Below are 72,089 nucleotides of genomic sequence, written 5' to 3'. Positions count from 1 at the left end.
TGGACAATGGTTGCTCTTCCCGGCTGCTGCCCCCTGCCTTGGGCGTGGGTTTGCTCCCCCGGCTGCCGCCCCTGGCCTCGGGCATGCGGTGGCTCCTCCCGGCCACCAACCCTGGCCTTGTATGTGGGGTGGCTCCTCCAGACTGTCGCCCCTGACCTCGGATGCAGGGTGGCTCATCTCAGCCATTCCTGCGCCATCGCAACCTGGCACTCTCGGCTGCTGCCCCTGACCTTGGACGTGGGGTAGCTCCTCTCACTGCGCTTAGTGTGCCAGCCATCACAGCCGCTTGTGCTCAGTGTTACCACCGTTTATTCTTTTGGCTCGCTTCACCTTACATAAGTAGAGTAGTCTCATACCCTCCTAGAGCAGACAAGTCAAAATTTTACTGATTAAGTATAGGGTGGATAAGATGCCTTTCTTCTATTAATTAGAAATGTGCCTTTCTTCTATAAATTAGAAAAGATGTGATTGTGGAAGAAACAGTGGGAAAGGCAAAACTGAGTTGTCAACTGCAGTAGCTCTGTTGTAAGGAGGCAAAAGCTTGCAATTTGAGGATCTAACAGTTAATTCCCTTAAAATGCCCCATGTCCACACAATCTTGCATAGCCTTCTTAGAACCCTAGGATAGACAGAGCAAGTTTGATGAATACCAGCCAATTCTAGTCCAACAGAGAGGAAATCACGGTACTCTAAGGTAGGAAGACCAGATATTATACACATTTTACAATGAAAAAACCAAATTTTAGAAAAATTAAATGATTTTTCCAGACTCATTATGGAATTGGCATACAAAAAAAATAAGATTAATGTATGTTAATATGTGTGTGAGAGAGAGGGACAGAGAGACAGAGAGAGACAGGCAAAGGCAGAAACTGAGGGAAATAGATACATACAAATTTTGGTTCTTGAGCTCATAATTTCAGATCCTTTCTTTAAGTAACATGACTTTCACAACTGATCATGCATGGCTAAACATTAAAAAAAAAATCAGGAACCATAAAGTAAGTAATTTTATGATAAGATGCTAAAACTCTATTGTCATAATACAAGCCAAACTTCCTTCCCATATCTAGCTTGATAAGATTAGGACACTGAAAAAAGGTGGTATTTTAAAAACTTCTCTTGAATTATTTGTATTTTTATTAGTATGGATTATGGATAAGCATCTAGAGAACTTGTCTCCATTTTCTCCCTGCCTTATTGAGAAAACACGTGCTTACAGACCAAGCTTTAGGCAATGACTTACTGCCATGATATAAAGCATTTGTAATTGTTTCCTTGAGAGTTTCAAGACCCTAGCTCCCAAGGTCATTTATTTTCTGCCCTTTGCCATCTGACCATTTATCTAGTGCATTGGGATTGTCACTTAAAAGAACTGACCTTGCATTTTGATGATGTGACTGAATATGGGAAAAAATGAAGTAATTTTTTAAAGGATTAGTAAATCACAGTAGGAATATAAAAAATAGTAGTAAGTGTTGCTAAAGAAACAATTGTTTACTTACCAGAAGTTTCTATAAGTTGTGCTTTAGATAAACTGACAAGGCTTGACAGATGCAAAACTGCTGGAAACTTTTATTACTATGTAAAGATGAATCATTTTTCTTTTTGTTCCAGGAAAATACTCTCCCCACAGAGGAAAAAAAAATGAGCTCATTTCAACCTAAAAATAAATCAATGGTCCAAAAAAAAAATTAGATGGAGAAGAAGTAAGAAAAATTCAATGGGCCATATTTCATATAGGAAAATGATACCACTGATACATTGTCAATAAGGCATTGTCTTTGAACTTCTTCTATGGGAAATAAGGTTTTCACTAAATTACCCACAGTTACTCATTTGGTTTCTGTTTTTGAATAAAGACACTTGATCTGGCAACAATGTTTTCTCTATCAAACTATTTCATTTAGCTTCACTGACTCTATGCTCTAATCCATTGATTTTCCAAGATTTATTAAATGCCCCACCTTCTCCATGTTACCTTTCATGTATAGAAAACCCACTAAAATCTCACAGTTATATTGTTATTTCTTATGACTCTTACAATATACTGCTTGCTGTTAATCATCTTCTGTTAAGCTCTCTTAAAAATATGTGGAAAAGATCTCAATTAATTGAATATTCCATGAATGCTCAGAGGCGCCAAAGGGACTCAAGATAAACAGAGCCCAAATACTTGAAGGAAAGCAGCATGCTTTGTTTCTAGCTGGTTGTCCCAAACCATGGAAGAATCTCTTAGCAAGTCAATTTGCCGTGAAAGCAGGTGTGAACTGGGAAAGCTTTGTTCCCCTCCCTCCTCCTTAGGAGTGGTGGTGTGGAACCAAGTAGGCTGAATGATTATGTTACCCTGAGACCCACTGTGAGTCCCTTGGCCTAATTACTCAAAGTAACTATTCATATACAAGTTACTCAAAGCGGATGGAGTCAGACACTTTGTTGCTACATTGTCTTCAAGGAAGTGAGAAACTTTGCAAGAAAAACCTTCCTTATAGAAAAGTATGTTCCTATCCGGCTCCTTTTCTTCTTCATCTCTTGTATCATCATGAAATCAGAGCATATTACCTACAGATGTTCCAAAAAGATATTCCATCTTTTCCTGTAGCCTACTTTACTTCATCTCAAAGCATTCATCAAAACCTAAAATACATCTCTGCTTTACTCTTCTGTTGACTAGGATCCTTAAGAGTAGGGACTAGGATTGCTTTATTTTCAGTTTATGTACCCATTTCTAATTTCACAGCTGATGTATCACATGATCACAATGAAAATATGATGAATAAATGACTGAATGTATAACAGAATCATCACCAGATATGTTAGAGTCTCTGTGTCTTAATGAAGGCTCTAAAACTTATGATGAACCTATATTTTCATAGGATACCCTGAAATCCTTTAGGATTTTTATATAATTGCTAATATTCTTATTCCTTATGATATAGGGTAGTGTGTATCACAATGACTTGATAAGATATCCATTATATGTGCATCTACTTCAAACCCAGATCTGGGATTTATATTCCCAGGAAAAATATTTAATATTGCATGCTTTGAGAAAGCATTCAAAGAGATTTTAATAAACACTACTAGATGGACAACACCACAAGGTAGTTATGAACTGCTGTATATTTTATTTGCCATATCAAATTATATCTATGTTACTAAACATAGTCCATTTCATTAACCTTTTAAAGAAGCAAAACTTTTATTTTATTTTTTTGAATATAATTGACTTATAAAATTATATTAGGTCCACATGTACAACAAAGTAATTCAATATTTTATTAATATATGTTATAAAATTATCACCATGATATTTACTTACTATCACACCATATACAATTATAATGATATTATTAACTGTATTCAATATTGGTGAACATTGCATTCTTATGAATTATTTACTTCATGACTGGAAACTTGCACATCTTAATCTCACCTATTTCACTAATCATGCCCTCCCCCTTCCCTCTGGCAACCACCAGTTTGTTCGTTGTACCTATGAGTCTGTTTCTGCTTTATGTTTCTTCATTTCTTTTGTTATTTACATTCTACATGTAAGTGAAATAATACTGTGTTTGTTTTTCTCTGACTCAATTATTTTGCTTAGTATAATACCCTCTACGTCCATCCATATTGTCCAAATGGTGAGATTTTATCCTTTTATGGCTGAGTAATATTCCATTACATGGAATATGTTATTTCTGGTTTTGATTAATGCTTTGAGATGAAGTTAATAGGCTACAAGAAAAATGATTAAATAAGCATATCTGTAGGTGGTGTGCCGATTTCATGATACAAGAGATGAAGATAAAGATGATATAAGGGATAAAGGATGAAAGTGGATTTCATGATACAAGATTCCAGATGCCAAAATATTTCTCCAAAAGGATAGGAGGTATAAAAACTTAAAACAAAACAAAACAAAACAAAACTGAACTTCTCAGAGAAATTTTAAAATATACATAACAAAATAAAAATTTCATAAATTATATCTGACCCAGAGGGATGGTATGGGGAGGGAGGTGGGAGGGGGTTTCAGGATTGGGAACACGTGTACACCCATGGCAGATTCATGTTGATATAAGGCAAAACCAATACAATATTGCAAAGTAAAAAATAATAATAATAAATAATAAAATAAAGAAGAAAGTAAAATAAAATAAAATGGCAATAAATAAATATTGCAAAAATTAAATAGGCAAGTAAAATATATACATTGTTTTCAACAAAGGCAGACTTTCATAATGTATTGAGGCCATAAAGGAAATTTCAAGAAATGCCAAGTACTTGATATCATCATGCTTTTTCAGTATAATAGAATAGAATATGAAAACTTTTTTTCAGTAATTCTGCAGAGTTTAAAGGGTCTCAGTCACCCGACCAGGGATTGAACTCAGGCCACATCAGTGAAAGCCAGGAATCCTAACTACTAGAATGCCAGGAAACTCCCAGAATAAGAAAAATTTTAAACTATATGAATTTATTAGGTTATGCTGGGTCTTAGTTGAGACAAGTGAGATCTTCACTCTTCATTGCAGCATGTGGGATCTTCTTTTAGCTGAGCATGCAAATTCTTAGTTGTGGCATGTGGGATTTAGTTCCTCAAGCAGGGATGAGATGCAGTCCCCCTGCACTGGGAGCATGGAGTCTTAACTATTAGACCCCAGGGAAATCCCCAGAATAAGATTTTTTTTTTAAGAAATCAAATATTTGAGAACAAAAATTAAAACGTGAAAATAGTGAAAACTCAATATAATCTTATATCCAGGAGAAAATGGGGACTAATACTGCCCTAATAATGTGAAGTTTGGTTTGGCAGTGAGTTCTTTTTCATCACAATCAACATTTTCTCCATGCTTGTTGATAATGTTGTCTTGGTACAGCTAGGGTGAGCTTGTAAAACCACTCATGTTCAATGACCTGTGTGATCTGGTGAGGTTGGCAGAACAAGGACCATTGGCAGAAAAAAAAAAAAAGAAAAGTGAAAATAACATTAATAGTATTTTGCCTACTGTAGAAATCTTAAAAACCAAAAGAAAAAATGAAATAAATAGTAAAACATTTGTTTACAAACAAATTCCAAATAGTGTAAAGCTCCCATCAAGAGATTATATTTGCTATTACAATTGTGATTTGGGAAAGTTTTCATGGAAATGCCCCCAAAATTGCTGTTATATAAAGATGTTGCATTTCTCTCAAGAAGAAAACAACTTACATCTTTAATTGTTCAAATGAAGGCTTTTTATTTCATTGAGTTTTTCAGATATCACATTATATAATATTAAATATTTTCCATCAACTACTAACTCCATATATTATTTTATGATGTAACTGGGCCTTCCCAGGTAGGCTTAGTAGTTTAAAAAAAAAAAAAAAAAGAATCTGTAGGAGACATGAGAAGTGGGTTCAATGCATTAAATGTTCCTTCAAAATATTATTCAAAAGTGTTCTAGGCAGATATTTTCTTGTTTTTATTTTTAATGGTAAAGATTAATGTTTCTTCATTAAATATAATAGTTTGGGCATATGTTATATTATTCTTGGGTTTTTTATTGGAATTATATAGAATTTTATCAAATGTTTTTTGGAAAATCTTGAAAGAATATGTTTTTATTTCCCCTCAGGAATACTAAAATGATAAAATATATTAATAGAGTTCTCCTTTGCTAATTGGGATTAAAGTCTCCCTGGTCATGGCATATTATCTACAGTGATTAATTTATTTGACAATATTTTGTTTAGTATCCTTGCCTGTATCCTGCAGCCTTTTTAAATTTCTGTGTTATCAGAACTTGCTCTTACTTCGTCTTCTTCATTTACTATCTAAATGTTGCTTTAAAAGGGAATATTTCCTACTTCTTCTAAACTCTGTAAAAGTTTGAATCACATGAAAATTAAACATTACTTTTAAGCATCTTTAATTCAAAGTATAGACTTGTGAAATAATCTGGATCCTCCATATCTATGGGGATCATACCTTGACTACTTCCCATCCATGTTCTGCATGGTTATCTAACTCTTAAGATATTATACTTCTTTTTGAACTTTATACAGCCTGAGTTACAATGAATCTTAAGACACATCATTATTTTATGTATCTTCTAAAAAAATACCCCTAATAAATATACTATGTAACGTATCTATTTTTAAAATTGACTTGAATTATATTGCCCATTTAATGGAAAAGATTTTTAATACTTATTTAGCTGTAGAGATTTATCGTTTATTTTTCTGAATATGCAAATTATAACCCCCTCCACTCCATAATGCTAAATTATTACATATGCAGTTCTCTTGAGAGAGAACTTTCTAATATATATTACTTTGGGTCAGTTATTTAACTTCCTTATGTGTCATGGTTTACAGGTACATTTGATAATGATAATTCTTAAGAGATTAAATAAAATAATGTATGAGAAGTATTCATAAGAATTGCTCAACAAGTGATCCCATTGTTATTCTTCTTCCTTAATGAATGAGGTAAGCATTCATCTCTGTTTTCTAGCTCTGATATCGTAGTTTTATTTCTTTAAAAATATATATATATTTTTTTTAATATTTGGATGGGTGTCCAAGAGAAGTTAAAACATATAGTCATTTAGAAAGAGAAACTTTGACTACACATTCTGAACACATAACTCTAAGTTTATTAATTAGTGTTTTAGTCATGCCCCTTCTTTTCTTACCAAGCTGTATCTAAGATGCTGAAATCAGGTTCCACATAATCTTTAAGTGTTACTCTTCACTGTTCTTGGCATGTGCAGACATGCTTCAGTCGTATCTGACTCTTTGCAACTATATGGACTGTAGCCCACCAGGCTCCTCAGTCCATGGAATTCTCCAGGCAAGAATATTGGGTGGATTGCCATGCCCTCCTCCAGGGGATCTTCTGGACCCAGGGATCAAACCCACTTCTCTTTACATCTTCTGAATTGGCACGTGTGGTCTTTGCCACTATCGCCACCTGGCATAGAGCTAGGGACATAGCAGGTATTCAGCGAATGTGTGTTTAGTTAAAACCACAACCAAAGCCATTGAACCATAGTAATTTTCCTCTAAGCATTCATACTTGGGTTCAGTCTCAAGCTAGATGAATAGAACAGTAGAATCACTACCTTCCCAGGCCTGTTTCTGAAAAGCATGTGAAACATTTCAGGGTTTCAACTCTGTTCCCTATAGACCAACCCTACAGATCACAAAACACATTTCACTTGCCCTTCCAGTTGTCAGCCTATGCAGAGGATCAATGAATGAAATAGGCCCCAAAGGCAAAACCATTCTCATTTTCAGTGGCACCTACGGCCAAGGTTGAAGCAGATTAACAGAGGTGATACAGGGCTAGTGCAATTGTCCTCTAGAGAAAAAGAAATTCATTTCCAAGACTTGTCAGTCATACTCATGAAAGCCATATCTGCTCTTTTTTAAAAGAGAAAATCAACCTATAGAATTTTCTGATATTTGGTTTCAGAATTACCAGCTTTCTATGAGTTTTAAGGTATGTACTCCAACCCAATAATGTAAAAATAGCCATAGGATAAGGCTTCATTGTGAGTATAACATTTTATCTTTACATTACCTTATACTTAGAGAAAATTTTCAAGAATAATACAGGGAACTTTATGACAATCTTTCTTCAAAATGACCCCTTTTCCTTTTGGTTCATTGGTTTTATCATTCTCTGTCTGCATATGTGTCTTTGTGAGTGTGTGTGTGCATGTATGCAACATATTTTTTTTCAAAATAATTTGAGAGTAAAACTGATATCATGATCTTTATAAATAAATATTTTAATTTACTTTTCAATGAAGTATAATGACTTACAATGTTATATTAGTTTCAGGTGTACAGTATAGTGATTTGGTATTTTTATACACTATGAAACGATCACCATGATAAGTCTAGTTACCATCAGTAACCATGCAAAGTTATTACAACATTATTGACTGTATTATATCTTCACGTTTATTTTAAAACTAGATTTTCTAAGTTGTTTAGAAAAGGGTATTCTCTTACATTACCAATGTAAAATTACCAAAATCAGAAAATTTAACATTAATCACAAAATTATCATCTAACCCATAGTTAATGCTTAATATTTTTAAAATTTTCTCAGTGATGTTCTCTGTAGCTATTCCTTGATACAGGAAGACCTGTAAGATTTATTTGTGAAATCTTCCTTGTTTTCTTTAATCTCATCATTTCTTTATCTTAAACTTGACTATTAAGAGTCAATTATTTTATAAAATATCCCACAATAACTGTGCATTATTGTACTTTATGAATATATATTTTCTATGCATTTTTGGCAATTATCAGAGAAATGAAGCTGTTTTCTTCTCCACAAATTGTAACAGGAAGCACATCATGTTAGTGATGTCCTTTGATTATTCTCTTAAAATGGAGTCCATCTGGTTTCTTCACAGTAAAGTTATGATTTTTCTGAACTGTCATAAGTAATTTGTATGATGCTTTGAGATTACTTAAATATCTTTGTATAATCTTTATTAATTTTAGCAATCATTTTGAAGATTATCTAACTTTATCATTCCTTCTGTATTTATTAGCTGGTAAAAGACTCTGATGCTGGGAGGGATTGGGGGCAGGAGGAGAAGGGAACGACAGAGGATGAGATGGCTGGATGGCATCAGTGACTCGATGGACGTGAGTCTGAGTGAACTCCAGGAGTTGGTGATGGACAGGGAGGCCTGGCGTGCTGCAACTCATGGGGTCGCAAAGAGTCAGATACGACTGAGCGACTGAACTGAACTGAACTGATTCTACTAAATAAGCTTTCCCTTCTCCCATATTAATTAACTAATTATTTTACTTGCATCAATATGAGCTCATGAATTTCTATTTTTAGTCAATGGATTAGACTGCATTTTCATTACTATTTCTTTAAATAATTAAACATCCCTAGATTTGGTCAATACAAACCCCTTCAATCTGGCTTAAGTTTTCTTCTGTCTTAAGATTTTCCTTAACACAAGGCTCATTATCAAGTTCCCACTTTTTATTATTTGTCAATCGCTTCTCCAACACTGACAAATATGGTTCCCTTTAGCCTTAATATTTGTATTTATTTTCCTAAGGAAATTAGACAGCAGTTAGTTAACAGTTAGTTACTAACTAATACTATTAATCCACTGGAAAAAAGCAAATCCACAAACTAGAGTTCAGTAATGAAGATATTAACATTAAGAAATGTTATCATTCTTTGTAAAATTTATATACAGTAGATGCATAATTCTTGAGTGGACAGTTCAGTGAATTTTGACAAATTCATAAGCTATGTAAAGTACAGCCCTATCTAGATAAAGGATATTCCCATTACCTCAGTAAATTCCTTTATATTGTTTCCCACTCAATCACAAGCCACCCAAAATTGGGGAATAATATTTTTATAATAAAATTACTATAAAAATACCTGCTGGCATTATTAATCAAATTATATTATGTCTCTAGGCCAATCTGAGAGATTTGACACTTCAACAACAGTAAGTCTGATAATCATGTATCCTTCCATGAATATAGGTCTGTTTTTATTTTTCAGTGACGCTTTATAAAGTTATATGTACAAACTTTGTCTGAGTTGTTAGATTTATCCCTAAGTATTTTATATGTTGTTTGATATTATAGTGCATGATATTGATTTTTATTTTATTTTCAATGTGTCTTTCCCTAGTACATTTAAAAAAAAAGAAAAAAATTGATTTTGTAATGCATTGGCCACAATGTTCCTTTGGGTTTAAATTAAAAACAAACAAACAAAAAACCACATTTCTTTGATTTCACCAAGAGCTTTATTGAATAATATATTCACTGGTTTGTTCCACTACCTTCTGCCATTTTTAAGGCAACTTCATAATTACATCTTCCCAAAACTTTTTATCTTTTTGAGCAAAGAGCTATTCCAGATGCATTTTACAGTTTTCCAGGGAATGGAAATGTTTTCCAATAAGAAAATTTTGTAAAGACTTAATTAAATTCAAGTCCAAAGATGCAATGTCTGGTGAATACAGCAGATGAATCAGAACTTCCCAGCCAAGATGTAGCAGCTTTTTCCTGATCATCAAATAAACATATGCTCTTATGTTATCCTGATGGAAGATTATATATTTTCTATTGACTAATTCTGGATGCTTTTTGTCAAGTGCTGCTTTCAGTTGGTCTAATTCAGAGTGGTACATTTTGGAATTAATAATTTACTTTTCCAAAACGAGCTCATAATAGAAGAGTCCCTTCCAATCCCACCATATATAAACCACCACTTTCTTTAAATGAAGACCAGCATTTGGTGTGGTTGGTAGTGGTTCATTTCACTTGCTCCATGACCTTCCATTTCACATTATCATACAGTATTCGCTATTCATTGCTCATCACAATTTGTTTTAAAAATCAGAAGTTTTTCTAACATTTAAATACAGAATCACATACAGAAATATGATCAAGAAGTGTTTTTCATTTATGTGTAACACAAATGTTAAAGCAATTAACATAACCAAGCTGGTGCAAATGATTTTCAAAGCTTGATTTGGATATTTTGAGTATATTAGCTATCTCCTGCATTGGTATAACACTGAATATTCTCAATTAATATACTGATTTGATCACTATCAACTTCAACTGGTCTACCCAACCATGAAGCATTGTCCAGTGAGAAATCTCCAGCATGAAACTTTACAAACCACTTTTACACTCTTGATCAGTCACAGCAGTTTCTCCATATGCTTTACAAATCTTTTATTTTCATTTAAATTTCATTTTTACCTTTTTTGAAATAATAAAGCTTAATAGGTTGAAATTTGTACTCTTTTTCTTCCATCTTCAATGTTAAAAATGGCTACACAAAAATTCACCAATTTTGATAATTGTTTTTAAACACATGATGATATGACAGCTGTTTTAACAGAGGGATGGTACAGGGAGGGAGGAGGGAGGGGGGATCGGGATGGGGAACACGTGTACACCTGTGGCGGATTCATGTTGATGTACGGCAAAACCAATACACTATTCTAAAGTAATTAACCTACAATTAAAATAAGTAAATTTTAAAAAATACAGTCTAAGAAAATTATTTCAGTAAAGTTAAAGGCAACTAAGCACTACTAGAGCCATCATACAGGAAGAAAACAGCAAACATTTTGGTCAACCCAATATATTGGCCAACTGTCCTGTGACCTTGCAAAATTCACATGAGTGTTCTAAATTAATTGTTTTGTAGACTTCTTGGGATTATTTTATGTAGACAATAACTTAATCTGATTTTTTTTTCTTTTTCCAAACTTTATGCCTGTTGTTTTTCTGTTTTCTTATTGAATTTTTAAAAGCTTTCCAGATAATAGTAAATACAAGATGTGAGATTAGATAACTATGTCTTTTATTATTATTATTATTTAATTGGGGTATAGTTGCCTTACAAAGTTGTATTTGTTTCTTCAATACAGTGAAACAAGTCAGCCATGTGTATCTATATATACCCTCTCTTGTGGCCCTCCCTCCCTTCTCCATTCCACTCATCTAGGTCAACACAGAGTACTGAACTCAGCTCCCTGAGTTCAGGGAGGTCCCTGAACAGCAGTTCCCCACTAGCTATCTATTACTATTTTACACATGGTAGTGTATATTTACTACCCAATTGGATAATCCCAATTTCCCAATTCATCCCACCTCTTCCCCTCGCTGTGTCCATACATTCATTGTGTACATCTGCATTTCTACCCCTGCCCTGAAAATAGGTTCAAATCCAGAGGTAAACTCACACATTTACAGTCACCTGCTGCTGCTACGTCGCTTCAATCGTGTCCGAGTGCGACCTCATAGACCACAGCGCACCAGGCTCCCCCATCCCTGGGATTCTCCAGGCAAGAACACTGGAGTGGGTTACCACTTCCTTCTCCAATGCATGAAAGTGAAAAGTGAAAGTCAAGTCGTTCAGTCGTGTCTGACTCTTAGCGACCACATGGACTGCACCCTACCAGGTTCCTCCATCCGTGGGACTCTCCAGGCAAGAGTTTTGGAGTGGGAGTGCCATTGCCTTCTCCACAGTCACCTAATCTATGACAAAAACAAGACATACAATGGAGAAAAGATAGCCTCTTCAATAAGTGGTGCTACGAAAACTGCACAGCTAAATGTAAAAGAATAAAACTAAAGCAGTCCCTAATACCATACAGGAAAATAAACTAAAAATTGATCAAAGACCTAAATATAAGACTAGACACTATAAAAACCCTTAGAGGAAAACATAGGAAGGACACACTTTGACATAAATCACAGATAGAACTCTTTTGACTCATCTCCTAGTATAATGAAAACAAATAAACAGAAAACAAATTGGATATAATTAAACTTAAAAGCTTTTGCACAGCAAAGAAAATCATAAACAAGACAAAAAGACAGCCCTCAGAATGGGGAGGAACACTCACAAAGTAACTGAAGAAGATATGAATTTCCAAAATATACAAACAGCTTATGCAGCTCAACAAAAGCAAACACCCAATCCAAAAAATGGACTGAAGACCTAAATAGACATTTCTCCAAAATAAATAATTATATTTTGTTTCTAATCTTACATGGTGGTGTTGCAGTTACTATTGCTGCTTCATAATCTATGTCAAAATGTAGTAAAATAAAACCAATATTTTATTATTATCACCAATTTTCTTACAATATTAAACAAGAAAAATGATTTGTCTCTGTTCTTCAATCTCAGCGGCTTTTGTGAGGAAGACTTAAAACTTTTGCAAGGCTGAGAAATACTCAAACAGTGGAGGCTAAAATTATGTTTATGTGCTTTCACTCATATGTCTGGGGGTTAATTCTGGTTGTCAGTTGAGACCTCTGCTGGAACTGTTTACTGGAGGACCTACATATGGTTTCTCTGGGTTTTCCAAACTAACATTTTAATAGCGACCATGTAGTCAGAGTCTGTGCCCTCATACATATGAAAACTAGGCCAAAAAACCTTTATGACGTTGCCTTGGAAGTCAAATGCATAATTCCTACTTTGCTGCATTGGTCAATGTAGTTATATACCTGAACAGACTGAAGTGGACCAAATATATACTAGGACTCTTGATGAGCCAGAAGAGAAGGTCACAGCGCAAGAAATACGTGGGATGGGAAATTTTGCCACAGAAAGTATAATTAGCCGTCAATGTTTTACATCCACTTTTTACCAGATTGAGATAGTTTTGTTCTATTCCTGATTTGTTGGGATATTTTATCATAAAAAACATGTGACATAATCATGGAATTATTCTTTTGTTTTTACTAATGAGGTACATTATGTTGACTTCTCAGTTATTAGCTATCCTTGAATTGCTTGGATGAATTCTACTTGTTCATATTGCTCTATCCTTTTCATATACTGATATATTGCAAATTGCTAACATATTTTAAAGAAAATTTGTATCTATGTTTATAAGATATATTTTATTGTAAGTTAATTTTTATTCATTTTGTTATATCGGATTTATTCTGGCCTTATACAGTGAGTTAGGAAGTGTTCCTGTCTTTCTTTTTTTTTTTTTTTCAAGTTGGAAAAAGAAATTTTATCTTTTTATTTATTTTTATTTTAAAATATTGTATTGATTTTGCCATACATTGATATGAATCCACCATGAGTGTACATGTGTTCCCCATCCTGAACCCCCCTCCCACCTCTCACCCCATCCCATACCTCTGGGTCATCCCAGTGCACCAGCCTTGAGCATCCTGTATCCTGCATTGAACCCAGACTGGTGAATCATTTCACATATGACAATATACATGTTTTCATGCCATTCTCCCAAATCATCCCACCGTTGCCCTCTCCCACAGAGTCCAAAAGACTGATCTATACATCTGTGTCTCTTTTGCTGTCTCGCATACAGGGTTATTGTTACCATCTTTCTATATTCCATATATATGTGTTATTATACCGTATTGGTGTTTTTCTTTCTGGCTTACTTCACTCTGTATGATAGGCTCCAGTTTCATCCACCTCATTAGAACTGATTCAAATGTATTGTGTGTATGTGTACCATAGCTTTCTTATCCATTCATCTGCTGACGGACCTCTAGGTTGCTTCCACGTCCTGGCTATTATAAACAGTGCTGCGATGAACACTGGGGTACACATGTCTCTTTGAATTCTGGTGTCCTTGGTGTGTATGCCCAGCAGTGGGATTGCTGGGTCATAAGGCAGTTCTATTTCCAGTTTTTTAAGGAATCTCCACACTATTCTCCATAGTGGCTGTACTAGTTTGCATTCCCACCAACAGTGTAAGAGAGTTCCCTTTGCTCCACACCCTCTCCAGCATTTATTGCTTGTAGACTTTTGGATCACAGCCATTCTGACTGACGTAAGATGGTACCTCATTGTGGTTTTGATTTGCATTCGTCTGATAATGAGTGCTGTTGAGCATCTTTTCATGTGTTTGTTAGCCATCTGTATGTCTTCTTTGGAGAAATGTCTGTTTAGTTCTTTGGCTTATTTTTTGATTGGCTCGTTTATTTTTCTGGAATTGAGCTGCAGGTGTTGCTTGCATATTTTTGAGATTAGTTGTTTGTCAGTTGCTTCATTTGCTATTATTTTCTCCTATTCTGTAGCCTGTCTTTCCTATCTTCAATATTTTCTGAAATAGTGTTTTAAAATTATTATTTTTTCCTTAAATATTTGACAGAGTTGAAAAGTAAACTATTATTTTTGTTTAAGTTTAAGAGATTTTTTGTGTTAAATTTTTTTTAAATTTATATTCATTTACTTTTTACTGTGCTGGAGCTTCTTTAGTTTAACAGGAAATTCTATTTGGATGTGGATAAATCTGTGGGAGAAGGTTTTTAATAATTTATGTAGTTGGTAGAAGACTATTCAGTTTCTCTACTTCATCTCATTTCAGTTTTTGTACTTTGTGCCTTTTTAGGAGTTTGCTCATTCCATCAAATGTCTCAAATGTATTGGCAAAATATTATTAATGATTATATTTTATTATGATTTTAATTTCTATAAAATATGCAGAAATATATAATTTTCATTCTTATTCCAATTGATCAGTCTTTCTAGCTATTAGTCTTTTCAATAGTCATCTTTGGTTTGATAAACTTATCTAATTATTATTATTAGATTATTATTCTTCTTTTAATCCTTGGGTTATTTAAAATATAAAATTTCCTCTAAACACTATTTGCATCTCCCAAATATTTAACACTTTATTTTATAATTGTTTTGATATTCTGTAGTTTCTCTTGTGATTTATTGCTTACATTTATGTCATTTAAACTATGCCATTTAGTTTGAAAATATTTGGGGTTTTCCTTGGTATATATAAATAGCTTCTAATTTTACTTCAGTGTAGTGAGAAAATATGGGCTTCCCTGGTAGCTCAGCTGGTAAAGAGTCCATCTTCAGTGCAGGAGACCTCTACTTGATTCCTGCATCAGGAACATCCTCTGTAGAAGGGATAGGCTACCCACTCCAGTATTCTTGGGCTTCCCTGGTTCAGTCAGTAAAGAATCCTCCTGCAGTGTGGGAGACCTGGGTTCAACCCCTGGTTTCAGAAAATTCCCTGGAGGAGGGCATGGCAACACATTCCAGTATTCTAGCATGCAGAATCCCATGGATAGAGGAGCATGGCTGGCTGCAGTCCTTGTCTAAACCTTCTTGTATGAGCTAGCATATGACATGTCTTGGTGAAATGTCATTTTCATTTGAAAACAATGTGTATTTTGCAGTTATCTTCTGATATTTCTATGAATATCAAATAGGTCATACTGTGTGTGCAGTCCTTGACTAGACCTTCTCGTATGGGCCAGCATATGGCATATCTTGGTAAAACGCTATTTTCATTAAAAAATAATGTGGATTTTGCAGTTATCTTCTGATATTTCTATAAATATCAAATAGGTCATACTGTCTGTGTTATTCAGATCTTCAACCCTTACTGATTTTTGTGTCTAATGTTCTATAAACATTACTGAGAGATATTTCTTTTAAAATATTTAATTCTTAATAAAGTAAACATATCAATGTGCAATATTTCGCTTTATCTTAGCCAGTAATTTTTGTCTAGTAGTTTATTTCATCTAATATTAATGTAGTATATCCAGCTACAGGCATAATAATGGCCCACTAAAATTGTCTACATACTAATTCCTGGAGACCGTGAAAAAATTATGGAAAAGGGGAATTAAGGTTTTAAATCAGCTGACCGTGTAATGGGCAGATTACACTGAATTGTCTGAGTGGGTCCAATGCAAACACAAGGACTTTTATAAGCTAAAAAGTGAGGAAACGTTAGACGCAGGGAAGGAAGTATGGCACAGAAAAATTGAAATTCAGAATTATTTGATTTCCTATTGTTTCTAGAAGTGGGAAAGGAAAAGAAATGGATTTTTCCTTTGAAGCAATACAAACTTGCCTCCACCTTGAATTTAGGTCATTGGGACTCATTTTTCACTTCTGACCTCCAAACTTAAGATAACATGTTCATATTGTTTTAAGAAGCTGAATTTGTGATAATTTGCCACTATAGTAGTAAGAAATTAATAGACCAACTAACTGAATCAGTTATACATATATCAACTCTTTTTTAGATTTTTATCCCATATAGGCCATTACAGTGTATTGAGTAGAGTTTACTTTGCTATTATCTAGTTTGTATATGGTAGAGTGTATATGTCAATCCAAATCTTCCAATTTACCCAAATTTCACTTGTTGCCTGGTAACCATAGGATTATTTTTTCATCAAGAAAATTCTGTTTTAAAAAGCATAAGCAAAAAGAATATATTGCATAGCCCAGAAAATTATAGCCATTTTCTTGTAATAATTATTAATGGAGTATAATCTATAAAAATACTGAATACTATGCTATACACCTGAAATGGATATATTATTGCAAATCAACTATGCTTCAATAAAAATAAATATTATTTAAAAGAGAAACTAATAGATTAGTCTTCTTTTGCTTAATTTTTCTATAGTATATAACTTTTATACTTTTATTTTCATCTTATCTGTATCATATTTTAGAATATTCATAGACAAATCTTAATTTTTATCTTATTGGCAGTCTTTAACTTAAAACTGGAGTTTTCATCTCAAATACATGCAATGTAATTATTGATACTGTTAGATTTTTTTCTAATTTTATTTTGAGTTAAATAAAGTTTTGGTTTTATATTTTAATATATTTATTGGATTTTAGATATGACTCATTTCACTCTTTACTAGTTGTTCTGGAAATTTTAGTGTATGATTAACAAATGGACTCAATTTATATTTAATGTTGTAAAGCCAATTAAAATAAATAAATTTATATTTTAAAAAAGCTTAATTAAATGTTGCTAGATATCTGTAATTTCTTTCCACTATTTATCCTATCATCATATGCACTCCTTTTACATATGTTGGAAAAATCATCACTCACAAGACAGTGATATATCCTTTTCTTTAGAAAGTCATATGTCTTTTCAAAAATTCTTCAGGCTGGAAAGAAATATCAAAGGAAGATGAATCTATAGAAATGCACATAAAGAACTAACAATGACAAATATATACATAAATATGAAAACTAGTTTCAAAAATTTCCTTAAGGTTCTTTTACTACTACTCAAGGCAAATTCACTTAGCATTCTCTTTTGTATTCTTTTTTTTTTTTTTTTTGATTCCTGATGTGGAATTTTTTTTTTTAAATTTTAAAATCTTTAATTCTTACATGTGTTCTTGAGTATGCTAAGTATCAGTTCATTTCAGTCTCTCAGTCATGTCTGACACTTTGCAACCACATGGACTGCAGCATACCAGACTTTCCTGTCCATCACCAACTCCTAGAGGCTGCTCAAACTCATGTCCCTCAAGGCGATGATGCTATCCATCTCATCCTCTGTCATCCCCTTCTCCTCCTGTCTTCAATCTTTCTCAGCATCAGGGTCTTTTTCAATGACTCAGTTATTTGCATCAAGTGGCCAAATTATTAGAGCTTCAGCTTCAGCATCAGTCTTTCCAATAAATATTCAGGGTCGATATTTCCTTTAGGATTGATAGGTTTGATCTCCTTGCAGTCCAAGGGACCCTCAAAACTTTTTTCCAATGCCATAGTTCAAAATCATCAATTCTTTGGTGCTGGGCTTTGTTTATAGTCCAACTCTCACATTCAACATGACCACTGGAAAAACCATAGCTCTTATTACATGGACCTTTGTCAGCAAAGAAATGTCCCTGCTTTTTAATATGCTGTCTAGATTGGTCATCGCTTTTCTTCCAAGGAGCATCTTTTAATTTTATGACTGCAGTCACCATCTGCAGTGATTTTGGAGCCCAAGAATATAAAGTTTGTCATGTTTCCATTGTTTCCCCATCTATTGCTCATACAAAGGATGGAACGGGATGCCATGATGTCCTCTTTTCGAATGGTGAGTTTTAAGCCAGCTTTTTCACTCTCCTCTTTCACTTTCATCAAGAGGCTCCTCCGTTCATCTTTGCTTCCTGCCATAAGGGTGGTATCTGCATATCTGAGGTTATTGATATTTCTCCCAGCAATCTTGATTCCAGCTTGTGCTTCATCCAACCGAACTTTTCTCATGAGGTACTCTGCATATAGTTAAATAAGAAGGGTGATAATTTAACAGCCTTGACATACTGTTTTCCCAATTTTGAGCTAGTCTGTTGTTCCACATCCTGACCTGCATACAGATTTTTCAGGAGACAGATAAGGTGTTCTGGTATTCCCATCTGTTTAAGAATTTTTCAGTTTATTGTGATCCACACAAAGAATTTGGCATAGTCAATAAAGCAGAATAGATGTTTTCCCAGAAATCCCTTGCTTTTTCAATGATCCAGTGGATGGTAGCAATTTGATCTCTGGTTCCTCTGCCTTTTCTAAATCCAGCTTGAACATAGGAAATTTCTCAGTTCATTTACTGTTGAAGTCTCGCTTGGAGAATTTTGAATATTACTTTGCTATTGTGTGAGATGAGTGCAATTTTGTGGTAGTTTGAACATTCTTTGGCATTGCCTACTCCAGTACTCTTGCCTGGAAAATCTCATGGACAGAGAAGCCTGGTAGACTGCAGTCCAAGGGATTGTAAAGAGTCGGACACGACTGAGTGACTTCACTTCACTTCACTTCACTTACTTTGGTATTGGAATGGAAATTTACTGGTGTACTGTGTGCAGCACTTTCACAGCATCATCTTTCAGAATTTGAAACAGCTCAATTGGAATTCCATCACCTCTACTAGGAGGTGATGGTATTCCAGTTGAGCTATTTCAAGTCCTAAAAGATGATGTTGTGAAAGTGCTGCACTCAACATGCCAGCAAATTTGGAAAACTCAGCAGTGGCCACAGGACTGGAAAAGGTCAGTTTTCATTCCAATTCCAAAGAAAGGCAATGCCAAAGAATGCTCAAACTACCGCACAATTTCACTCGTCTCACATGCTGGTAAAGTAATGCTCAAAATTCTCCAAGCCAGGCTTCAGCAACACGTGAACTGTGAACTCCCTGACGTTCAAGCTGGCTTTAGAAAAGGCAGAGGAACCAGAGATCAAATTGCCAACATCCACTGGATCATGAAAAAAGCAAGAGAGTTCCAGAAAAACATCTACTTATGCTTTATTAACTATGCCAAAGCCTTTGACTGCATGGATCACAATAAACTGTGGAAAATTCTGAAAGAGATAGGAATACCAGACCACCTAACCTGCCTCTTGAGAAATCTGTATGCAGGTCAGGAAGCAACAGTTAGAACTGGACATGGAACAACAGACTGGTTCCAAATAGGAAAAGGAGTATGTCAAGGCTGTATATTTCCACCCTGCTTATTTAACTTCTATGCAGAGTACATCATGGGAAACGCTGGACTGGAAGAAACACAAGCTGGAATCAAGATTGCCAGGAGAAATATCAATAACCTCAGATATGCAGATGACATTACCCTTATGGCAGAAAGTGAAGAGAAACTAAAAAGCCTCTTGATGTAAGTGAAAGAGGACAGTGAAAAAGTTGGCTTAAACCTCAACATTCAGAAAATGAAGATCATGACATCCAGTCGCATCACTTCATGGGAAATAGATGGGGAAACAGTGTCAGACTTTATTCTTTTGGGCTCCAAAATCACTGCAGATGATGACTGCAGCCATGAAATGAAAAGACGCTTACTCCTTGGAAGAAAAGTTATGACCAACATAGTTGGCATATTCAAAAGCAGAGACATTACTTTGCCAACTAAGGTCTGTCTAGTCAAGTGTATGGTTTTTCCTGTGGTCATGTATGGGTGTGAGAGTTGGACTGTGAAGAAGTCTGAGCGCTGAAGAATTGATGCTTTTGAACTGTGGAGCTGGAGAAGACTCTTGAGAGTCCCTTGGACTGCAAGGAGATCCAACCAGTCCATTCTGAAGGAGATCAGCCATGCAATTTCTTTGGAAGGAATGATGCTAAAGCTGAAACTCCAGTACTTTGGTCACCTCATGGGAAGAGTTGACTCATTGGAAAAAAACTCTCATGCTAGAAGGGATTGGAGCAGGAGGAGAAGGGGACGACTGAGGATGAGATGGCTGGATGGCATCACGGACTCGATGGACGTGAGTCTGAGTGAATTCCGGGAGATGGTGATGAACAGGGAGGCCTGGCGTGCTGCGATTCATGGGGTCGCAAAGTGTCAGACACGACTGAGCCACTGAACTGAACTGAACTGAATCTCAGCTATGCTTTTTCCAGTAGTCATGTATGGATGTGAGAGTTGGACTATAAAGAAAGCTGAGTGCTGAAGAATTGATGCTTTTGAACGTGGTGTTGGAGAAGACTCTTGAGAGTCCCTTGGACTGTAAGATCAAATCAGTCCATCCTAAAGGACATCAGTCTTGAATATTCATTGGAAGGACTGATGCTGACACTGAAACTCCAATACTTTGGCCATCTGATATGAAGAACTGACTCATTTGAAAAGACCCTGATACTGGGAAAGATTGAAGGCAGAAAAAGGGGATGACAGAGGATGAGATGGTTGGATGGCATCACCAACTCAATGGACATGAGTTTGAATAAGCTCTGGTAATTGGTAATGAACAGGGAAGCCTGGTGCGCTGCAGTTCATGCGGTCACAGAGTCAGCACAAGTGAGTGATTGAACTGAACTGAACTTAGCTTCATCTAAGCCTGTAATTCTTATCTTTGTAATAGTAGTTGAAGTCTATATTCAGTATTTTAGGTGTAATTTCTGCAAGGGCCCTTGTTTCTCTTCTGTGGATCTGTAAATGAGAAGTAATTTATGTAGTTAAATATCTATACAAATTTGGGATAGATTTTTCCAGATTTATTTCCATTCTGAAATTTATCCATTTTCAGACAGTCCCTAGGCCAATGTATAATCATAAGGGATTTGATTTAGGTCACACCTGAATGGCCTAGTGGTTTTCCCTACTTTCTTCAATTTAAGTCTGAATTTTGCAATAAGTAGTTCATGATCTGATCCTTAGTCAGCTCCTGTTCTTGTTTTTGCTGAGTATATAGAGATTTTCCATATTTGGCTGCAAAAGATATAATCAATCTGATTTTGTTATTGACCATCTGGTGATGTCCATATGTAGAGTTATCACTTGTATTGTTCAAGAGAGTGTTTGCTATGACCAGTGCATTCTCTTAGCCAAACTCTGTTAGCCTTTGCCTTGCTTCATTTTGCATTCCAAGGCCAAACTTGCCTGTTACTCCAGGTATCTCTTGACTTCCTACTTCTGCATTCCATTTCCCTATGATGAAAAGGATATCTTTTTTTGGTCTTAGTTCTAGAAGGTCTTGTAGGTCTTCATAGAACCATTCAACTTCAGCTTCTTTGGCAATCTTGTTTGGGGCATAAACATGGATTACTGTGATACTGAATGTTTTGCTTTGGAAAGAACAGAAATCAATCTGTCATTTTTGATATTGCACTGAAGTACTGCATTTTGAACTCTTTTGTTGACTATGAAGGCTACTCCACTTCTAAGAGATTCTTGCCCATGGTAGCAGATATAATGGTCATCTGAATTAAATTTGCCCATTCCAGTCCTTTTTAGTTCACTGATTCCTAAAATGTCGACGTTCACTCTGGCCATCTCCGGTTTGACCATTTCCAATTTACCTTGATTAATTGACCTAATATTCCAGGTTCTTATGCAATATTGTTCTTTACAACATCGATTTTTCTTCCATCACCAGTCACAACCATAAATGGGTATTGTTTTCACTTTGGCACAGTCTCTTCATTCTTTCTGGAGCTATTTCTCCACGTTTCTCCAGAAGTATATGGGGCACATAGTGACCTGGGAAGTTCATCTTTCAATGCCATGTATATTTGCCTTTTCATAATGCTCATGGGGTTCTCAAGGCAAGAATACTGAAATGGTTTGTGATTCCCTTCTCCAGTGCATCATGTTTTGTCAGAACTCTCCACCATGACCTGTCTCTCTTGGGTGGCCTTACATGGCATGGCTCAGAGTTTTATTGAGCTAGACAAGGCTGTGATTTAAATTTGGTTAATTTTCTGTAACTGTGGTTTCCAATCTGTCTGCCCGCTGTTGCACAATGATAAGAGGCTTGTGGGAGCTTCCTGAGCTACCAGGGAAACCCAGGAATACTGTAGAAGTAGCCTATCCCTTCTCCAGTGGATCTTCCCAACCCAAGAATTGAACTGGAGTGTTCTACATTGCAGGTGGATTCTTTTACCAGCTGAGACACCAAGTAACCCCAGGGAAGAGAATAGAAGGATAGAAAATAGATGTCAATTAAGACATTGGGTTATGGGGAAATGTGTGATAAAAAGCATGTTACTTCTCTGAAAACCTGCAATGTGCTGTCATTATTGAGAGGAGATTGCTAGATTACGTTATTTCAGTTCAGTTCAGTCTCTCAGTAGTGTCTGAGTCTTTGTGACACCATGAATCGCAGCATGCCAGGCCTCCCTGTCCATCACCATCTCCTGGAGTTCACTCAAACTCACGTCCATTGAGTCAGTGATGCCATCCAGCCATCTCATCCTCTGTCGTCCCCGTCTCCTCTTGCCCCCAATCCCTCCCGGCATCAGTCTTTTCCAATGAGTCAACTCTTCCCATGACGTGGCCAAAGTACTGGAGTTTCAGCTTTAGCATCATTCCTTCCAAAGAAATCCCAGGGGTGATCTCCTTCAGAATGGATTGGTTGGATCTCCTTGCAGTCCAAGGGACTCCCAAGAGTTTTCTCCAACACCACAGTTCAAAAGTATCAGTTCTTCAGCACTCAGAATTCTTCACAGTCCAACTCTCACATCCATACATGACCACAGGAAAAACCATAGCCTTGACTAGACGGACCTTAGTCGGCAAAGTAATGTCTCTGCTTTTGAATATGCCAACTAGGTTGGTCATAACTTTTCTTCCAAGGAGTAAGCGTCTTTTAATTTCATGGCTGCAGTCACCATCTGCAGTGATTTTGGAGCCCCCCAAAATAAAGTCTGACACTGTTTCCACTGTTTCCCCATCTACTTCCCATGAAATGATGGGATTGGATGCCATGATCTTCGTTTCTGAATGTTGAGCTTTAAGCCAACTTTTTCACTCTCCTCTTTCACTTACATCAAGAGGCTTTTTAGTTCCTCTTCACTTTCTGCCACAAGGGTGGTGTCATCTGCATATCTGAGGTTATTGATATTTCTCCCAGCAATCTTGATTCCAGCTTCTGCTTTTCCCAGTCCAGCGTTTCTGATGATGTACTCTGCATATAAGTTAAACAAGCAGGGAGACGATATACAGCCTTGATGTACTCCTTTCCTATTTGGAACCAGTCTTTTGTTCCATGACCAGTTCTAACTGTTGCTTCTTGACCTGCATATAGGTTTCTCAAGAGGCAGGCCAGGTAGTCTGGTATTTCTATCTCTTTCAGAATTTTCCACAGTTTATTGTTATCAACACAGTCAAAGCTTTGGCAGAGTCAATAAAGCAGAAATAGATGTTTTTTCTGGAACTCTCTTGCTTTTCCCATGATCCAGCAGACATTGGCAATTTGATCTCTGGTTCTTCTGCTTTTTCTAAAACCAGCTTGAACATCAGGAAGTTCATGGTTCACGTATTACTGAAGCCTGGCTTGGAGAATTTTGAGCATTACTTTACTAGCATATGAGATGAGTGAAAATGTGTGATAGTTTGAGTATTATTTGGCTTTGCCTTTCTTTGGGATTGGAATGAAAACTGACCTTTTCCAGTCCTGTGGCCACTGCTGAGTTTTCCAAATTTGCTGGCATGTTGAGTGCAGCACTTTCACAGCATCATCTTTCAGGATTTGAAACAGCTCAACTGGAATTCCATCACCTCCACTAGCTTGGTTCGTAGTGATGCTTTCTAAGGCCCACTTGACTTCACATTCCAGGATGTCTGGCTCTAGATGAGTGATCACACCTTCATGATTATCTTGTTCATGAAGACCTTTTTTGTACAGTTCTTCTGTGCATTCTTTCCACCTCTTTTTAATATCTTTTGCTTCTGTTAGGTCCAGACCATTTCTGTCCTTTATCGAGCCCATCTTTGCATGAAATGTTCCCTTGGTATCTCTAATTTTCTTGAAGAGATCTCTAGTCTTTCCCATTCTGTTCTTTTCCTCTATTTCTTTGTATTGATCGCTGAAGAAGCCTTTTTTATCTCTTCTTGCTATTCTCTGAAACTCTGCATTCAGATGCTTATATCTTTCCTTTTCTCCTTTGCTTTTCACCTCTCTTGTTTTCACAGCTATTTGTAAGGCCTCCCCAGACAGCCATTTTGCTTTTTTGCATTTCTTTTCCATGGGGATGGTCTTGATCCCTGTCTCCTGTCCAGTGTCACGAATTTCATTCCATAGTTCATCAGGCACTCTATCTATCAGATCTAGGCCCTTAAATCTATTTCTCACTTCCACTGTATAATCATAAGGGATTTGATTTAGGTCATACCTGAATGGTCTAGTGGTTTTCCCTACTTTCTTCAATTTAAGTCTGAATTTGGCAATAAGGAGTTCATGATCTGGGACACAGTCAGCTCCTGGTCTTGTTTTTATTGACTATATAGAGCTCCTCCATCTTTGGCTGCAAAGCATATAATCAATCTGATTTCAGTGTTGACCATCTGGTGATGTCCATTTGTAGAGTCTTCTCTTGTGCTGTTGAAAGAGTCTTCTCTTGTGTTGTTGTACTTTATTTCAAAGGATGTCAGTAACTAGATGATTTACTCTATGGCTATATTGTAATTACCTTGTTATTAGAATAACTGAAACTTGGGAGCATGATTTACACTTATGCTAGACTGTGAGTTCACTCAATAGTCTGCCTGTGTAATTTGGTTTTCAGAGGTTGATGATTTAAGATTAGGTCAAAACTTATTTTTATCTCTAGATACAGATATATTTCTCATTGTTTCACTGACATTGTTTAGAAAATTTTATCATCCTGGCTAGTTCCAGAATATCTTATCTCTGTAGCAAAATCAGCATTTAGTGGTGAATACCCTAAATTTCTTTCTATTTTCAATGTTTCTTCTAAGTTCCATGTGTATATTTTTTTACTCCAAAATTTATATTTTTCAGCCTCAATGTCTTTCTTAAGTTTCAAACTTAAATATTGCAATATCTTCTCTGATATTAGGTTAACATATCTAATATTCTAGATTTTTCTTAACCTACTACATCCTGTCCTTCCCAGTGTTTTTCATGACAGTAAATAAATCATTAATATTGGCACTTAGACAAAAATATACTTGTTATTGTTAATTCCTTCACCAGTTATTCCCTCATGTCCCATATAATATATACTCAAATTTGTTCCAAGCCTGGGGAATTTTTGCCACTTCCAATACTTCTACCTTAGCTCAAACAATTATCTTCTCATATCTTTTCCATTCTAATTTTCTGTGATATCTTAATTTTATTCATGTTTTTGAAACCTTCCCTTTTAATATTTGTTCTCTATACAACAAAACCAATGATCTATAAGACATATAAATTATAGAAAAATACTACTTATTAAAATTCCACCATTTATTTACCAAAATGTTGAGAAGTAAACCCAAATTTCTTAACATAACCTAGAAGAGCCTCACAATCTTATTTTACTTATTTTTATAATGTCTTGGCTCTGCAAAGCTATATATATATATTTTTTTCCTTTTTTGAAATTGCTAAACTTGATCCCATGCTAAAGCCTTTTGCTTCTATTCCTGCTGCTTCAAATATTCTTATCTCAGTCCTTCTTATTCTTTACTACCTTACTTCATTCATCTTTATTTCAAATATTAACCCAACATTTTTATCTTTACTATCTAGCCTAACTAGCCTCATCCTCACCCAGCCACATCCACCATTTGAGTTTCATTTGCTACTGTTATGTTATGTATCACTTAAAATGATAGATAAACAAATACATAGATAAACAGATATAGGTATGTCTAAATATATAGAATCATAAATAGATATCATTCTGGGATTTGTTGTTGTTGTTGTTTACTTTTCTCAGAGCATTTTATAGAAAATACATTCTAAAAAACTTGGCATTTTGTTTTTATAATAACAAATATAATCTATATTTGTGGAATGAGATTTTGTAAAATGTAAACTCATAAGAAGTGGGGGGATAAAATTTACATATTATCTCATCATTCTAGAAATTTAATGCCCTGTGACTTCAGGCATTTCTATGCATTTACTTAAAATTGTACCAGTTCATACACAGATTTCAATTATATTTTTCATGTCATTTTATGTCATGAGCTATGCCTTATAGTCTTATTCCTTAAAGTAAAAATCTTGATGAAATATAATATCTCATAAAACCCCATGTTCCTGATGCCTTATTAAAGACTGTGAACTCCGTGAGTTGGTGATGGACAGGTAGGCCTGGCATGCTGGGATTCATGGGGTCGCAAAGAGTTGGACATGACTGAGCAACTGAACTGGACTGAAGTTGGTACAGTGGGCATAAATCCTTAGATGAAAAGAAGTAGCATTCATAGTCAACAAAAGGGTCCAATATGCAATGTTTGGGTGTAATGTCAAAAACAGAATGATCTTGGTTCATTACCAGGGCAAAACATTCAACATCACAGCAATCCAAGTCTATGTCCCAAACACTGTTGCCAAAAATGCTGAATTTGACCAGTTCTATGAAGACCTACAGCACTTTCTAGAACTAACACCAAAAAGAGATGTTTTTTTCATCACAGAGAATTGGAATATAAAAGTAAGAATTCAAGAGACACCCAGGATAACAAGCAAGTTTGACCAGTTCAGTTCAGTCGCTCAGTTGTGTCTGACTCTTTGCGACCCCATAGAATGAAACACACCAGGCCTCCCTGTCCATCACCAGCTCCTTGAGTTTACTCAAACTCATTTCCATTGAGTTAGTGATATCATCCAACCATCTCATCCTCTGTCGTCCCCTTCTCCTCCCGCCTTCAATCTTTCCCAGTATCAGGATCTTTTCAAATGAGTCAGTTCCTCACATCAGGTAGCCAAAGTATTGGAGCTTCAGCTTCAGCATCCGTCCTTCCAATGAATATTCAGGAATGATTTCTTTTAGGATTGCCTGATTTGATCTCTTTGCTGGCCAAGAGACTCTCAAGAGTCTTCTCCAACACCACAGTTCCAAAGCATCAATTCTTTGGTGCTCAGCTTTCTTTATAGTCCAACTCTCACATTTATACCTGACTACTGGACAAAGCATAGCTTTGACTAGACAGACCTTTGTTGAAAAAATAATGTCTCTGCTTTTAATATGCTGTCTGGGTTGGTCATAACTTTTCTTTAATGAGCAAGTTTCTTTTAATTTCATGGCTGCAGTCAACATCTGCAGTGATTTTGGAGCCAAAAATAAATAAATAAATAAATAACATCTGCCACTGTTTCCATTGTTTCTTCATCTATTTGCCATGAAGTTATGGGACCGGATGTCATGATCTTAGTTTTCTGAATGTTTAGTTTTAAGCCAAATTTTTCACTCTCCTCTTTCACTTTCATCAAGAGGCTCTTTAATTCTTCTTTACTTTCTGCCATAAGGGTGGTGACATCTGCATATCTGAGGTTACTGATATTTCTCCCGGCAATCTTGATTCTAGCTATTTCTTCCAGCCCAGTGTTTCTCATGATGTACTCTGCATAGAAGTTAAATAAACAGGGTGACAATATACTGCCTTGACGTACTCCTTTCCCAGTTTGGAACCAGTCTGTTGTTCCATGTCCAGTTCTAACTGTTGCCTCCTGAGCTGCACACAGATTTCTCAGGAGGCAGATCAGTGGTCTGGTATTCACATATCTTTAATAATTTTCCACAGTTTATTGTGATCCACACAGTCAAAGGCTTTAGCATAGTCAATAAAGCAGAAGTAGATGTTTTTTCTGGAACTCTCTTCATTTTTTGATGACCCAACGGATGTTGACAATTTGATCTCTGGTTTGGTCTTGGAGTACAAAATGAAGCAAGTCCAGGCTAACAGAGTTTTGTCAGGAAAATAAGCTTGTCATAACAAATATCCTTTTCTAACAACACAATAAGACAATTCTACACACAGACATCACTAGATGGTCAATACTGAAATCAGATTGATTGTGCTCATAAGACCCTATGTTCCTGATCCCTTATTTAAAGCTATTTAAATCAGGAAGACTAAGACCCAGATCAGACAATGTCTCAGATTGTGAGCTACTTATTGCACGATTCAGCTTAAATTGAAGAATGTATGGAAAACCACTAGGTCATTCATATATGACCTAAATCAAGTCCCTTATAAGTATACACTGGAGGTGAAGAATAGATTCAAGAGATTAGAACTGGTAGATAGATTGTCTATAGAAGTATGGATGGAAGTTCATAATATTGTACAGGAAGCAGTGATCAAAACCAACCCAAAGTAAAATATAAACAAGTAGGCAAAGTGGTTGTCTGAGGTGGCTTTAAAAACAGGCGAGAAAAGAAGAGATGTAAAAAGTGAAGGAGAAAGGGAAAGATATACCCAAATGAATGCAGATTCTCAGCAAATCGCAGGGAGAGATAAGAAGCCCTTCTTAAGTGAACAATGCAAGGAAAGAGAGGAACACAATAAATGGAAAAGGCTAGAGATCTCTTCAAGAAAATCTGAAATATCATGGGAACATTTCATGCAAAGAAGGGCATGATAAAGGACAGAAGCAGTAAGGATCTAACAGAAGCAGATGATTTTAAGAAAAGGTGGCAAAAATATTCAGAAAAAGTATACAAGAAAGATCTTAATGACCCAGATAACCATGATAGTGTGGTTACTCGTCTAAGGCCAGAGTCCCAGAGTGTAAAGTCAAATAGGCCTTAGGAAGCATCACTTCAAAAAAAGCTAGTGGAGATGATGGAATTCCAGTTCAGCCATTTCAGTCCTAAAAGATAACTCTGTGAAAATGCTGCACTCAATATGCCAGCAAATTTGGAAAACTCAGCAGTGGCTACAGAACTGGAAAAGGTCAGTTTTCATCTAATCCCAAAGAAGGGCAATGCCAAAGAAATGTTCCAGCTACTGTACAGTTTTGTTAATCTCACAAGGTAGTAAAATTTTGCTCAGAATCCTTCAAGCTAGGCTTTTTAAAACATGTGAATTGAGAACTTCCAGATGATCATCTGGATTTTGAAGAGGCAGAGGCACCAGAAATCACTGGATCATGGAACAAGTATGGAACTTCCAGAAAAACATCTACTTCTGTTTCCTTGACTATTCTAAAGTTTTGGCTGGGTGGATACACAAATTTTTTCTAAGGAAAAGGGAGTACAACATTGCTTTACCTGTCTTCTGAGAATCCTGTATGCAGGTCAAGCAACAAAAGTTAGAAATGGACATAAAGAAATGACTGGTTCAAAATTGGGGTAGAAGTAACTCAAGGCTGTGTATGCCACCTGCTTATTTAACTTATGCTGAGTACACCATGTGAAATGCCAGCTGGATGACTAACAAGCTGGAATGCAGATTTTCAGGAAAAATAGCAACCTCAGATATGTAGATGGTATGACTCTAATGGTAGAAAGTGAAAAGGAACTAAAGAGGCTCTTGATGAGGGTGAAAAAAAGAGAGTGAAAAAGCTGGTTTAAAACTCAGCATTCAAAAAACTAAGATAGTGGCATCTAGTCCCATCATTTCATGACAAACAGATGGGGAAACAATGGAAACAGTAACAGATTTTAGTTTCTGGGGCTCCAAAATCAGTGCTAATGAAATTAAAACATGCTTGCTTCTTGTGAAAGTGAAAGTTGCTCAGTCGTGTCTGACTCTTTGGGACCCCGTGGACTAACAGTCCATGGTATTCTCCAGGCCAGAATACTGGAGTGGGTAGCCTTTCCCTTCTCCAGGGGATCTTCCCAATCCAGGTCTCCCACGTTACAGGCAGATTCTTTACCAGCTGAGCCACAAGGGAAGCTCAAGAATACTGGAGTAGGTAGCCTATTCCTTCTCCAGAGAATCTTCCTGACCCTCGAATGGAACCAGGGTTTCCTGTATTGCAGATGGATTCTTAACCAACTGATCTGTGCTCTCTGAAAGAGAAGCTATGAAAGAAAAAAAAAAAAAAAAAAAAAAAAACAGACATCGTATTAAAAAGTGGCGACATCACTTCGCCTGCAAAGTTCCGTATAGTCAAAGCTATGTTGTTGTTGTTGTTGTTTTCCTAATAGTCATGTACGGATGTGAGTGTTGGACCATAAACAAGGATGAGTGCCAAAGAACTGATGCTTCTGAATTGTGGTGCTGGAGAAGACTCTTGAGAGATCCTTGGACAGCAAGTGAAAGTGTGAAAGTAAAAGTTGCTCAGTCATGTCCCACATTTTGCAGCCCCATGGACTGTAGGCTGCCAGTCTTCTCCATGAAATTCTCCAGGCAAGAATACTGGAGTGGGTTGCTAGGACAGCAAGGAGATCAAATCAGTCAATCAATCATAATTGAAATCAACCCTGAATATTCATTTTGTCCGCCTGACTGGAAGATCCAACTCATTCGAAAAGAACCTGATGACAGGAAGTATTGGAAGCAAAAGTGAAAGGGGGTAGCAGAATATGAGATAGCATCTCTGACTCAATGGACATGAATTTGAGCAAACTCCAGAAGATAGCAGAGAATAGAGGGGCATGGTAGGCTACAGTCCATGGGGTTGCAAAGAATTGTACACAACTTAGTTTCTAACTAACAACAATAAATTGTTTCTAACTTTTAATAAGGAGGCGGTCCTAAGATAGCAGAGGAATAGGATGGGGAGACCACTTTCTCCCCCACAAATTCATCAAAAGAACCTTTAAACACTGAGCAAATTCCACAAAACAACTGAATGCTGACAGAGGACATCAGGCACCCAGAAAGGCAGCCCATTACTAACTTTTAATAACTAATAATAGAACTAATATCCTTTGACAAGTCTTTTAAGTATATTATGTGTGTGTGTGTGTGCACTTATGTATTTGTGAAGAAATTGAAATTTTGACTATATTATTCTGAGTGTCTTATATTTAATAGAAACACACACGTGTATATGTGCTTATATAATAATATAATAAACCTCATATATCTAACTTGGGGAAGGGGGGAAGAAGCCAATCTCATGACTTGACCTTATTTGAATTTTCCAATTTTAAGTGACTCATAATTAATGAGAAGCATTAATAAGCTGCATCTTTTGTGTGTCCTGTTATATGGCTGATGTACTTAACTTATCTAAGCCCAGCTCACCTTCTTTCTGTCATTTACATGCTATTTTCCAATGTCTGATTGTTTGAACAAAGACAACATTTTTACAGCCCTTCATCTTCTTCATAAATACCTATACTTATTTGTTACAAACAGAAATGGAATTTTCCCTCACATAAAACTATTTACAACACTATTTTCACCTTCTTTTTCAGTGTAAAGCTCTATTTCTTTTATACATTAGAGTTGGAAATTAGATATAATTGATTTTTTTTCCATCTAGACTCTCAAAAAATTACTTTCTTATATTTCCTGCATGTGCTGAATATGAACCCAAAAATTTCAGACACACTTCCTGAATCTTTTAAGTGCAACTCTAATGTGAAATCCTTGTAAATAAAAAAAAAAATGCAGACAACATATTATCCTATTTTACAATGATGCTAAGATGTTTATTTTTCCAAAAGCTCAACTGAGTTATATATGACCTGATATATCCATTTTATGCTTTTCACTATATTTTATCAGTAACAACTTTATCAATATATCAATATTACCCTAATTATACATGACTCAACAAACTGTGAAATAAATGAAAAACTTTAATGTTGAGAAAAGGATATAAAGTAGTCCTGTAGCACTAAAACATATTTTATTCTGGGATGCTCTGAAGAAACAAAACTCTTAGGGAAACCTATATGCATTCGCTGAAGAAGCCAAGAGATTATTTTGAAGTTGAAACAGAAAATCATATTTCTAGACATTTGAGAATCTGTTGGGTCTTTAAGTTTTTCTTCTTCAGGGACAGTTTTGACAGATCACATTTATAACATATTGCTGATGCTAACAGATGTCTCTGCGTAAAATGCCCATTCGCCTCTTCTCCAAGGCATGCTCCAGGAATAAGGTAGAGAAGTCTAGGAGCTCCCTTATGTTATGTTCTGGTTAAGCTTCTTCTTTATTATAAGTATTGCAAATTGGTACTTTCTGCAGAGTGGCCCCATTACACATGATGGCTCTCCAATAAACTGTTAGTCACTCAGTTGTGTTCAACTCTTTGCAAACCCATGGACTGTAGCCCAACAGACTCCTCTGTCCATGGGATTTCCCAGGCAAGAATAGTGGAAAGTGAAAGTTTACAGTCCATGGAATTCTCCACGCCAGAATAGTGGAGAGTGTTGCTACTTCCTTCTCCAGGCGACCTTCACAACCCAGGGATTGAACTGGGTCTCCTGCATTGCAGGCAGATTCTTTACCATCTGAGCCACCAGGGAAACCAATAGGCTGTGTATTATCTACAGTTATGGAAAGCTATGCTTTTCTTTTCTCATCCTCAGTGAAGTTCAGTTCAATTCACTCAGCCATGTCCAACTCTTTGCAACCCCATGGACTGCAACATGCCAGACTTCCCTGTACAACACCAGCTCCCAGAGATTGCTCAAACTCATGTCTATTGAGTCAGTGATGCCATCCAACTGTCTCATTCTCTATCATTCCCTTCTCCTGCCTTCAATCTTTCCCAGCTTCAGAGTCTTTTCCAATGAGTCAGGTCTTTGCATCAGGTGGCCAAAGTATTGGAGTTTCAGCTTCAGCATTAGTCCTTCTAATGAATATTCAGGACTGATTTCCTTTGGGATGGACTGGTTTGATCATCTTGCAGTCCAAGAGACTCTCAAGAATCTTCTCCAACACCACAGTTCAAAAGCATCAGTCTTTGGTGTTCAGCTTTTATAGTCCAACTCTCATATCCATACAGGACTACTGGAAAAACCATAGCTTTGACTAGATGGATCTTTGTTTGCAAATAATGTCTCTGCTTTTTAATATGGTATCTAGGTTGGTCATAACTTTTCTTCCAAGGATCAAGTGTCTTTTAATTTCATGGCTACAGGCACCATCTGCAGTGATTTTCTTTCTCATTCTAAGGAAGCCTAACCATGGCATCAAGACAAACATTTTCCAATGTATATTCTCTGATTGGGCTGCTTTGTATATCTGAGTAAGATCCTAAAATGGGCAAATGTTGTTTTAGTGATTACACTTTTATATCGCAGACACCATAGTAGAAAATTTGATATTTCTATCATATTTCATTCAGTTAAGTTTCTCATGAATATGATGAGTGACAGGGGTCAAAATAAAGGATCAAATTGATTGACTAGCTTTATTTCTATTTGAAATATAAATTAATATGTTTAGAAGCAATCCCGTTGCCTTCCACACAATAAATTGTAAAGTGATAGATGTGAACTTGAGCTTAGAGGGGAATGAAATAATATTGTTGTTGTTCAGTCACTCAGTCATGTCCAATTCATTGTGACCTCATATGCTGCATCACTCCAGGCTTCCCTCTCCTTCACTATTTCCCAGAGTTTGTTCAAACTAATGTCCATTGAGTCAGCGATGCCATCCAAACACCTCATCCTCTCTTAACCCTTTTTCCTCCTGTCCTCAATTGTTCCCAGCATCAGGGTATTTCAAATGAGTCAGCTCTTACCATCAGGTGGCCAAAGTATTAGCGCTTCAATTTCAGCATCAATCCTTCCAGTGAATAGGCAGGGTTAATTTCATTTAGGATTGACTGGCTTGATCTCATGCTGTCCAAGGGACTCTCAAAAGTCTTCTTCAGCACCACAGTTCAAAAGCATCAATTCACTGGTGCTCAGTCTTTTTTTATGGTCCAACTCTCACATCCATACATGACTACTGGAAAACCTATAGCTTTGACTATATGGTCCTTATTGGCAAAGTGATGTCTCTTCTTTTTAATACACTGTCTAGGTTTGCCATAGCTTTTCTTCCAAGGATCAAATATCTTTTAATTTTATGGCTGCAGTCACTGTCAACAGTGATTTTGGAGCCCACGGAAACAATCTGTTATTGTTTCCATTTTACCCCATCTGTTTGCCATGAAGTGATGGGATGCCATGAAGTGATTTCTTGAGAAATCTGTATGCAGATCAAGTGATGGGATGCCATGAAGTGATTTCTTGAGAAATCTGTATGCAGATCAAGAAGCAACAGTTAGAACTGGACATGGAACAACAGACTGGTTCCAAACAGGAAAAGGAGTATGTCAAGGCTGTATATTATCATCCTGCTTATTTAACTTATATGCAGGGTACATCATGAGGAATGCTGGGCTTGATGAAGCACAAGCTGGAATCAAGACTGCCGGGAGAAATATCAATAACCTCAGATATGCAAATAACACCACCCTTAAGGCAGAACGTGAAGAACTAAAGAGTCTCTTGGTGAAAGTGAAAAAGGAGAGTGAAAAAGTTGGCTAAAACTCAGCATTCTGCAAACTAAGATCGTGGCATCTGGCCCCATCACTTCATGGCAAATAGATGGGGAAACAATGCAAACAGTGACATTTATTTTGGGGGGCTCCAAAATCACTGCAGATGGTGGCTGCAGCCATTAAATTAAAAAAAAAAAAAAAATGTTTGCTTCTTGGAAGAAAAGCTGTGACCAACCTAGACAGCATATTAAAAAGCAGAGACATTAGTTTGCCAACAAAGGTTTGTCTTAGTCAAACCATAGTCAAAGCTATGGTTTTTCCAGTGGTCGTGTATGGATTTGAAAGTTGGACTATAAAGAAAGCTGAGCACTGAAGAATTGATGCTTTTGAACTGCGGTGTTGCAGAAGACTCTTGAGAGTCTCTTGGACTTCAGGGAGACCCAATCAGTCCATCCTAAAGGAAATCAGTCCTGAATATTCATTAGAACTGATGTTGACGCTGAAACACCAATACTTTGGCCACCTGATCTGAATAACTGACTCGTTGGAAAAGATCCTGATGCTGAGAAAGATTGAAGGCAGGAGAAGAAAGAGATGATAGAGGATGAGATCTTTGGATGGCATCCCTGACTGGATGTACATCAGTCAGTTCAGTCCAGTCGCTCAGTCTGTCCAGTTATTGTGACCCCGTGGACTGCACCTTCTTGATGAAGGTGAAAGTGAAAGACTGGCTTAAAATTCAGCATTCAAAAAAATGAAGATCATGACATCTGGTTCCACCAGTTCAGTTCAGTTCAGTTCAGCTCAGTCAATCAATCGTGTCAGAATCTTTGCAACCCCATGAACTGCATCATGCCAGGAATCCCTGTCCATCACCGACTCCCTGAGTTTACTCAAACTTATGTCCATTGAGTCAGTGATGCCATCTCATCCTCTCTTGTCCCTTTCTCCTCCTGCTTTCAGTCTTTCCCAGCATCAGGGTATTTCAAATGAGTCAGCTCTTAGCATCACGTGGCCAAAGTATTCAAGTTTCAGCTTCACCATCAGTCCTTCCAATAAACATTCAGGACTGATTTCCTTTAGGATGGACTGGTTGGATCATCTTGCAGTCCAAGAGACTCTCAAGAATCTTCTCCAACACCACAGTTCAAAAGCAACAATTCTTCAGTGCTCAGCTTTCTCACTTCCATACATGACTACTGGAAAAACCATAACCTTGATCAGATGGACCTTTGTTGGCAAAGTAATATCTATGCTTCTTAATATGCTATCTAGGTTCGTCATAACTTTTCTTCCAAGGAATAAGCATCTTTTTATTTCATGGCTGCAGTCACCATCTGTAGTGATTTTGGATCCCCAAATTTTTTTTTAATAAATGGAAATGAGTTTGAGTAAACTCTGGGAGTTGTTGATGGACAGGGATTCCTGGCAGGATGCAGTTCATGGGGTTGCAAAGATTCTGACATGATTGATTGACTGAAATGAACTGAACTGAACTGATGGAACCAGATGCCATGATGTTCATTTTTTTGAATGCTGAATTTTAAGCCAGTCTTTCACTTTCACCTTCATCAAGGAGCTTGTTAGTTTCTCTTTGCTATCTGCCATTATGATGGTGTCATCTGCATATCTGTGGTTCTTGATATTTCTCCCAGCAATCTTGATTCCAGCTTGTGCTTCATCCAGTCTGGCATTTCTCATGATGTATTCTGCATATAAATTAAATAAGCAGGTGACAATATAGAGCATTGATTTATTCCTTTCCCAATTTTGAATCAGTCCATTTTTCGATGTTGGGCTTTCCTGGTGGATCAGATGGTAGAGAATTGACCTGCAATGCAGGAACCCTGGTTTCGATTCCTGGGTTGGAAAGATCCCTTGGAGAAAGGCATGGCAACCCACACAAGTATTCTTGCCTTGAGAATCTCCACCCACACAAGTATTCTTGGCTTGAGAATCTCCATCGACAGAGGACAGTCCATGCGGTCCCAAAGAGTCAGACATGACCGAGCAACTAAGCTCAGCACACATCTTTCCATGTTAGGTTATGACTGTTATGACTGTTAGGTTATGCTTCTTGATGTGCATACAGGTTTCTCAGAAGGCAGGTAAGGTGATCTGGTATTCCCATATCTTCATTAATTGTATATGGTTTGTTGTGATCCATGCAATCAGAACTTTAGCATAGTCAATGAAGCAGTAGATGTTTTTCTGAAATTCCCTTGCTTTTTCTAAGATCCAATGGGTGTTGGAAACTTGATCTGTGATTCTTCTGCTTTTTCTAAATCCAGCTTGTACATCTGGAAGTGATCGGTTCATGTATTGCTGAAGCCTAATGACAGATTTTGAGCATTATCTTGATAGGGAATGAGATGAATGCAGTTATACAGTAGTTTGAAGATTCTTCGGCATTGTCCTTCTTTGGGACTGGAATGAAAACTAACCTTTTCCAGTCTTGTGGACACTATTGAGTAGTTCTAAATTTGGTGGTATATTGAGTGCAGCACTTTAACATCATCATCTTTTAGGATTTGAAATAGCTCAGCTGGAATTCCATCACCTCTACTAACTTTGTTCATTGTGATGCTGAGAGAGCTAATTTCTAGGTATGATGATAAGAAGTCCAGGGTATCAGAGGAGAGGAGTAGGGTCTGGGGTTCTCAAGGAAGAGAAAAGGACAGCAAGTTTTTTTGTTTGTTTGTTTTTGTTTTTTCCTTTAAGCCCAAAGCTGATGATTGCACAGCAAAATAACTCATCTTACTCAAGGATATGTTTTCCCTTAAACTCTGTACCAAAGATTATATGACAACTATGTATCCTGTTTGAGGACATGTTTCTCCTTCTTGAGAACCTTCTGACTAATCCTGTCATCTTAAAATGTGTATTATGGGAGTGGGTCTGGTAAGATCTTTCTATTGTTAGTCCTAATTTAATTTAAAATATAAATTGTGGGAGTGGATCTGTTAAAAACCTTTACAATCTTGATATATTCTTTTGATTTACTGCTCCTGCTGCTGCTAAGTCGCTTTAGTCATGTCCGACTCTGTGCGACCTCATAGATGGCAGCCCACCAGGCTCCCCCATCCCTGGGATTCTCCAGGCAAGAACACTGGAGTGGGTTGTTGCCATTCCCTTCTCCAATGCATGAAAGTGAAAAGTGAAAGTGAAGTCTCTCAGTCGTGTCCGACTCTTAGCGACCCCATGGACTGCAGCCCACCAGGCTCCTCCGTCCATGGGATTTTCCAGACGAGAGTACTGGAGTAGGGTGCCATTGCCTTCTCCATGATTTATGGTAATAACCAATTAAAAAAGTATAGAGCTTCCTTGCTAAGACTAGCAAAGGGGGCATTCTCTGTCCCCCTACTTATGACTATGTCAGAAGCTTTCTCTGTCCCATTTTATACTTTAATAAAATTCTGCTACACAAAAGTGCTTGAGCGATCAAGTCTGGTCCATGGTTGCAAAGCTAAATCTTCTTTGGAGATCATGAATCTGACATTGTTCACCATAACCTCTCAATAGTCCAGCTGGAATTCCATCACTTCCACTAACTGTTCATTGTGATGCTTGCTAAGGCCCATTTGACTTTGCACTCCAGGATGTCTTCCTCTAGATGACTGATAACACCATCATGGTTATCCAGATCATTAATACTTTATTTGTACAGTTCTTCTGTGTTTTCCTACCACTTAATCTCTTCTGCTTCTGTTAGGTCCCTAACACTTATGTCCTTTATTGTGCCTTTCTTTGAATGAAACATTCCCTAGGCATCCCTAACCATCTAAAATAAATCTCTAGTCTTTCCCATTCTATAGTTTTCCTCTTTTTCTTTACATTTTTCGTTTAAGAAGCCATTCTTGTCTCTCTTTGGTATTCTTTGCAACTCTTCAGTCAGTTGATTATATCTTTCCTTTTCCTCTTTCCCTTTGCTTCTCTTTTCTCAGCTACTTATAATGCTCCTATTGTAATGGATGTAATAGCAAACATTTTGCCTTGTTGCAATTTTTTTTCTTAGAGATGGTTTTGGTCACCGCCTCCTATACAATGTCATAAATCTTCATCCATAGTTCTTCAGGCACTCTATCTATCAGAGCTAATTTTTTGAATATATTTGTCACTTCCACTGTATAATCATAAGGGATTTGATTTAGGTCATACCTGAATGACCTAGTGGCTTTCCCTACTTTCTTCAATTTGTCTGAATTTTGAAATAAGAAACTCATAATTAGTAATTTATGAGAAATCATTATTATCTGTTATGGTAATCCTTACATCTTAACAATAATGTTTCCACAGTCCTGGAGTCTTTTGATTTACCAGTATACCAAAGGTTTTCACATATGTTACCTTATTTCCAATAACCAACAAAAGAAAAAAAAAAAAAAAAGAGGAAAAAAGAAACCATGGTCAAGTACAAATAGTTTCAAAAAACTAACCATTTTTTTCTTCGAAATCTAGTTACTTAAAAATTTGGTAAAATAAGTTGAAACAGTGAGCTAACTTACAACACTGAAAGTGTCAATTTTAAATGAGTTCTTTTTTTTTTTAATTTTCCAATTTTTAGGAAGAAATTAAATAATCATGGGAATTAACAACGTTGCAAAGCTAAAATGACTGCAGATTTAGATATATGCAGGTAAAGGATGTATTCTAAGCAAAAGCATCAGTTTGAAAGGCAACAACTGCAGTCACAGGTGTGTCCCCTTCTTGTTTTACCAGTTATTTTTGCCATGTAACAGCAATGCATTAATTCAACTTCATCAAATCATGGAGAAAAGGTAAATTTTATCAAACTTTGTTGATTTTTTCTTCAGAAATAAATTTTATCATAACAGTGATAGAAAATTTACTCTGAATGGAAAACATGGTTGTTAAACTTGGAACGCAGAAAGCTTGGGTAAAATATCTTTAGTCTCACCATTTTTCTTCTATTCTTTTCTAGTATCTCTTTTTGCCATGACTAGATCATGCCTTTGCAAACATAATGAGCAGTGCTGGGTTAGAACAACATGATTAGGCTAACTCCTGATCTAGACACACAAAACTAACAAACAGCTCCTGGCAAATTGGGCAAACCGCATACTTGTCTATTTCTTCTGGTATAGCCACAGGGCCCTTACACATCTCTAGGCCTTCCTCCCAGTGACATCACTGAAGCTCTCAGGAACAAGATAAGCATAGCATGGGTGCCAATCAAATCAATGGGTAAATACACAGAAATATTGCTCATAGAGTTCTAATTGACTTGATGACACTTAACTCTGACCTCTCAAATGTGTAGAGTCATTGAAAAGAGCCAAATGAAATATATCCATCAAGCTTTATGTCTCCATTTACAGCAGCACCGGAATTGCACCTCAGATTCACCATCATCCTGTATGATGAAGAGTGAAGAGGAGAGATGCCACAGTAAACCAGTGCAGATCAAGGAAGTATGGTCACTGAAGGACCCAGGAGAAATGAAAAGGCCTGGTTCTAAAGAGGTCCTATCTAGACAGGGGACAAGGAAAACAAAGGGACTGATGTTGAGGAATCTCCCCTAGATACAAACTGTTTTTGTAGCTTGGAACACTCCCTCTATATGTTTCTAGGTTATCTAACAGTATGCTATTTTTACTTTGTATGTTTGGTTATTATTTTAAATCAGGGACAGTATAATCTCTCTGACCAACCTCAGTGCATAGCAGCCTGGAGCCAAAATGTTTTATTCATGAATGATGTCTTTTTTTTAATAAACTATAAAAATGTGAAACAATAAAAGTGATATATACCTAATAATGAGTGAACCAATAAACCCACCGGGCAACTTTGCTCTGCAAGTGGAAAAAATTGACTTTGTATAACAAATTGCAGAATTATTAATCCTGTTTGAAACCCTTTTTATATCACACCATTTACTTTAATTCTTACTAGTTTGACCATTATCATATATTATGCATTTTTCTTTGTACTTTTTGGGAGGGAAAGTGGCGACTAACATGTACTCTTGAACTTTCAAGGCCTTGGAGCAAGTTCAGGGGAAGGCCCTGGCCAGCTGGCAAAGGGAGGGGGAGGGAGGCCCCAGGCTGACAAAGATGCTTTCCACATCTTGATTGACAGAAACCTCCAGTTTTCCTCTGGAAGAATGTTTTTTTTTCTCCAGGCAGGGTGAAAGAGAAGCAAACAGAAAGAAGCAGGTGCTTGCCTCCAGTGGTTTCCAGTATGTTTATCACTACATCTGTCAAAGAATATTCTTCTATAATTAAATAAATAAATAGAAATGATATCAAATCCCTGAAATTTTAAAGGAATTATGAGAAAGAAAGCAACAATGTAGGTGTTGAGACCTATATTAGAAAGTTAGTCCCCTTGCAAATGATTACCAGGGTTAGCGAGGGGGAAAAGGAACACTGAAAGCGTACGCTATTGCTACACTTGGAGGGAAGGTTATTAGCAATGCAAGTATGAAACTACCTTATCTTGCATTAATAAATTAGGCTGAGAGAAATACAGCATACTCGATGGTTTTATATTAAAAGTTTTAAACATTTTGAAAGACAAAGATCCCATCCACCTGTTTTGGAAGCCATTCTCAGCTGGAGCCTCAATCATGTACATCCTAGGTCCTAGTTTTTATCAAATATATGCTATAGTGAGCAATTCTGGACTCACCATCCCACATGGAGGAAAAACAGGTAATGATATTGGTATGGGACATAAGGGAGCACAAAATATGTGCTTGTTTCTCAGATTCTGAGGTAAATGAGCTATGGTAGGAGAAAGGGATAATTGGAAGAACATATTTCACTGTTTCCTTTGGGCACTGTCAGCACAGTAACATTGATGGCTACAGTCCTGAGGGGCTGTCTTCTCACCAGGGCACTAGAGAAATGACATCCCCTTTGATGGGTGTCCCCTTATTAGAAATCACTGTGCATCAGAAAGGATATATCATACACTTGGAGTGGAAGAAGTAAACATGGCAAGATGAGCACAGGTGGGTTCTGTGAGGACTTTCTGGAGCAAAGTCTTGAACTTATTGTGGATACATTGATTTCCATTGTGCTGTAGTTCAAGACACCTGTACTGCATACTGATGCAGGAAATGGGGCCTGGAGGGATAATACAACTTCTAAAACCATCACTATTTAGACAGAGACAGCTCTGAATAAATTTCAGTTCTTCTGACTTGACCATAGTCTTTCAGTATATTCATCACACTCTAGTTAATATATAAGGACATTAGAATCTATTGACTCATTCAGTCATTGAATAAATATGTATTTACTTATTTATTTAGACTCCATTATGGACTCTGGGAAAACAATGTTTGCATCATATAATTTATGGTCTAATCAACAGCAAAACAACATATATTAAATAATATGTTAAGCATTGAAAAATATAATACTTCAAAATTAAAGCAAAAAAGGAGCTTGAGTATTATAGCAGGACTTTTTGTTTAATTAAATTTTTATTTTTACTTTATTTTACTTTACAATACTGTATTGGTTTTGCCATACATTGACATTAATCCACCACGGGTGTACATGCGATCCCAAACATGAACCCCCCTCCCACCTCCCTCCCCACAACATCCCTCTGGGTCATCCCCGTGCACCAGCCCCAAGCATGCTGTATCTTGCATCGGACATAGACTGGTGATTCGATTCTTACATGATAGTACACATGTTTCAATGCCATTCTCCCAAATCATCTCACCCTCTCCATCTTCCTCTGAGTCCAAAAGTCCGCTATACACATCTGTGTCTTTTTTGCTGTCTTGCATACAGTATCATCATTGCCATCTTACTAAATTCCATATATATGTGTTAGTATACTGTATTGGTGTTTTTCTTTCTGGCTTACTTCACTCTGTATAGTCGGCTCCAGTTTCATCCATCTCATCAGAACTGATTCAAATGTATTCTTTTTAATGGCTGAGTAATACTCCATTGTGTATATGTACCACTGCTTTCTTATCCATTCATCTGCGGATGGACATCTAGATTGTTTCCATGTCCTGGCTATTATAGACAGTGCTGTGATGAACATTGGGGTACATGTGTCTCTTTCAATTCTGGTTTCCTCGGTGTGTATGCCCAGCAGTGGGATTGCTGGGTCATATGGCAGTTCTATTTGAAATTTTCTAAGGAATCTCCACACTGTTTTCCATAGTGGTTGTACTAGTTTGCATCCCACCAACAGTGTAGGAGGGTTCCCTTTTCTCCACACCCTCTCCAGCATTTATTGCTTGCAGATTTTTGGATCGCAGCCATTCTGACTGGTGTGAAGTGGTACCTCATTGTGGTTTTGATTTGCATTTCCCTAATAATGAGTGATGTTGAGCATCTTTTCATGTGTTTGTTAGCCATCCGTATGTCTTCTTTAGAGAAATATCTATTTAGTTCTTTGGCCCATTTTTTGATTGGGTCGTTTATTTTTCTGGAATTGAGTTGCATAAGTTGCTTGTATATTTTTGAGATTAGTTGTTTGTCAGTTGTTTCAGTTGCTATTATTTTTCTCCCATTCAGAAGGCTGTCTTTTCACCTTGCTTATATTTTCCTTTGTTGTGCAGAAGCTTTTAATTTTAATTAGATCCCATTTGTTGATTTTTGCTTTTATATCCAGAATTCTGGGAGGTGGATCATAGAGGATCCTGCTGTGATTCATGTCGGAGAGTGTTTTGCCTATGTTCTCCTCTAGGAGTTTTATAGTTTCTGGTCTTACATTTAGATCTTTAATCCATTTTGAGTTTATTTTCGTGTGCGGTGTTAGAAAGTGATCTAGTGTCATTCTTTTACAAGTGGTTGACCAGTTTTCCCAGCACCACTTGTTAAAGAGGTTGTCTTTACTCCATTGTATATTCTTGCCTCCTTTGTCAAAGATAAGGTGTCCATAGGTGTGTGGATTTATCTCTGGACTTTCTATTTTGTTCCATTGATCTATATTCTGTCTTCGTGCCAGTACCATACTGTCTTGATGACTGTGGCTTTGTAGTAGAGCCTGAAGTCAGGCAAGTTGATTCCTCCAGTTCCATTCTTCTTTCTCAAGATTGCTTTGGCTATGGAGAATCCTTGATGGTGGGGTAAAAATTCACCAGAGACATGAAAACAGTGAGAGCATAAAACCAGCAATTTTTTGGAGACAAGTCTGCTAGCCAGAGGGAAGAGCACCATAGTGAAACAGAACGGAGCTGAATTTAACTGAGACTCAATTGGCTTGGAAACTGGTATGGTTCTGCTGAGACATCATGCAGAGGATAAGGAGAGAAAGTTGGAGAAAGCACAGGGCCAGAGCTTGATGAGCCTTGAAGGCAACTATTCAGTATTTGAACTTTATAGAAAGAGTTATAGAAAACCATGGCAACTTAGGGTCAAGGCATTAAAATGATCTGATAAAGGCTTTAAAAGAATTACTTGAGCTTCTCCTAACTTGAGTGTCAGGAGGCGAAGAGTAAAAGTGAGAAGACCTGTTAAAAACGTAGTTTAGTTGTGCAGTAGAAAGAGAAAGAGATGATGGTGACTTGCATTAGAAGCAGCTATGTAATTGATGAGAAATGACTAGATTCAGGAGGTGTAATGGGAAAAATGAGCCTACATTATTTGTTTACCACATCGAGGTGGGAAGCGGTATAAGTGGTGAAGTTCACCTAAGCTACATGAATGGTAATACCATTTATTGAGATACAGATAAACATGTTGGGGATCTAGAGAATATAGATTTTATCTTACACATGCTATGCTTCTGATTTCTGGAGACATCTAAGTAGGTGACTTGCCTATATATGAAAGAGCTGATTTTCATACATGAATAATAATAGATATTTCAGTAATATTTTATGTTATTGGCAGGATAATAAATTCAAATAAAGACAATCCATACAAAATATTTTTTTAACAGACTACTCTAATTACTTCACTAAATAGAATTCTCTATATCTGTAGTAAACTAGAGTGTTTTATCTTCTTTCTTCCTTTCTGTTTTGGACGGTAGAACCAAGAAAGATGGAAAGAAACATGTTCAGTTATGTGCTGTAACCTCTGTACACAATTCCCAGGAGACTGTCATTATAAAAGTATGTAAAACACAATGTTATACATAGTACCACAAATGTCAGTGGAACTAGAAAAAAAAAAATGTTTCATAGACTTTCAAGGTGCACAAGTACATTGTGGCTAATTAGACTGATGACAAATTCTGTGGACATGATCATCTATTTGCTGTGACATCACAGGTCTTTCAATGTCACTTAATTCCCACCTCCCATTCTCAGATAAATTTTTTACTTCCGCTCATTTCTTCTGGGGTTTTATCATGTTCCTTCATTTGGAACATATTCCCCTGTTACCTTCTTCTGCCTAAATTTCTGTTTTATTTTTATGTAATTGGTAGGTTGGGTATGCTTTCCAGCTTTGGAGAAATGGTCTTATTTTAAAATATTTTCTAGGTGTCCTAGCAGCCCAGTCCTCCTAAATGCTTCAGCAGTGCCCCTTATGTGGACTGTTTCTGTTGTGGCAAACTGATTAAGGTGAACAGTCTGGTAGGTCTGACTGACTCCCATTCTGGTTGGTTCTTAGGGACCAATTTGGATGAAGGTTGCTGGCTGCTGGAGGGCAAGGTTAGGTCATGAGGCAGTGGGGTGCAGAGCCCTTGGGGTCCTAGAGCTGGTGTTGGCCCACTGGTGAGCAATACCGGGTCCTAAGGTATTTGGCTGCAGGATCCAGTGTTCCTAGAGCTGCTGCCTACCCACTGGAGGGCAAGGTTAAGGCCCAGAGTGTTCCAGGTCCCTTACTGGCCCAGTGTGGACAGAGTTCTGTCCCAGAATGTCTGGATGCAAAGCCCCAAGGGCCCCACTGTTGATGCCAGCTCTCTGGTGGGTGATGGTGTTTAGTCGCTCAGTCATGTACAACTCTTTTCAACTCCCTGGGACTTTAGCCTACCAGGCTCTGCTGTCCAAGGGATTTTTCAAGTGAGAATACTGGAGTAGGTTGCCATTTCCTCTTCCAGGGGATCTTCCTGATCCAGGGATCAAACTTGTGTCTCCTATGTTTCAGGCAGATTCTTTACCCTCTGAGCCATCTGGGAAGCCTAGTCCCCTGAAAGGATCCCAGGGCTAGTGCCAGCAATGAATGTGAAACCATGTCTTGGGCCTTCTTCTATACAGGGCTGGGCCTGAGGATGCCTTTGGGTTCAAGGGGTCTTAAGGTGGCCAGTGATCTTAAGACTGGTGGTGGTAGGGCCTGTATCCTTTCTTGGTCTTAGGAGGCCTAACACCTGTACCTATAGGCTGGTGGGTGGGGCTGGCTCTCAGTACTAATAAACCAGAGGGAGGATCCCACACCGATGCTCACCAGCACCCATGTCCATATGGTGAAACGAGCTCCCAAAACTGTGCTATCAGTGTCTCTGTCCCTAAGGTAAGCTCCAGTTGACTCTTGCCTCTCTGGGAGACTCTCTCAACAGAAAGATCTCAACAAGGCTCCTTTCAAATGACTGTTTCTGTTCTAGATTCTGAAGTATGTAAGATTTCTGTGTGCCCTTTAAGAGTGGAGTCTATTTTTTCAGAGCCTTCTGGCTCTCCTATAAGTAATACTCACTGGCATTCAAAGACAAGTCTGGAGGCTTGTCTTTCTGAATCAGTACTACTGGGCTGGGGGGCTCAGAATGCTTGTTTCTTCAAGAGAAATTCTACAACTGTAGTTACCCAGACATTTTTGGGTTGCCCACTCAGGGATGAAATTAAAAGACACTTACTCCTTGGAAGAAAAGTTATGAACAACCTAGATAGCATATTCAAAAGCAGAGACATTACTTTACCAACAAAAGTCCGTCTAGTCAAGGCTATGGTTTTTCCACTGGTCATGTATGGCTGTGAGAGTTGGACTGTGAAGAAAGCTGAGCACCAAAGAATTGATGCTTTTGAACTGTGGTGTTGGAGAAGCCTCTTGAGAGTCCCTTGGGTTGCAAAGAGATCCAACCAGTCCATTCTAAAGGAGATCAGCCCTGGGTGTTCTTTGGAGGGAATGATGCTAAAGCTAAAACTCCAGTACTTTGGCCACCTCATCCGAAGAGGTGACTCATTGGAAAAAACTGACGCTGGGAGGGATTGGGGGCAGGAGGAGAAGGGGACGACAGAGGATGAGATGGCTGGATGGCATCACTGACTTGATGGATGTGAGTTTGAGTGAACTCCGGGAGATGGTGATGGACAGGGAGGCCTGGCATGCTGCGATTCATGGGGTCACAAAGAGTTGGACACGACTGACCAACTGAACTGAACTGAACTGAACTGAACTCAAGGATATGGGTCTTGGATATACCCTATCTCTTTTCCTACTCTTCCCATTTGTGATTTCTTCTTTATATCTTTAATTATGAAGATCTTTCTGTTAGTCTTCTGCTATTTCTCGTCAACAGTTGCTCTGTAAAAGTCAAAGTGTTAGTTGCTCAGTTGTGTGAGACTCTGCAACCCCATGGACTGTAGCCCACCAGGCCTCTTTGTCCATGGGATTCTCCAGGCAAGAATACTGGAGTGGGTTGTCATTTCCTTCTCCAGGGGTTCTTCCTGACCCAGGGATTGAACCGAGTTTGGGTCTCCCATATTACAAGCAGATTTTTTACCATCTGAACTACCAGGGAAGCCTAGTGTCTGTGTAAATAGTTGTGACTTATGTATGCCTGTGGCAGGAGGTAACTTCAGGGTCTTCCTATTCAACCACCTTGGCTATTCTCCCTATGATCTTCCTTTTGTAGTTTTATGGAGGAAAAAATTCTTAGCACCGTTAATAGAAAGAATTTTGAAAATGCAAAGTGAACCTATTCATATAATAAGTATCATGAACTTAGTTAAAAAATGTTGAAAATAAGTACATATAGAAATAGTTTAGATAAATTAGTTGATTCAACCAATATTATAAATAAAAAATGAAAACATGTACCAAGTGTCTTGGATTTGTTCCTAAGATGTGAGAATAATTTCAAATAAGATTTAATATCAGGCTTTTCAATATATAAAATTCTTCTCTGAATGGGGATTGGATTTGAAATTTTTTGTCATTTTTTCCTGTTATTATGTAGCACAGGGTAGCAATGAATTCTTATGATTTTCATACCAAATAATCAGCATCTTTCTTAAGCCTTTTGCTTTCTGAAATATCCATCCCCTAGCCCCAAGCTATTGTGTCCTCACCCAGTGTCATCTCTAGGTGAAAGTAAAAGAGATATTATTCAACTTTAATGTTTTTGTATCTCTTGTAATCTAATATTATTTATGATGCAACGTTAGTCTGGCTTCTCAGAATGTATTCTCTAGGAAAGATGCTACAGCAAATATAACTATGATGTACACAGCCTAGAAGACAGAGATTTACTCATTTTACTTTGAAACATTCATTTTCAGATTTGGGTGATAGAAGCCCAAACACTTTCATTTTAATAACCGCTTTGAAAAGGTATTTGTTTAACGTTTATAGAGATACAGAGTTGAGGAGGGCCTTCATTTTCACGAGCTGCCAAAGATTTAAGGGCCTGAATCTATCCCTCCACAGGTTTCATTCTGTCATCCAATGGTCTTGTCTATCCCACTTTGGCCATAATGCAGATATCCTGAGACAGGGACAAAGCTGAACAATTTAAGGCAATGATCTTGCTCCTGGACAGATGTGGTTCAACACCTTATACCAGCAGCTAAAGTGATTTATATATTTTCTCTGAATAGAATAGACAGTTGGCAAAATCACATGCATATTAATCTTGCATGGCACAGACACATATCTTATCATGTGCAAGAGATATATTTTTAAAATCTTTGGTGCACCAAGCAAAGAATCATCCTACTGTATTCTTTAAGGCCTGCTGAGAAGTACTGAGTGATATATTAGATTTCTGAAGTTGTCAAGGGTGGGTAGGTACAAAGAGCTTATCCTGCTGGAAGGAAGAGGATATAATGCTCTATTGTTGCAGAAAAAGCAAAATGCTTTATGCTTCTCAAAGTTCCTAAGGGGATCACCATTAAACCCTGGAAATTATTTTTTGTCTACATCATGAGAGGGGAGTTAGGGCAGAATGGTGTTTAATGCTTTTCCTTTCAGGAAAGTTTGTAGCATTTCAAAGCCTTTGGTGTCTCCAGTTTAAACTAAATCAGTACAGTCATAAAAGTGTGCCTCCTCCTCCACAAACCTTCTCACCAACTGTTTTAAAACCTACTGCAGTGTATAACTAGAAAATTTAAGACATTTTATGTGTTTGGACAATGAACTTGAATGCAGAGCTTTACAAGGCTAGAAAAGTACATGAATTAATAACTTTATAATTTTATCAACTTGGTAAGAAAGGTAAAGATATGAACCAAGGTGAGAAAATGCATGACTGGCATTTAAATCCCTGATTTGGGATGTCCCTCTGACATGGAAATAAAGTACAGATGTAACTCACAGGGAAAAGAATATCTTGGTGTTATTTATGGATTAATTTCAAAATAAACTTTCTGAAACACTTTCTTCTGTTTAAACCACATTTTTTACACTCTGTTTCTTCACACCAGTGGAGATATGCTTAATGGAATAGTGAAATATAGTCTTTTCCTTTTAGTTGGGAAATATTTCCAACATCTCTGAAACACAGGATTTTGTTGGAGAGAGGCTGGTCTGCTTTCTGTTTGCCCTTCCGACAAACTGCCCTCCTGTCCATTTAGATGTGCCTACCCTTCTCTTTCCTTGTCCTCCCATGAAACACTTGCTGAAGACGTGAACACATGTCACACCCCAGTTCCCACACCTTTCTTCATATCGGTTCCCCTCCACAGAGTTCCCTTCTCCCTGAAATTCAACTCAACCTTCGCCTCTATCTGAGGTTTTCTTGTTGTTGTTGTTCAGTTGGCCAGTCGTGTCTGCCTCTTTGCGACCCCACGGACTGCAGCATGCCTGGCCTCCTTGTCCCTTGCCATATTCAGAAGTTTGCACAAGTTCATGTCCATTGAGATTTTCTTAATAGTAATCAAAGATATACACATCCAATATCTACTGGCTACCTTCTATATTTATACCATATGCCTATTTGCAATGTAGCTATTACTACACAAGATCTCAAATTATATATGCATTATGTATATATTATGTATATGTGGACTTCCCTGGTGGCTCAGATGGTAAAGTGTCTGCCCGAAATGAGGGAGACCTGGGTTAGATCCCTGAGCCAGGAAGATTCCGTGGAGCAGGAAATGGCAACCCACTCCAGTACCCTTGCCTGGAAAATTCTATGAACTGAGGAGCCTGATGGGGTCGCAGTCCATGGGGTCGCAAAAAGTCGGACATGACTGAGCACCTTCACTATGTATATACATTATCTATATATTACATAAATTATTATTATTATATCTCCAAGCCAGGCTTCAGCAATATGTGAACCGTGAACTTCCTGATGTTCAAGCTGATTTTAGAAAAGGCAGAGAAACCAGAGATCAAATTGCCAACATCCACTGGATCATGGGAAAAGCAAGAGAATTCCAGAAAAACATCTATTTCTGCTTTATTGACTATGCCAAAGCCTTTGACTGTGTGTATCACAATAAGCTGTGGGAAATTCTGAAAGAGATGGGAATACCAGACCACCTAACCTGCCTCTTCAGAAATCTGTATGCAGGTCAGGAACCAACAGTTAGAACTAGACATGGAACAACAGACTGGTTCCAAATAGGAAAAAGAGTGTGTCAAGGCTGCATACTGTCACCCTGCTTATTTAACTTATATGCAGAGTACATCATGAAAAACGTTGCACTGGAAGAAACACAAACTGGAATCATGATTGCCAGGAGAAATATCAATAACCTCAGATATGCAGATGACACCACCCTTATGGCAGAACGTGAGAAGGAGCTAAAAAACCTCTTGATGAAAGTGAAAGAGGAGAGAAAAAAGTTGGCTTAAAGCTCAACATTCAGAAAACGAAGATCATGGCATCCGGTCCCATCACTTCATGAGAAATAGATGGGAAACAGTGGAAACAGTGTCAGACTTTAATTTTTTGGGCTCCAAAATCAGTGCAGATGGTGACTGCAGCCATGAAATTAAAAAAGGCTTACTCCTTGGAAGAAAAGTTATGAGCAGCCTAGATAGCATATTCAAAAGCAGAAACATTACTTCGCCGACTAATGTCCAGCTAGTCAAGGCTATGGTTTTTCCTGTGGTCATGTATGGATATGAGAGTTGGACTGTGAAGAAGGCTGAGCACTGAAGAATTGATGCTTTTGAACTGTGGTGTTGGAGAAGACTCTTTAGAGTCCCTTGGACTGCAAGGAGATCCAACCAGTCCATTCTGAAGGAGACCAACCCTGGGATTTCTTTGGAAGGAATGATGCTGAAGCTGAAACTTCAGTACTTTGGCCACCTCATGCGAAGAGTTGACTCATTGGAAAAGACTCTGATGCTGGGAGGGATTGGGGGCAGGAGGAGAAGGGGACGACAGAGGATGAGATGGCTGGATGGCATCACGGACTCGATGGATGTGAGTCTGAGTGAACTCTGGGAGATGGTGATGAACAGGGAGGCCTGGCATGCTGCGATTCATGGGGTCACAAAGAGTCGGACACGACTGAGCGACTGAACTGAACTGAACTGAACTGAACTGATTATTATTATATACTCTATATGATTATATAACTAGATAATTGTATATATGTACATATATCCTTAGAGATATGGTGCTGGAGAAGACTTCTGAACGTCCTTTAGACAGCAAGGAGATCAAACCAGTCAGTCTTTAAGGATATCAACCCTGTATACTCATTGGAACGAATGATGCTGAAACTCCAGTATTTGGGTCATCTGATGTGAACAGCTGACTTACTGGAAAAGTCCCTGATGCTGGGAAAGATTGAGGGCAAAAGAGAAGAAGGTGTCAGAAAATAAGATGGCTCAATGGCATCACTGATGCAATAGACATGAACTTGGACAAACTTTGGGAGATGGTGAGAGACAGAGAGATCTGACCTGCTGCAGTCCATGGGGTCCCAAAGAGTCAAACATAACTAAAGCAACAGAGCATGTATGCATACATACATATATTAATATATATACACGCATATATAATACAGAAAGATTAGGAGAAAAAGAGAAGAGAAAATTGTATCGTTTATGTTCTTCATAGCAGTAAGTCTGAGCAGTATCATGCTATACAATCAAGGACTCTGTTTCCAAGGCAAGAAACCAAGGATCAGGGACATTAATTTACTTAGATGATGCAGAAAATGATATAAAATCTAACAAACACATAGTGACATACACACAAGCAAACCACATTTTTCTTGTATATGTTTTTAGAAAATGGAAATGGGAAAAAGTACTCAAGCAAATTGTGTTTAAATTGTGTTATTAATATATAGTTTCTAATATTCAAAGGCTAGAATCTTAGGTATGCTGGTCATCACCACCAAAGCACAATGGCAGGAAGAGTTACTGAGAAGGGGGAAACAATGTGATTTTAGATGTGAGCCTCAGATTACATCTAGCCCAACTAAAGTTATAAAATGTCAGAAAAGGTGTGCGTGCTGATATTCATAAGTCAGCTAGTTGATATAATTTTTTCATCATCGCATCACATGGGATCGTAGATCAACAGTGCTTCTTGTGTCATAATATCCATAACATGGGGAACGTGAAGCTAGCAAATGTGCTTCTGCCCATTTTCACCATGCACTGAACTATGAGTGTGATTGTGTGTGTGTACATGGGGCGAGGGATCAAACATGATTTTAAAATCTTTATTTACACAAACTTGAATTTACCCTAAGCCAAACAAAGGAAACTTTATTGAGCATTATTTTGTATTATTAGTCTTGCTGACAAGAAAAGGAGCTATGCAAAATTGGAACAATCCTGGGGAAAATATGGAGCTTGAAAATTATCAAACTGCTCTGTGGCTTGAAGCAGAGCAAGACAATGTAAGCAGGGCTTTTGTCAGATGATATCTTCCACTCCATAGAACATGTTATTTAGTTCAATTTTTGAAGCAAATCATGGAGAAATTGTCAAGTATGCCATTTGCCTTCATCTTGTAATAGTATTAGATGGTTGTGAGCTCAGATGGCTTCTATTCACATGCCTTGGTCACCACCATGGATGTCCTACCAGAAAATATCCATTTCCTTTTGAAAAAGATGCTTTTGGGAAGGTTATATTGGTGATGGAATTCTACTGGAACTGTCTAAGAAAAGTATTTCTTTTTATTGATTTCTCTGCAGGCAGGAGTTTTGCAGATAGCTGTAAACACTGAGGAACAGTTTAGGAATTACTCTTTAAAGGATCTTACTGGTGCTCCTTGATACAGATTGCCCCTCCTTTTGCAAAGTGAGATTTGAGAACCTTTACTTCTTTTGCTAATAGTTGCCTTAGTTTTGTACATCTTGGATTTACCAAAACCAGATTCATCAAAATTTGTTTTCATCAAGGGTAAAGTTGGCATCAGTTAATTGTCTAAGGTAATATATCAGTTTGTATGTCAAAGATCATGTGAAAGTTTTAATGTTTTTTACTCAGGCAAGTTTAAAAGTAATTGAAGTTCACTTATCAATTAATGTAATTGCATCTAGTCTTTTATTTTCATAATTTTTATATTTCTTTTTTCAAAAATCTCTATGTCTTAATAAGATAAGAGTATATATGTACAAATTAAAGCTTAAAATGACAGTATTTTTGGCAGAAAGTAAAATAAATATTTGAGTTCATATTCATATATTATAAATGCTGGTATGCATTCATATTTTTGAATAAATTAATAAGTGAGAAAGAAAAGGCAGCTTTTCTCTACAGCAGAATTTCATTAAAAAACAAATAGTGAATCACCATAAGACAAGCATCATAGTAAAATGTGTCACAAATAATTTCCAATAAATTATTTTAAAATTAGTGGGTTAACATTTAAAATGAAAAAGTATACACATTATCAAAGTAACTTTCACAATGTATTTATAAACTATAGTGACAAAGATGGTAAATTTATAGAAAAGAAACCAGAAGACATCACTTTGATCATATCCCAAGGAGTAAGGCATAAATCATGATCTCCCTTATATGATATATTGAGAAGGACACAACATAATTCCTAGGATATTGCTGCTAAAAATGCATGATCTCATCCCAATTAGGATAAAATATCAAATAAATTCAATTTGAGAAACATCAACAAAATAAGACAAAGAAAGGCTGTTGAACCTTAAAGATTGAGTACATTAAGGGGAAATATTGGTAAATGTGATGTGGGATCCTGAATAGACTCTTGAAATTGAAAAAGGGCAGTAGAAGAAAAACTGGTAAAATTCAATAATGAATGTAGTATAGTTAATTGCATTGTAACAATTCTTATTTTCCAAATTTGAAAACTGTGCACTGATTATATAAGATATTCATATTAGAAGAACCTGAGAAGGGATGAATTGGAACTCTCTGTAATCTTTTGAAAAATTTTTTTTTAAAGATTCAGTATAAGGTAGCCAAAAATGTTCATTTGACTTAAACTGTTAGAGAAAAAAGTTTATAATTGTGTATGTCCGTCTGCATGTGTGTACTATAAACCATCTACCAACAGACAATTTACATCTGTTTCTATTTTACTAGGGAAATGTTCTTATCTTTTAACATTAAGATTTGTAAACTTGATCCTGAAATTTTTAAAATCACTCCTCTAAGAAATTAAGATAATCAGTTCCTTGTTTGGTTTTATAAAACAACTATTTACATCCTCCAACACCTCCTCATCTTTTCCTCAGCCCTTAACCTTTTCTCAAGTAATGTCCTCTGCCTCATCTTTTGAATTACTGAACCTAGCCCAAGGTACAAACTATGGGTCAATTTGATTTTATTTTTTAGATTTCTGTGGATATAAGTCTAAAAGAAAAAAAAAAGCTTTGAGAGAAGACCACATGTATTCAAAAGAATTATTTTTAGTGTCATGAAGCAAGAAAACTCAACTGGTAATCCAACCTAGATTACAGTGTTGGCTATATCTCTATTTTCCATTTGAGAAAGTCTCTTAGGCTTTTCTACTTTATCACTTTCATGCATTGGAGAAGGAAATGGCAACCCACTCGAGTGTTCTTGCCTGGAGAATCCCAGGGACAGGGGAGCCTGGTGGGCTGCCTTCTATGGGGTCCCACAGAGTTGGACAGGACTGAAGTGACTTAGCAGCAGCAGCAGCATGCAACTGCCAGCAGCTTGTAACTCTGCAAACTCTAGTTTCCTGTTTGTTAAGCAGGAGCAGCATTTAACTTGCAACATTATTGTGAATACAACATGAGAAATGAGGAGAAAAGCACAGCGCTTGGCAGTGGTGAGTGATAAGTAACAGTTGTCAACATCTCCATTTAATATTCTAAAAAAAAAAAACAAACAAATTAAGTCAGAATAAAATTAATAAGGCTGGGACCACTTTCTAATCGGTCTTCAGGTATGTTTGGAAATACTTGGCTGACTGTAAGAGGACAAGCAAACAGTATGGTGGTAGTGGGTGAGTTGCTAAGTCTTGTCCGAGTCTTGTGACACCTTGGACTGTAGCCCACCAGGCTCCTCTGTCCATGGGATTTTCCAGGCAAGAATACCAGAATACCAGAGTAGGCTGCCATTTCTTTCTCCAGGGGATCTTCCTGACCCCAGAATCAAACCCAAGTCTCCTTCATTGTTGCCAGAATCTTTACTGACTGAGCTACAAGGGAAGTCTTCATATGGGGATGTATCAAAAAGGAAGGGTGCTCAACATTAGGATGAATACCCTTCTGTGTCCAGTTTCTAGAAAAATTAGGGAGTGAATGGGGTCCACCCCCACTTTTATGTGGTCAAGCTGTCATAGCAATCTTTATGGATGTGGCTACATGTAGTGTCTTAGTCCCTATTTTAGTCATTTTCACTACTGGAATCAAGAGATTAACCTTGAGTCAGGCTACTGTGGCCAACATCACTAGGTCATCACTGACCATGTTGGGTGCCTCCTTAAAGGTTTTATCCTCATAGTCTATCTTGTCTGGTTGAGGGTTACCTGATCCCCTGTTGTATAGTCCAAAATGACAGCAGCTGCCCTATAGAATTTAACATCCTGGAAATAACACACTCGTTGACTGATATGTACCTTAGACAGCAGTCTTTCTTTGATGTCTATCCCAGTAAACAAAATCTCTCATTTGAAGATTATGAAGAGGCTGTTTAAAAAAAAATGTTGTTGAAGGGTAACTTTGACCTACTAGTGATAACGCTAGTGTACATGAATTCTTTAAATTATTTTGCTATGTCTGCATGTGGCAGTGCAGCCTCTAGGGTGTGAGATAAATTACCTGGTGTGTTTTCCAGTCACAAATTCATAGGTACATAACTCACATGGCCCCAAAGGGATAGCTTGGATGGCCACAACAGCCATAGACTGTGCATTTAGCCAGAGGAGTTCAAGAATTTCTGAGAGTTTTGCTAGTTATTCTCTGCTTAAGAATGCCTTTGGCTCTTTCAACCTTTCTAAAAGATGATTGTGAGGTGGTACATGGTGGTGGTCATGGTGGTCAGCACAGTGTAGTTTTTGAATAAGAAGAAACACTTAGCAGATTTCTCCTACAATAGTTACTGAATACTGTGTAATTTTATTAGTTGGTATAAAAGTCTATCTGCTCCAAGCTGGAATCATAAAGCAGCTTTTTAGCAAAGGTGAAGGCTATAACTTCACTATAACTCCTGCATAGCTTGCATTTGAAGAGCTTACTAAGACATGGATTAAATGATTAAAAAGTCAGGTAAGCCAGAGTTGTAGATCCTGAGGAGGATTGTAAGATTTTCACCGACTAGCTGTCTGACTTTCACATGCTTAGGAAAATCCCTAATACTATCCTAGAACCAAGGTTTAAATTCACATGTGGAGGACATTTGAAGCTAATGAACTGAGTGGACCTCACTCAGCAATTGGCAGATGAAAGTGGCAGGAAATTTGTGAGGAAATGGTTCAGGGAATAGAGGGAGATGCGGACCTGAAGTGTCAGAAGTGCAGCGGAGTATGAAGTGCACAGGAAGGCAGGGTTCTAATGGGGAAAGTTGTCCTTTCTTTAGTGATATCAAAATCTTATCTGACTTTGGCCAAATAATCTTTTAGAGAAGCTAATCTGAGTCGGAATTTCACTCAGAAACTTCAATGTACCAATTAAAAATTTTCCCACTGGACTATTTTATTCCCCCTTTTCCTAAGACATCTTCCAAATGAGTAACTTTTGTTAAATCAAATGCTCCCCAAAGTGGTATTAGAGACCCAGTTTACTAACATTTGCTAAATGACATTGGCAAAATTCTGCCATTTGGAGAATTAGGCACAAGAGTTCATATTGTAAAAGTACATATGGGAAGATAGGAGTTTCTTCAGAGGCAGAGAAGCTTTAGATTAAGCAGACCCCATGAGATGTGGTCACAGTCAGTAGAAAGTAGTTGTTTGTACATTTTGTGCCTCAAACCTCTAACTTTAAGGTTAGTTACATGTAAACACAAATTTGAAAAGTTGTACCACATTCCCACCAATGGAAATACAAGAATAATCCCTCTGTGTGAGACCAAGCTCTCAGGATGAATAATCAAGATATAGGGGAATCTCATCCAATTTTGTTGGCAACTAAGAGCAAAGTGTGTCGCCCTCAGATTACATAGATCTGGAGAAAATCACAAACTTCTCAGCCCAGGAAACTGGTTGGAAAAACAGACTTGTACCTTGAGGCTTCCCTCCTTATAACTAAACAACATCTAAAACTAATACAAGCAGAGTCAGATCACCAAGTATGTGAACCAAAAAGGGGACTTCCAATAAGTGCAAAAAGCCAGAAATGAACAAATGAACAAAATACCAGAATTCTTAGACAAAGAGGGTGGACCCATTGAAGAAGGCTTACTCCTCTGTGCATTGGGAGAAGCAGCTGCAGCTCAAGAGGCCTGGGTAGGATTAGTTCCTGCTCGAGAACCAAAGTCCACATCATAGGTATATCTGGTGTGTCCAAATGTGGCACTGAGATAACTGTCAAAAAAAAAAAAAAAAAAAGAAGCTTAGTCAGCAACAAAATTAATGAAGGCTATTTATTTGTAAACTTACTGCTGGGGTCCCTGTCTTCCTTCAATTTTGTTTCAGCAGGGATTCAAAGGTGTTAGAAGAGGGGATACATTCTACAGACCAGGAAAGAAGAACTACTGAGATAGTCTCTGATTGTCAAGTGTTCTGTTCCTCTGGAATTTTTAGAAGTGGGAGATTATTTTATTGTTCTTAGGAACATGTGATTGTCCTTAGGATCCAAGAGAACAAGCTCTTTGGAGGAAAAGATTTCAAAAGAGGAAAGATTGTTCAGTGTTAGGGCAGAGGGTTTTCTGTGTTTAAACATTTCCTGGAACAAGCAGGGGTTGCTGGTGTTTTTTGCACTGTCATAATAGTCTTTACTGTGGTAGTATCTGTGATGTTGGTGTTTGGCAATTTCCTTCTGTCCTATTACTGCAATATTATATGCAGTTTTAGAGGAGAAATGTACATCCAGAATTTTAACTCTTTCACTGATGAGAATTAGAACAGATTTCTCCTTATTTTGGCTATATGCTTTCTCTATATGATGAATTTGTCATATCCTCTCTAAATTAATGTCTTCCTTTGTTTTAGCTTTCATCTGAGTAGAAGATGATGATACTCTCTTAGGATATCTGATGAGAACTTGTCTGTATCCTAGGAGTTTGATCAGACTTTTCAAACAGCAGTATTACTGAGTACTGAGAGATCCAATGGCCACAGCTACTTGTCTGGATGGCTTCCAGCCCACTTCCAATTAAAACCAACCTGATCATAAATAAGAGACTAAGGTTTGCTAATGTGTTCACTAAATGTTCCATCTTAAAATGATGTACTCTGGAGGCTATATTTCTTGGACGGCATATGCCTTTACTGAATGATGAAGCCCCCAAGTATAGTGTCATACATGATTTATTCATAGTACTATTTTATTATCATAATACATTTATTATCTACAATAATAAATCTTTTATTTTGTTTTTTCCTGAATAAACTGAAACCTGCTTAAGCCACTTCCTCTCACAATATTTAACTTCATGCCATCTATACTTGGCAAAGAACCATACATGGGGTAAAAATAGTTTTTTGAAATTTTTGTTACTTTTTCTCCCATACTAACTTTAGATAATTGGCTTCTTCCCCTTATTCAACCTGATAAAACCAGTGACTATCTTTAATATTTTTTGTCTTTACACTATTCAGCTACAGTATTCTTTTGTTTTTCATCTCCACAGTTGAATTCTGTATCTCTATTGTGTTTCTTTGGAAACTAGATTTCTACAACCAAAGTTGAAGCAGAAACTAACCTTCATGGGGTTTCACAGAAGTGAAAAAGGGTATATAGACTTTTTTTTTTCTCATTGAGAATCCCAAATTTTTACTTGCTATTCTGTAAGCTTAAGATTTTGTTTCTTTTAAAATACAAAGGCTGAGTAATATTCCATTGTGTATATGTACCACAGCTTTCTTATCCATTCATCTGCTGATGGACATCTAGGTTGCTTCCATGTCCTGGCTATTATAAACAGTGCTGTGATGAACATTGGGGTATACGTGTCTCTTTCAATTTTGGTTTTCTTGGTGTGTATGCCCAGCAGTGGGATTGCTGGGTCATAACGCAGTTCTATTTCCAGGTTTTTAAGGAATCTCCACACTCTTCTTCATAGTGACTGTACTAGTTTGCATTTTTGTATTCCCACCAACAGTGTAAGAGGGTTCCCTTTTCTCACACCCTCTCCAGCATTTATTGCTTGTAGACTTTTGGATCACAGCCATTCTGACTGGCATGAGATGGTACCTCATTGTGGTTTTGATTTGCATTTCTCTGATAATGAGTGATGTTGAGCATTTTTCATGTGTTTGTTAGCCATCTGTATGTCTTTGGAGAAATGTTTGTTTAGTTCTTTGGCCCATTTTTGGATTGGGTCATTTATTTTTCTGGAATCAGTTCTGATGAAGTGGATGAAACTGGAGCCTATTATACAGAGTGAAGTAAGGCAGAAAGAAAAACACCAATACAGTATACTAATGCAGCATATGTATGGAATTTAGAAAGATGGTAATGATAACCCTGTATGCGAGACAGGAAAAGAGACACAGATGTATAGAACAATCTTTTGGACTCTGTGGGAGAAGGCAAGGGTGGGACGATTTGAGAGAACAGCATTGAAACATGTGTATTATCATATGTGAAACAGATTGCCAGTCCAGGTCCAATGCATGAGACAGGGTGCTCAGGACTGGTGCACCCTGAGGATGGGATGGGTAGGGAGGTGGGAGAGGGGTTCAGGATGAGGAACAGATGTACACCCATGGCTGATTGATGTCAATGTATGGCAAAAACCACTACAATATTGTAACATAATTAGCCTTCAACTAAAATAAAGAAATTAAAAAAATAAAAATAATAAAATACAAAGGCTACTTGAAGAAGTAATGGTTTAAAAGAAAGCATAACATTAAAAATAAGGAAGGTTTTGGAAGGAGAGAGCACATTGAAAGGGAAAGTTTGTGAATAGAAAGTAATAACAAAAGGAGAATTTAATGTCTGGGACTTCCAGACTTGAATTTCCTTGATATCAAAATGGTTTCAGGGGCTTGACTCACTTATTTTCTTTTAAATTATATCACTTAATTATTGACCAATTGTTCAACAGTTATTTACATCAAACTCTATCCTTTTTTCTTTTTCCTAATTTGCTTTTATTGGAAGAAAACTTCCTTATAATATTGTGTTGGTTTCTGCCATACATCAACATAAATCAGCCATAGGAATACGTATGCATCCTCTCTCAACTCTCCTTCCTACCTCTCACCACATTTCATCTCTTTAGGTTGTCACAGAGCACCAGACTGAGGTCCCTGCACCACACAGCAAATTTCCCGCAGCTATCTATTTTACACATGTTAATATAAATATTTCCATGCTACAATCTCAATTTGTCCCACTGTCTCTTTCTCCCACTGTGTCCACAAATCTGTTCTTTATATCTGCATCTCCATTGATTCCTGCAAACAGGTTCATCAGTACCATCTTTTCAGATTCCATATATATCCATTAATATGTGATGTTTGCTTTTCTCTTTCTGACTTCACTCAGTATACTAGGCTCTGGATTCATCCACCTCATTAGAATGGACTCAAATGCATTCCTTTTTATGGTTAAATAATATCCAATTGTATATATATATATCACAACTGTTTTATCCTTTGGAAAAGGAAAGTTTCATCAAACTTTCATCTTTTGAGGAACTGTTCCATGTCCTAGTTACTGTAAATAGTGTTGCAATAAACACTGGGGTACATGTACATTTTTCAGTTGAAGTTTCCTCACGGTATATGTCCAGTAGTGGGATTGTTGGGTCATATAGTAATTCCTAGTCTTTTTAAGGAATGTCCATATTGTTCTCCATAGTTGCTGTACCAATTTACATTTTTCCACCAATAGTGCAAGAGCGTTCCCTTTTCTCCAACCCTCTCCAGCATTTGTTGTTTGTAGATTTTTTGATAATGGCTATTTCGGACCGATGTGAGGTGATATCTTATGGTAGTTTTGATTTGCATTTCTCTAATAATGAGTGATATTAAGCACCTTTTCATGTGTTTATTAGCCATCTGTGTGTCTGCTTTGGAGAAATGTCTGTTTAAGTGTTCTGCCCATTTTTTGATTGGATAATTTGTTTTGTCTGATATTGAGCTCTGTGAGCTGCTTGCATATTTTGGAGATTAATCCTTTGTCAGTTGTTTCATTTGCTATTATTTTATTCGGTAAAATCTCCTTGTATCAGGTTATTTCACTGCTTCATCTCTGCTTTTTGTTTGCCAAATTCATCACTTTAGGGAGAATGCATGTACATTCAGTTTTATTTCTAGGTGGGGATAATAATATCTTATTCACAAAACAGTAATGATTTACGAGTAAAATAGGACAGGTTCCAAACTCCTTACCCTTTACACAAGGTCTTTCAAAGTCAGACTTGTAACTTGCCTTCTAAATCCTATTTCAGATTACACTCATTCTAAATTTTCACTTGAACTCACAACACTTGTCACAACAATCTAATCAATGATAGTTCACCTTTATTCCATTTTATGCTATCACATGTTTTAATATCTTCTATTCTTACATATTAGATTTTATCATCTTTCTAAGTAAACTATATTAGGATATCACTTTACATGTCTTATCATTCCCAGAATATAATTTGCATGTCATAGATTATCTTTATTTTAATGTGTACATGCTACACATTTATCTGTTGGATGAAAAAAATGAATGTGTATATTTATAAATGAGAATAAATGCATTTAGTTGTTTTCCAAAATGTCCTCTAACTAAAATTTAAAATATTCTGATATAGCATTACCTACTTTTCTCTCTGAATTAAAATTTAAAACATTATACATATATTTTTTATTTTTTTTATTTTTATTTTTTTATTTTTACTTTATTTTACTTTACAATACTGTATTGGTTTTGCCATACATTGACATGAATCCACCACGGGTGTACATTATAAATGTTGGTAGGGCAATAATTATGTTAAAAAAATAATAAACTACTGAAATGGCCTAAGGTGGGCTTCCCTTGTAGTTCAGATGCTTAAGAATCCATCTCCAATGCCAGAGACCCCAGTTTGATTCCTGGGTTGAGGAGATACCCTGGAGAAGGGATAGGCTACCCATTTCAGTATTCCTGGGCTTCCCTGGTAGCTCAGTGGTAAAGAATCCACCTGCAATGTGGGAGACCTGGGTTCAATCTCTGGGTTGGGAAGATCCCCTGTAGAAGGGAACAGCTACTTGCTCCAGTATTCTTGCCTGGATAATTCTGTCTATTGTATATCCATGAGGTCACAAAGAGTCAGGAATGACTGAGCAACTTTCACTCAAATTCAGTAAGTAAAAATCACTAACAGTCAGAAATTCTTACTACTAAGAAATAAAATATACTTTCCTAAATTTAAACTACTAAGATCATACTGAGTCAAATTGAGGTGTGTTGATTGATTCACCAGCTGTATGCTAGCATGCATATATGGCATCATGGAACATAAAACCAAAGGGTCTTTACTCTAGGCCTGAGTCCTTTAGTGATCAGTACTTCTCATGTAATTGTTTTCCCTTAAGTCCTTACTATGGATTATATTTGACAAAATCAATGATTAATTTTATTTAAAACAGCTCTGATCAGCTAATAGGGAAGAATTGTACTCCTATTTTACAGATCGGGAAATAGACACAAAGAGATCAAAATCACTGGTCTGACGTAATCATTGCAACCATTCCCCTAAAACGGACTCGTTATTTGTTCTATCTTGTCATTTTTCTTGACATTTTTTTGGAACATTGCTTAGTTCCCACACCAGGGATTAAATTCATGCCCTTAGCAGTGAAAGCATGGAATTCTAACTGCTGGACTACCTGGGAATTCCCTGCTTGACTTTCTAGGAGGAATTGTATTCATCTTGGGACCAAAGGAGAAGATTCAACTAATAGAGGATTTAACAAAACTAAGAATGGAAACTGCCCACCATGACTCTTATTAAGGAAAGGTAAAAGTATTGTAATGCTTTGTTTGTCTCACTTTGAAGATATTTGTGGGAAATATTCAGTTTCCAGCTGTTGGCCACCTAGGAAAGACCCAGTGACTTTCTCACAATGAACCATTGTAAACTTATCGGATATCAGGAGCAAGATGGAATGAGGAAGATAATTCTGCTGCAGCAAAAGTGATATAATATAATTTGAAGACAATGTGAATAATCTTTTTTTCTTTGAATCAGTCATGCAACTGTTCCCCTCTATTAGTGCATGTAATTGAGGGCAGAATGTATATGCAAAGAATGACTATTTTAACACTGAAATTCAAATTTTCTCAAGTTATGCTGTTTGGGGAATAGAATGCAATAGCTACATATAGTCACCAAAACATGTATAATAAAGAACAGCTAAAGACAATTAGATTTAATGACTTAATTTGGCCTTCCAGAAACCTCTCAGTCCAAAGTACTCACTGCTTCCAAAAGCATATTGAGGAACTGGAAGTAGCTGGCCTATAGCAGTATTATAATATAAAGGAAAAGCAAATTGACTCTATTCAGGTTTAAAAATATGACCCTAGTCCATAAACATTTTTAACTATTTATGAACCCTTTGGTCAAATATTCTATGCATCTATCTGTCCTCTTACCTTCAGGTTATGGGACATCAACTTCTTGCTTTTTACTTATTACAACTAGGTTAACACTCTTTCAAGTCAAGAACATTGTGGATAAAAACTCTCATAACACATGAAAATAATTAATTATAATTTAGTCAAGAGAACTATGCTTTAAACAAAGATTCTTCTACCCCTCTCAAAATCAGAGAGATTTATTTATGTTTTCTTGATTTAATTGGCAAGTTCCATGGTGCTTCAAAAGTTTAAAAATGAAAGGAAAATAAAAGAAAATGCAAGAGCTCAAGGATGATTTTTTGCATAACTTCACACAACAAGCAGGTGTTTGTAAGATCAATTTACAACAGGGACCACACTATCCACCTAGCTTGGATATCTTCCAACCCACTTCCAATTAAAACTTACCTGATCATAAATAAGAGATTAAAGCTTGCTAGTCAATACAGTAAATAATAGATCTTAAAATAATGTATTAGGGGGCTGTTTAGAGACAGTAAATGAATTCCCATTAGGTTAGAAAATGTTAGAAGAAGATTTGAGGTCAGGATTCCCAGGAAGCCCATAGAATATTATCTTTTTCAGCATTGACTCTGATATTTTACAATGTGAACTGTGAATTACTAAAAAGTTTACAATGCAGGCTGTGCCTGTCAGACACCACAATCAGGTGGATATTTTTCAGTCCCTATGAAAGTTTTAATAAATGTAGCTCTCTGGCAGCAAACAGTTTGGAATGGGCATGAATATTGTGGTCAAGTTTGACAGGAGGCCTGGACAGGCTAGCTGCTATAGACCAGGGTATCCTGTACAATTACACCCCTCCCATTCAAAACAGAAGTTCTTATGATTTTCATGGAGGAATTTTGGTTATGACAAAAACCTAGAGAAGAAAGTTAGGCAAAAATCTGCCTCCTTTCATATACTGGAAAATATAGTGGAAACTGGAGGAACAATGAGTATCAGAAGGAATGAGCAGAAGGAAAGTGAGATCTTACAACATCCATCCTTCCTGTTATGGGTTGAATTGTGTTCTCCAAAAAGATATGTTGAAAACCATAAGCCCAGTGTCAGTAAATGAGACCTTATTTGGAAACAGGGTCTTTCAGAAGTGATCAAATTAAGACAAGGTCACAAAAGTGGGTCTTAATCCAATCTGACAGATGGGCTTACAAAAAGAGGGAAAACTGGACACAGACTCAAAGGGAAGGTGGTTATGTGAAGATGGGGAAAAAGATTGGAGTTATGCTGCCACAAGAAAAAGAAGGGTTGGGGCAATCAGAAGCTGGAAGAACAAGGAAGAATTTCATCCTAGAGCTTTTACAGAGAGTTTGTCTCTGGTAACACCTTGATTTCTTACCTCTTATCTCTGGCACTGTAAGGCAATGCATTTATGTTACCTTAAGCCATCTATTTTATGGAGAAGGTGATGGCACCCCACTCCAGTACTCTTGCCTGGAAAATCCCATGGGTGGAGGAGCCTGGTAAGCTGCAGTCCATGGGGTTGCAAAGAGTCAGACATGACTGAACGACTTAGCTTTCACTTTTCACTTTCATGCACTGGAGAAGGAAATGGCAACCCACTCCAGTGTTCTTGCCTGGAGAATCCCAGGGACAGGGGAGCCTAGTGGGCTGCCATCTATGGAGTTGCAGAGTCAGACACGATTTAAGCAACTTAGCAGCAGCAGTAGCAGCGGCAGCAGCAAGTCATCTATTTTATGCTATGTTGTTATGGTAGCCCAAGGAAACTAATGCAACTCTTTAAAATTTAGAAAAGACTTCAGCAAGACCAGTTCTCCTTGATTAAAGCATTTCAAGCCATCTTTCTAACACCGAAAGACTTGGTAGTGACACTGCTTTAGAAATATTTTAGCAACAGATCACCATCAAAAAACATTCTGGCTTTGTGCCTTTGTTTAAAGAGGTGTTGCTCTTTCATCTTTTTCCAATAGGACTTGACAATTGAAGGCAAAAAAGCCAGTTCCTTTCAAATGAAGGGAATGTAATACAAGAAATATGTACACAAAGAAATAGGTTATAAGACCTAAGATGCAATTTAGAGGATGGTGAGGCAGTTTATAAATCAGCAGTAGTGGAATATTGCTACTAACTTTAGACCTAATGAAACAATTGAATTGATGGTACTAAAGCTGTTGTTACCCAGTTGAAGCCAGAACCACAGAGATCCTGCCTAGTAGAGGCTGGAGCTATGAAGAGCAGAGATACTCTGAGAGCTTCCTTCCTCTCAGCTATCCATTCCTGGCCAGTGCCTCCTATTAGGTAAACCTACCCTGATAAGTTTCGAAATTGCAGTCTGCAGTGGAAGAACCCATAAGAATGAAGTGGTAGGATCAAATCATGAAGAATCCAGGGACTGTGGTTTGTATTCTGGAGTTTATTATACCCATCATGGGTTAATCATTTAATAATCTAAGCAGCGACATCAAGTGACCTGAAATAAACTTCTGAGATGTACTGAGGAAAAATATACAGTAAAAACATTATGAATTGAAACAAACAGATTAAATATCAGGTATTGCAATTACAGGTCTTCCCAGGTGGCTCAGTGGTAAAGAATCTGCCTGCATAAAAGAAAATGATGGTAGATAAAACTAGGATGCTAAAAAAAAAAACACAACAACAACAACTAGGATGCTTTGCTGTTGTTATTCAGTCACTAAGTCATATCTGACTCTTTGGGACACTATGGACTGCAGCATGCCATCTGGCTTTCCTGTCCTTCACTATCTCTCAGAGTTTGCTCAAACTCATGTCCATTGAGGCAGTGATTCCATCCAACCATCTCATGTTCTGTTGCCCTCTCCTTCTGCCCTTAATCTTTCCCAGCATCAGTCTTTTCCAAGGAGTCAGCTCTTCTCATGAAATGGCCAAAGTATTGGAGCTTCAGCATCAGTTTTTCCAATGAGTATTCAAGGTTGATTTTCTTTAGGGTTGACTGCCTTGATCTCCTTGCTGTCCAAAAGACTTTCAAAAATCTTCTGCAGCACCACATTTCTAAAGCATAAATTTTTTGGTGCTCAGCCTTCTTTATAGTCCAACTCTCACATCCATACATGACTACTGGGAAAAAACATAGGTTTGACTGTGCAGACCTTTGTCAGCAATATAATATCTATGCTTTTTAATACGCTGTCTAAGTTTGTCATAGCTTTCCTTCCAAGGAGCAAGCGTCTCTTAATTTCATGGCTGCAGTTGCCATCCAGAGTGATTTTGGAGCCAAACAGAGTATAGTCTGTCACTGTTTCCAGTTTTTCCCCAAGTATCTGAGTGAAGTGATGGCATCAGTTGCCATGATCTTAGTTTTTCCAGTGCTGAGTTTTAAGCCAGCTTTTTTTTTCTTTTTGTAATTTTTGTATTTGTCTTATTTAGTTCTCTCTCTTTTACTGACTTATTTGTTCTCTTAGTGGTTGCTGTAGGGCTTAGACATTTTTAATTAATCTTAGATTAGCTTCAGATAATATGTTTCAATACTTTGGCCACCTGATGGGAGGAGATGATTCATTGAAAAAGTCCCTGATGTTGGGAAAGTTTGAGGACAAAATGAGAAGAGGATGGCAGAGGAAAAAGCTGGTTAGATAACACCAAATCAAAGGACATGACTTAGAGCAAACTCCAGGAGATAGTGTAGGACAGGGAAGACTGGTGAGCTGCAGTCCTTGAGGTCACAAAGAATTAGACACAACTTGGCAACTGAACAACAACAATATACTGTTTCATGTGTAGTACAAGGACCTGTCAATAATGTATTCCAAATTGTTCCCTTACATTTTGTTTACTGTCTTTGTCACATATTTTGCTTTTACATATGCTGTGAAACTAATAATACTTTTGTTTTAGGATGTTACATGTAATGGTATTTATATAAGAAAATAAATTTTGCTTTACATTTATTCTTCCCAGTGCTCTTTGTTTTGCTTGATTTCTATCATAATTCTTCATATTGAAAATTTTTTCTTTAACGTTTTGTGTAGAATAACACTACATGAAATAAATTATCTGTTTTTGTTTGAGCACATTTTTATTTCTCCTTTACATGTGATGGATATTTTTGCTGAACAGAGAGTTCTGGGTCTACAGGGTTTCTGCTCGCTCTGTTTTCTTTTTTCATTTCAGCATTTGAATATGTCACTTTATCAAATTCTTCTTTGTATGTTCCTGATAAAAATAAGCTATAATCCTTCCTCTTATTCTTCTCCAATATGCCCTCTGTCTTCTCTCAAGATTTTCTTTTCAAGTTTTGTTCTCAATAATTTGAACATAACATGACTAGATGTGTCTAGAAAAGAAGGAGGATTTTGCTCCACTTATAGTTGTATCAGTTCTTGACCTGTGGTTTGATACAATCATTAGTTTTATGAAGTTCTTGGCCCTTGTTTTTTTCAAATATGTCTTTACTGTTTTCTACCTCTTCTTATAGAATTTCATTTATATGTATATTAGATCATTTGATATTGGCCCACAACTCTAGGATCATTTCTTCTATGTTTTTATTATTTATCCTACCCACTGTGATTTCCATTGCATAATTTATATTGACTTACTTTCAAGTTAATTATTTCATTAGCTGTGCTGACTCAACCTATGGGACCACCATGTTCTTTGTCTTTTGTAATGTTTTTCATTTGTTGTGCTTTCACTTAATTTATTCTTATAGTTTCCATCTCTCTGCTGAAGTCATCCACCTGACCATGCATGTTATCTACCTTTAATTTAGAACTTTTTAACATTTTTTATTTAATTTAAATTACCTGCCTGTTTAATCTAATATCTGTGACATGTCTGATTTAGTGATTGTTCTAAGACTACATTTATTATGCTTCATATTACAGCTTATAGTTGATCTGTTTGATTGATTTTAACTGAAAGTATGACATCTTATATAGGATAGTTGATACTCAGGTAAATCTTTTTTGTAATGCCTAGAGATGAGTACAATTTTCATTTGTGGGCTTATTTTAATATAGTGAGGAGTAAGGCTATGTTTGAAATTTATCAGTGCTACTGTTATCATCAGGGCACTACAATTTTATATTCTTCTAGTAATTATTTTTGTTTAGAGTGTTGCTTGAAATCCCAAGATTTATTTTTTCATTGTCTGACCCCTACCCCTGGCTTTGTGTCTTTGTGCTTTGTCCCTGAGATAATGTTTCTTGAAATTCTCCCAGGTTTATCCCACTACTGTTTTCATTCTTTGCTTATTAGTCTGATAATGAAGAGTTAAAGAGGGGATTGTTCCTTGCTATTCTGATTAAGCCTCCTTGTCCTGAGTCTGTATGTAAAACCTTCACAAGTTTCTCCTGCTCCTCCTTCCTAGTGGAGTGAGGTCAATATCCTGGTTTATCCTCTAGGAAAGGTTTCCCCTGTGCCTCTTCACCAAGGCTTTTGTTCTGTATAAGAGAAGATATGATGATTCAGCAGTTTTTATTCCAGGACTGCTGTGTCTCTTCCCCAATCCACTCCCCAACACCACAAGATGAGCTGACTCAATATTCTCCCCAATCTTCCCTCTGAATTCCTGGTAAAATGTGTGAGTGAAAAAGTCTTCAAGAGGAATACAAACATCCTTATATATGTTATCCACAAGGATTTGCAAGCCCTGGCTCTATCTCTTACCCTATCTTTTGTAATTCATTAAAACTTTTTAGCTGAATTCTTCCTGGCCTATTTGGCCTCTGACATCTGTCCTAGGTAAATAAATCATCAAGATCCATTTCCCCTTGGAGGCATGTGTCTTTCCTCAGACTTTGGGTGAGTTAGTTTCCCTGTAACCTGAGTTCTCCAATGGATTCAAGATTTCTTGTTGTAAAGGTTGGAGTGATGTGCTTCCTGACTGTCTGTATCTTCAAGCTAAAAACAAAAACCAAAACTGGATACTTTTATACTGGAGTATAACTGCTTCAAAATGTTGAGTTAGTTTCTGCTATAAATATAGTGAATCAGCTATATTTATACATATACCCCCTCCCTTTTTGACCTCCCTCCCATCCCCTTTATCCCACCCTTCTAGGGCATCACAGAGCACCAAACTGAGGTTCCTGTGCTTAATAGTATGTCCCCCCTATCTATTTTACACATGGTGGTGTATAAATGTCAATCCTGATCTTCCAATTTGTCTCACTGCTCCCATGTCTGCATGTCCATTCTCTATGTCTGCATCTCTATTCTTACTCTGAAAATAAGTTCATCTGTACCATTTCTTAGATTCCACACATATGTATTAATATACAATATTTTTTACTCTTTCTGATTTACTTCACTTTGTATGACAGTCTCTAGGTCCATCCATGTCTCTAAAAATGACCCAATTTTGTTCCTTTTTGTAGCTGAGTAATATTCCATTGTATATGTATACCACATCAAATGCTGGAGCAGGTGTGAATACCTTTTTAACATCAATTTAGAGGATAAGAAAAATGATTTGTAGATCTATTTTCAAGTAAGAGTTCTTAGTAACAAAGACTTTTTTCTTTTTTTTTTTCTTTTTCCCACCACCTTTTGTATGTTCACATTTGAGCAATCTAGAAATCACACAGCCAGGTACTAAAATCTTCTCCAAGCACTTGCTTTTCCCTGTTCTGTGGCTGCTTATCTCAAGTCTCTCTGAAATCAAGTGATACCTGTCAGTCATAGAAATGAGGAAGAGAAGGACAGATAGGGACTTTTTATCTGAGGATAGAAGAGCAGCTTTTGCTTTGGCATCTTTCTTCTCCCAGATAATGTTTTGGTGTCTGTCATCACCTGATGACCTTGTAGTTTTCTCTGACTCTCATGTGTGTGCCACACACACAGTTTCAGAGTGAAAGAACTAAAAGGGTCTCAAGGTCAAAAGCACTTTGTAGTAACAAAAAATTAATTTTTACTGAGTATTCTTAGTCACAGATAGGAACTCAAAAGATACTACAGATTTGAACTGCAAAGTATAACAGCAGCATTGAGGGCTTATATAATATCACTTTTTTGGAATAGTAAGGGAAATCACTGAGCCAGTAGCAGTTTCTGTGTGTGGGTTTTAAGAGCTTTGTTCAGTAGTGAAGACAATCTCTTCCACATTTTCTCAACTTGTCTGCTGTGTGACTTCTGTCATTTGTGAGCTTAGTTGTAGGGGTGGAGTATGGTTTGAAATCATGAAAAGAAATGAACTGTGGCTAATGAAGTAGCTGTTACTTCATTAGGCTCATGTAAGCTTCTGCAAAAATTAATATTGCTTATAGATTTTTTGATGATGGCCATTCTGATCAGTGTGAGGTGATAGGGTGTGGAGAAAAGTGAAATCTCGTGCATGGTTGATGAGAATGTAAACTGGAATAGCCACTATGGAGAACAGCATGGAGATTCCTTTAGAAACTAGGAATAAAATTACCATATGACCCAAGAGTCCCACTACTGGGCACATACCCTGAGAAAAATATAAGTAAAAAAGTCACATGTGCTCCAATGTTCATTGCAACACTATTTGCAATAGCTAGGACATGGAAACAACCTAGATGTCCATTGACAGATGGATGGATAAGAAGATGCGGTACATATATTCAATGGATTATTACTCAACCATAAAAAGAATGCATTTGAGTCAGTTCTAATAAGGTCGATGAACATTGAGCTTATTATACTGAATGAAAGAAAGTCAGAAAGAGAAAGACAAATATCATATATTAACACAAATATGGAATCTAGAAAGATGGTACTGATGAACTTATTTGCAAGGCAGCAGTGGAGATGCAAACATAAAAAGCAGACTTGTGGACAGAGAGGAGAAGGAGTGAGTGAGTGAAAGTCGCTCAGTTGTGTCCAACTCTTTGTGACCTACAAAGTTGGACTACACAGTCCATGGAATTCTGAAGGAGAGGGTGGGACAAATTGAGAGGGCAGCACAGAAACATATACATTAGCCTATGTGAAACAGATAGCCCAAGGAAATTTGCTCTATGATGCAGGGAGCTCAACCCAGGGCTCTGTGACAACCTAGAGGAGAGGGATGTT

Source organism: Budorcas taxicolor, chromosome 22, assembly GCF_023091745.1.
Source record: "Budorcas taxicolor isolate Tak-1 chromosome 22, Takin1.1, whole genome shotgun sequence".
NCBI classification, from domain to species: Eukaryota; Metazoa; Chordata; class Mammalia; order Artiodactyla; family Bovidae; genus Budorcas; species Budorcas taxicolor.
The sequence above is the reverse complement of the archived record's forward strand: the minus strand, read 5'-3'. Positions refer to the sequence as shown.